The sequence below is a fragment of the Ananas comosus genome, linkage group 14 (assembly GCF_001540865.1).
Source record: "Ananas comosus cultivar F153 linkage group 14, ASM154086v1, whole genome shotgun sequence".
NCBI classification, from domain to species: Eukaryota; Viridiplantae; Streptophyta; class Magnoliopsida; order Poales; family Bromeliaceae; genus Ananas; species Ananas comosus.
This window is the reverse complement of record NC_033634.1, coordinates 6222590-6294678: the sequence shown is the minus strand read 5'-3', so window position 1 is coordinate 6294678 and position 72089 is coordinate 6222590. Positions and strand designations below refer to the sequence as shown.

The 72089-nt window shown below is 37.8% G+C and overlaps 4 protein-coding genes across 8 annotated transcripts in view; 2 read left to right on the top strand and 2 right to left on the bottom strand.

Annotated features, from left to right (window-relative positions):
• LOC109720473 (replication protein A 70 kDa DNA-binding subunit A-like) overlaps window positions 1-3273 on the top strand; it is a 3610-nt gene extending 337 nt beyond the window's left edge. Inside the window, exons 2-3 of the mRNA XM_020247617.1 lie at window positions 1-220; window positions 780-3273. The exon at window positions 1-220 is cut by the window's left edge and continues 94 nt beyond it. Coding sequence (XP_020103206.1) covers window positions 1-220; window positions 780-3048 — 2489 coding nt within the window. The 3' untranslated portion in view covers window positions 3049-3273. The remainder of the gene's footprint in view (window positions 221-779) is intronic.
• On the top strand, window positions 18214-28298 carry LOC109720808 (dol-P-Glc:Glc(2)Man(9)GlcNAc(2)-PP-Dol alpha-1,2-glucosyltransferase). 5 transcript variants are annotated; one of them, XR_002219062.1, is made up of 8 exons: window positions 18214-18397; window positions 18735-18823; window positions 23482-23815; window positions 25920-26196; window positions 26322-26459; window positions 26574-26713; window positions 27561-27703; window positions 27783-27915. XR_002219062.1 is itself a non-coding variant. In XM_020248134.1 (8 exons), the coding sequence occupies exons 1-8, from the start codon at window positions 18308-18310 to the stop codon at window positions 28040-28042; spliced, it is 1524 nt and encodes a 507-aa protein (XP_020103723.1). In that variant the 5' UTR covers window positions 18218-18307; the 3' UTR covers window positions 28043-28298. The 5 variants fall into 5 exon arrangements, 4 of the variants coding, with proteins under 4 accessions (XP_020103723.1, XP_020103722.1, XP_020103724.1 ...); XM_020248134.1 differs by having other exon boundaries at window positions 18218-18397; window positions 23482-23803; window positions 26574-26778; window positions 27783-28298; XM_020248133.1 differs by having other exon boundaries at window positions 18218-18397; window positions 26574-26778; window positions 27783-28298.
• Window positions 30974-33642, bottom strand: LOC109720477. The gene is made up of 4 exons (XM_020247623.1): window positions 33590-33642; window positions 32864-33053; window positions 32487-32759; window positions 30974-32255 (listed from the first exon to the last, which is right to left on the bottom strand). The coding sequence occupies exons 2-4, from the start codon at window positions 33042-33044 to the stop codon at window positions 31930-31932; spliced, it is 780 nt and encodes a 259-aa protein (XP_020103212.1). The 5' UTR covers window positions 33045-33053; window positions 33590-33642; the 3' UTR covers window positions 30974-31929.
• On the bottom strand, window positions 33958-45473 carry LOC109720476 (zinc finger AN1 and C2H2 domain-containing stress-associated protein 16-like). Its single transcript, XM_020247622.1, has 2 exons — window positions 45218-45473; window positions 33958-34897 (listed from the first exon to the last, which is right to left on the bottom strand). The coding sequence occupies exons 1-2, from the start codon at window positions 45314-45316 to the stop codon at window positions 34121-34123; spliced, it is 876 nt and encodes a 291-aa protein (XP_020103211.1). The 5' UTR covers window positions 45317-45473; the 3' UTR covers window positions 33958-34120.

Here is a 72089-nt window from a genome sequence, read left to right as displayed (position 1 = left end):
CCGAGGGGATGCGCCCCGTGCTGCAGGTGTGGGATCTGAGGCTGGTGAACACGGCGCAGAGCACGACGGAGAGGTACCGGATGCTTCTCTCCGACGGAGTCCACATGCAGCAGGCGATGCTCGCCACGCAGATGAACGGCATCGTCAAGTCCGGTTCGCTCCAGAAGGGATCCATCGTGCAGCTTAATGAGTACATCTGTAATGTTATCCAAGGCCGAAGGTAATCTCTCTCGCGCTATCGCGTTACGTATTTGTTGATTAGGGTTTTCTGATAGTTTATTCTGTAGATGAGGTAAGGTGCTAGCATTATCATAATTTTGATCTTGTTGGAACAAGAAGCCCCGGGTTCATAATGGAGAAGGAAATTTTGATGGCTGTTCATTTCCTTATTCAATTTGTTTTCTTAGGTAAAGAGAATATGCTATTGTCTTTACGGAGTTATGATCGGGATTTGGGAGTTCTCAGTTGTTTATCTCATAAAGATGGTTCTTTTAATTCTCGATCATCCTAGATTGTTGTTATATGCTTCAGTTCTATTATGTGAGGGTTTAAGCTATTCTCGTACCAATCAAACTCATGCTTTTATGTGAGTTTGCTTATGGAGTTGTTGTCTTCTTATTGATTAGCACCGCTCTGTGATCAGAAAGCATTTTTCACCACTAGAAGAAAATTACTATTTTCATTAGCTTCTTTCCTTGATTGATGCCTTTATGGACTTTGCATGTACTTATTCCCGATTGCATTAAGCTTTATTTTTTTCCTGGGATTTTTGTTATTAGGATCATAATTATCATAAACCTGGAGGTCCTACGTGGTGAAAGTGAGATGATTGGGAACCCAAAAACCTACGATAATAATGCCACTTCTGCTTCACAAAACCGAGCTCCTGTGTCTGCTCTGCCGTCAACTGTTGATCAACCCAGTAAAGCTACTATAAATCCTCAACCCTTTGCTGGGTCCCACTCTAGCGGCCCAAATGCTATGGGTGGTGGAGCTTCTGTTATTCCGAAACCAGAGCCTGTTATGAATAATCCATCATATGGTGGGAGTGGGATGTATGGCAGTGGATCCATGCAGGGAAGGAACACGGCAAATACCAATAACACGCATGCAATTAGTGGAAATCAAAATCAAACATTTTCTAATGCCGGGCCGGGTGGACAGTTTCGCCCTCCGGGTAGTACTTATAGCCGGCCAGCGCTGCCCACGTACCAGCAACCTCCTTCAATGTATGTAAACAGAGGACCCATTGCTAAAAATGAAGCCCCTGCTAGGATTATTCCTATTGCTGCTCTAAACCCTTACCAGGGTAGGTGGACTATTAAAGCTAGGGTTACAGCAAAAACTGAGCTCCGCCGCTATAACAACCCTAGGGGGGAGGGCAAGGTCTTTTCTTTTGATCTCCTCGATTCTGATGGGGGAGAAATTCGTGTTACTTGCTTTAACACGGTAGCTGATCAGTTCTATGACCAGATTGAGGCTGGAAGAGTGTATTTGATATCTAAAGGAAGTTTAAGGCCTGCACAGAAAACCTTCAATCATTTAAACAATGATTACGAAATATTTCTAGACTCTACATCGACTGTCCAACCTTGTGTAGAGGAGGATAATTCTATTCCAAAGCAGCAGTTTAATTTTCGTCCGGTGAGTGAAATTGAATCCCTAGAAAGCAATTCAATGGTGGATGTGATCGGTGTAGTTTCATCAATAACTCCAGCTGCTACTATAATGAGGAAGAATGGCACTGAAACCCAGAAAAGGACTCTGCAACTGAAGGACATGTCTGGTCGCAGCGTGGAAATCACGTTGTGGGGAAACTTTTGCAACACTGAAGGCCAGTGCATGCAGACTATGTGTGACTCAGGTGTATTTCCTGTATTGGCTGTGAAAGCTGGTAGAGTCAGTGATTTTGGAGGTAAATCAGTTGGGACAATAAGCACGAGTCAGTTATTTATTGACCCAGATTTTTCAGAAGCACAGAGATTGAAGGAGTGGTATAACAGAGAAGGTAAGAACACGGCTTCCCTTTCTATATCTAGAGATACATCAACTATGGGAAGGACAGACACTCGTAAAACTGTTTCGCAAATTAAGGATGAAGGTTTAGGGAGATCTGAAAAGCCTGATTGGATAACTATTAAAGCGACCGTTACATTTATAAAGACTGATAATTTCTGTTACACTGCTTGCCCGCTGATGGTAGGGGATAGGCACTGCAACAAAAAGGTGAATAATAACGGTGATGGCACGTGGCACTGTGACCGCTGCGATCAGAGTTTTCCAGAATGTGATTATAGATACCTACTTCAGTTTCAGATTCAGGATCACACTGGCACGACTTGGGTTACAGCTTTTCAAGAAGCCGGTGAAGAGCTTATGGGCGTTCCAGCGAAGGAGTTATACTTGGTGAAATACGAAGAACAGGATGATGTGAAGTTCTCTGATATTATTCGTAATGTTTCCTTTAATCAGTATCTGTTCAAGTTAAAGGTCAAAGAAGAGACATTTAGTGAGGAGCAACGTGTTAAATCAACTGTTATTAAGGCTGAAAAAATCAACCCTTCGTCAGAGAGCCGGTATCTTCTGGGACTGATCGAGAAGTTTTCTAATGAAGATTCAAATGCAGCTTCACGGATCCATGGGAATCCAAATTTTGCTTCTGGTTCCGGTATTACTATGGATGTCAAGCCTAATATACATCCTGCAACCAACAATGTCGGCGTGAATATTGGTATGAATCAGCTAGGCCAGACTATGAACCAATATGGAGGCATTATGAATCACAATATTGGGGCTAGGGAATTATGTAATAACTGTGGATCACCTGGTCACAATTCCCTGAACTGCCCAATGAGCATAAGTCGGCAAGGACAGTCTTTTGGTGGGAATTTTGCCAATAGGCCCAGCAATGATTCCAATACTTGCTTTAAATGCCAACAACCTGGGCATTGGGCTAGAGATTGTCCCGGTGTAGGTGCTGCAGGTTCAGCTTACGGAGGTGGAAATGTATCAGGGAGATACGCTAACCAGTATGTTGGTGGTTATTGAAACGCCTTCGCTGAGGTTCTCTTTCTTTCTAATGCCTTTTAGTATTTGTGTATAGTGGTGCTAAATGCCTGCTTTGTTCGCTAGTTTTGTTTGAGGTTCAGTTTCAAACTGAACTTCAACTAGTGCCTTTTGCTGAATGCTGATCTATTATAAGGATGCTTTGTGTTTATGGTATTCTACTATGCTTTTGTTTTGGTTGAATGTACATATTCCTTTTCCTTATCAGCTTTTCATTGTAGCCTAGTTTGCTATTTCCTATAAGCAAGCTGATCGAATCTGCAGATGAGTTACGTGTGAATGTGCCTCATGTTTCTGATTTTGTGACCATGTTATAGATGCATATTGTGCTTCGATCAATTTGTTTCAGGCTGATGGCGTTCCTTGCTTTTATATAAGTAAGCTGCACTTTGGTGGCATATCATTGGAGATATTTTTCTTTTTTTTCGGCGGGGGTTTTATCATAAAAAAAAATCCCTTGACTTTTTCCAACTTGCAATTTGACCGATAACTTCTATTTGATGTGGAAAGACCACAAACTTATTTTCCATTTTAATTTTCCCCATAGAACTGAATTCCTAGGGGAAAAAGAAACTTCATCAGTTATCTAATATTACTAACTCCAAATTGCAGTAAACAAATTGACTCCACACCACAAGGTTTAACCTTATCTACAAAGCCTGATCACCAGACTATTTATCTAAAAAGCCTGCAAGTTTCATTATTTTTTTCATGTAAAAGATTTTATGCGCCAAATGTAAATGAAAATCAGTTAGTGGTTTGTCTTCTTATTTTTGATTTTTAATTGTTGCACCTTTTTACATCAAATTCAGCTTCAATCATCAAATTGCAAGTAGGAAATAGTTTGCTGTTCACTCTTACCCCTTGTTTTTCCTGTTGTACTGTTTCTATTCGCTTGAATTCATTGCTGGTAAATTCATTAAGATTTACAATATGTATTTCATCTCATTGATCGTATCAATAGTTCTCGCGTGGATTTGAAAGGATGGTTGTGTTTCTGTAGCTTGGTTGTCAGCATAAAATTTTTCTCTAGTAAAATGTGAAAATCTAAGAAGGTTAACCTCCTAGTCGATCTCATCAGTAGTTTAGATTACGTATTGTTCTACTGTTATTGATCTAGGGAAGTTTTAATATTATTACTGTAATGAACTTTTATATATATACACGATGAAAGGGATAAAAACTTGATTTTATGTTCTATACTAAATTTTTTGCGGTACTACGCCCAGTTGAGTTCTTAATAGAAAAAACATGTGGAAGGTTTTGTTGTGATGTTGGAAAGCTAAATTACATGGAGCAACCTGTTAACTGCATATACTGTTAAACATGCGTTATTGGCTCAACAACCGTTCGATATGCCCCATCTAGGCACTGAAATTTAGTGTAGGACACACAAGCGTTGTGCAATGGTTTTCCTTTTCCCTTTTTTTTTTTTTAAAAAAAATTTCCCTTGGGTATAATTTCTGATTGTTAGCCTTCCAGTTTTTCTACGATACTATTGAGTTTTCTGTCGATAAATTTACCCTTTAATCATTTTCACTTGTTAGATCATATTATTCAATCAATCACACACTCGACCCTAGGTAACCACTACATCCTATACGAACATCGCTTTATCCAAGGGTCAAAAATCATATAACACCAATAACTTTATGCTATTGTTAGGATTCTAGCTTAATTTTATATAGAACTAGGCTAATATGCTATTAATAGCACCAAGTTATTGGTGCTACTAAGTTTTTGGCCATTGAATTAAGAGATGTGCGATTAGGATGATGTGGGCTCTCTAGGATTGAGTGGGTGGTTGGTTGAATAGTATGATCTAACGGGTGAAAGGGAACCCCCTTTTAACCCCCAACCAAACACTAGCTTAATCATTTCTAACCATTAGATGAAATATTATAACTCAGTGGGGACCTCTCAATCCTAAGGTATTGTTTGGTTTGGGGATAAACAAAAAGTGGTTATTCTAGGGATAGGTATAAATTGAGGTATAAGCAGGTATTAGATTAATTTTGTGTTTGGGTGAAAATTGGATTATTCCCGGGAATAAACAAAATAGCGTTTGGTTAGGTAAGATGGAATAAGAAGAAAAGTGGATTTTTATAAATTAAAAATAATGATATTACCCTCTTATTATATTGGAATTTGAGTTTTTAAAATTTAAAATTTATATTTTAAATTTAAAATTTTAACTTTGAAATTTAAAAATTTGAAATTAAAATTTAAAATTTAAAATCTCAAATTTTAAATTCAAAATTTTAAATTTTAAATTTCAAACTTTAGAATTTCAAGATCAAATTAAAATTTGGAACAAATATAAAAAGTATCAAATCTTTAAACATTCAAAAATTTAAAATATCATAACTTTAATTTAAAATTTTAAAGTAATTAAATTAGTAAAATTTAATTTAATTTTAATTACAAATTATAAATTTTAACAAATTTAAATTTTTTAAATTTTAAATATTTAAAATAAAATAGCGTGTGAAACTAATTAATAAAAATAATTTATATTATTACCATAAATTTAGTAATTTTTTTTAAAATTCTACTTAAACTTAAATTTAATAAAAAGAATTGTTATAATAATATTTAAATATAATTTTATTTATAAATTCATTATAATATTAAATAAAATAATTTATGAATATACTACAAAATTAATAATTTTTATAAAAAATAATGTATTATAATATATAAAATATTGATATTTATATAATTAGTTTTAATTCATTTCTATAATTTAAATTAAGTTTGAAATAAACATTGGATAGCACTTATTCCATTAATAATGCGTGGAATAACAAATCTCAAGTATTCCGAATATCGCGAAATAGCAAGGTTTGACGAGATAAAATATTCCTTGGCTTAAAAAAACACGTTGGTTTTGGCTGAATAAGCGGTGGATAAATAGGCCTAAGGGGCTAATATTATACTAACTACAATTTCCTCATCTAATGGGTTAAAGAAATAATGAGACCAAAAAAAGGCCAAATATCTATCAGATTAGCTTTCCAACCCAACAACACTCTCTCTCTCATCTCTCTCTCTCTCTCTCGCTATATATAAAATTATATATTATATTATTAGGTAGGGTGCTTGCTCTCAGGAGCACGAAGCGCCTCTGGCTCTGAATCCGTTTTTGGATGCTGGAATTTTCGATATCGATACGATCGGTCCGTTAACTTAAATTTAGGCGTTATGTGGAAGTTTCCTAGAAAAGTAATTCTTGCAATTTTTTGATATCATTTACCTAGTGATCGAAAGGATTCAAAATCCAATAATTTTAATGGTTGATATCTGCTGTTTGCAAGGTTTAACGGATGTAAAAGTATTCAAATCAGATGAAATTTTGATACAACTATACTATCGTACAACAGGACAATATTTCTGATCAACAATTTCAGTGCTATATTCACCACTTTATAGGATTTTTATTTCCAGCCCTGTTAAAAATTATTGATTTAATCCTTTCGATGTTTAGGTAAATGATACGAAAAAATCGTTAAAAAATTAGTTTTCTTAGAAACTTCAATACGCTTAGATCAATCTGCGTACCGCATCGTCGATTAGAAATTCCATCATCGTAAACGGCACTCAGGAGCCACGAGAAGCCTCTGTGCTCCTGAGAAGCACAGCAGTCCTACTATATATATATATAATAATATATCATATATGATATAGTAGTATATATTATATATAGAGTAGGGTTACTATACTTATGAGTATAGAGCCCTTCGTACTCATAAGTGTTATGATATTGGGGTTCGAATCCGGACGATCCACACCCAGCTTAAATCATGATCTAGAGTATTTGAAACTTTATAGAAAATAATTCCGTAATTTTCGAAATCAATTATAAAGTTCCATCAAGCGGGTATAAGAATAACGGTTAAAAGTCGAACGACATCCTAAAAATGGTATGATGCGGATCCTTCAATTTAAGATCGGAGTTATTGATCTTTACTTACGTAGCGAATAGAAATTTTCTTCAAAAATTCAACACTATTCCTGATTCTGTCACCGTTAAACTAGCAAATATCTCATACTAGGCTGTGTAAAAATTGTCAATTTGTGCGCTTTTGATTCGGTAAGGTAATGATATCGAAAAATTTTAAAATTAATTTCTAGAAGTTTTAATACTCTAATAATATTTATTTAACGAGTATGGATCGTCGATTCGGAAGTTCGATCATCCGAAAACAATATAAGTACGGAAGGGCGATTAGTACTCATAAGAGTATAGTTAGCCTACTTATATATAAGAATTAGGCTACTATACTATCTATAGTATCCGAGCTCCGGTACTATAAGGTGTTGGTTATTCGATCTTTAGGGCCAATTCAAATCAACGATCCACCAGCCGATTAAATATGATCTAGGTATATGAATTCAGATAAAATTTAGTTTTTCGAATATCGTTATACTTAAGTAAATATTATATCAAAATTGGACTGGTAAAATGTAATAATTTTTAAATTTGAGGTAATAGAACTTTTTAAATTCAAGATCAGAATTTAACTATATTATTAGGTAGGGTGCTTGCTCTCAGGAGCACGAAGCGCCTCTGGCTCTGAATCCGTTTTTGGATGCTGGAATTTTCGATATCGATACGATCGGTCCGTTAACTTAAATTTAGGCGTTATGTGGAAGTTTCCTAGAAAAGTAATTCTTGCAATTTTTTGATATCATTTACCTAGTGATCGAAAGGATTCAAAATCCAATAATTTTAATGGTTGATATCTGCTGTTTTCAAGTGTTAACGGATGTAAAAGTATTCAAATCAGTATGAATTTTGATCACAACTTATACTATCGTACAACAAGGACAATATCTTCTGATCGAAAATTTCAGTGCTATATCACCGACTTATATAGGATTTTATTTCCAGCCGCTTTAAAATTATTGATTTTTAATCCTTTCCGATGTTAGGTAAATGATACGAAAAAATCGTTAAAAATTATTTTCTTAGAAACTAATACGCTTAGATCAATCTAGCGTACGATCGTCGATCTAGAAATTCCTCATCGTAACGGCACTCAGGAGCACGAAAGCCTCTTGCTCCTGAGAGCACGCAGTCCTACTAATATATATATATATAATACTATTCAATATATATAGTAGTATATTATATATAGAGTAGGGTTACTATACTTTATGAGTATAGAGCACCCTTCGTATCATAAATGTTTATATATTGGGGGTTTTCGAATCGACGATCCAGCACGCGAGTTAAACATGATCTAGAGTAGGTTTGAAACTTATAGAAAATAAATTCCGTAATTTTCGAAATCAATGTATAGAAGTTCATCAAGCGGGTAAGATGAATACACGTGTTTAAATCGAACGACATCCTAAAAATGGTATGATGCGGATCCTTCAATTTAAGATCGGAGTTATTGATCCTTACTTAGCGTATGCGAATAGAATTTTCTTCAAAAATTTCAACCTATTCCTGATTCTTCGTCACCGTTAAACTAGCAAACATTCATCACATAGCGTTAAAAATTGTCATTATTGCTGCGCTTTTTGCATTCGTAAGGTAATGATATCGAAAAATTTTAAAATTTAAGTTTCTAGAAGTTTTAATACTCTAGATAATATATTTAACAGTTGGATTCGTCGATTGGAAAGTTCATACTCGAACAACTATAAGTACGGAAGGCGATTTACTCATTAAGAGATATAGTAGCCGCTACTTATATATGAATTAGGCTACGTATACTATCTATAGTATCGAGCTCCGGTGACGGTATAGGTGTTGGTTTTTCGATCTTTAGGGCATTCAAATCAGACGATCCACAGCCGTTAAAGCTATGATCTGAAGAGTATAATGAATTCATTAGATAAAATTTAGTTTTTCGAATATCGTTATACTTAAGTAAATATTATATCAAAATTGGACTGGTAAAATGTAATAATTTTTAAATTTGAGGTAATAGAACTTTTTAAATTCAAGATCAGAATTTAACCTTAATCTATATAGTTTAAAGTATTTTCTATCAAAATTTGAAGAAATTTAAATTCTTCTACACCGTTAAACTCCAAACTCGTCATAATAGCCATTAAAAATTGACAATTTTGTAATAGTTTGATCATAAAATAAACTATGTCGAAAAAATATAAAATTTTATATCTAGAAACTTTAAATACCCTAGATCTATTTTAACGGTGTGGATCGTTGATTTGAACGTCCTAAGATCGAAAACCAACACTATAGTGCCGGAGCTCGGTACTATAGATAGTATAGTAGCCTAGCTCCTTATATATATATATATATATATATGCTGGAATACTATCAATAGCACCAAGCTATTTGTGCTATTAGTTTTTTAGCTCTTGGATTGAGAAATATGTAGTTAAGATGATGTGGGCCCCCTAGGGTTGAGTGAGTGGTTTGTTGAATAGTATAATCCAATAGGTAAAAATAATCAAAGGATTAAATTTAACGGTGGAAAACTTGATAGCACCAAATCCTTGGTACTATCGATAGTATTCCAGCAGGACTCTCTCTCTCTCTCTCTCTCTCTCTCTCTCTCTCTCTCTCTCTCTATATATATATATATATATATATATATGGAGCTTTTATGCTTTTAAAAACACCGGGTCATTAGTGCTTGTCGGTTTTCGGTCTTTGAATGAAGATTTTGTAGGTTTAGGATAATAGTGGTCCCCTAGAAATTATCCTAACCCGACATCTTCATCTAAGGCTGAAAACTTAGAAGCACCAATGACTTGGTTCTTTAATCTCTCTCTCTCTCTCTTTCTGTGTATATATATATATAGAGTCCGGCTGGGATATACTATCAATAGCACAAAGCGTTTGGTGCTATCAAGTTTTTCGTCGTTAGTGTGATTTTATTTTAACAATGCAATTTCATCTTCATCTCCCTTCTTCTATAAATTTTGGTCTTTATTTTTTTCTTCTTCCTTCTATTATAATTTTTTTGGTCACGCCTCTCCACCAAAGGCTGCTAAGCACCCCTCGCTCCGAGGCTGCGGCGTCGCAGCGACCTCCGTTGCGTCGGCGTCGGTGAAGAGGCATCGTCGTCGGAGGCAAAGGAAGAAGGAAAGGGAGATGGCGAGAAGGGCAGGGAAAGGCTAGAGACGGCGAGAGAGCCGTCATCGTCGGAGAGCTGGAGGAGGGTAGGAGAGGGGAAAAAAAAAGAGTCGCGGCGCGGCCTTCGGGGCGAACCACGCGATGTGCATCCACCGCGACCACGCCACGTTCAGCGACGGAGAGGAAAAGTAGAGGGAAAGGAGAAGGAGGAAGAAGAGAAAGAGAAAGAAAATTGGTGTAAATTAGAGGACAAAGAAGGAAAAAAAATGGTGTAAATTTTATCTAAAAAGTGCAACTTTGTCTCAAAGAGTGTAATCTGTCTCAAAGAGTACAACTTTCATTTAAAACAATGCAAATTTTTTTTTAAACTGTGTAATTTTATTTTAACAGTGCAATTTTTTCTTCATCTTTCTTCTTTTATAATTTTTTGTCTTTAATTTTTTCTTCTTCCTTCTTCTACAATTTTTTTTTATCACACTTCTTCACCAACGGCCGCGGTGCCGGCGACGACGCTGCTAAGGACCCTCGCTTTGAGGCTGTGGCGCCGTAGCGACCTCCGTGGAGTCGTCGTCGGCAGAGAAGCGTCGTCGTCGGAGGCGATGGAGGAGGCGGAGGAGGACGAAGAGGGAGAGGGAGAGGCCGAGAAGGGCGGGGAAGGGCGAGAGATGACGAGATAAGCGTCGTTGTTGGACGGTGGAGGAGAGTCGGAGAGGGAAAAAAAAAAAGTTGCGGCGCGGCCTCGGGGGCGATCCTGGCGGTGCGCATCTGCCGCAACCACGCGACGTTCAGCGATGGAGGGGAAAAGTGGAGGAGAAGGAGGAGGAGGAAGAAGAGCAAGAAAAGAAAAATGGTGTAAATTGAAGGAAGAAGAAAGAAAAGAAAAATAGTATAAATTTCACCTAAAGAGTGCAACTTTATCCTAAAGAGTGTAAATCTGATTTCAAAGAGTGTAATTTCTATCTCAAAGAGTGCAACTTTCATTTAAAACAACGAAATTTTTTTTAAACAGTATAATTTTATTTTAACAGTACAATTTTATCTTCATTTTCATTCTTTTATAATTTTTGGTCTTTAATTTTTTCTTCTTTCTTTTTCTACAATTTTCTTTTTGGTCATCCCTCTCCGCCAATAGCTATGGCGTCGGAGACAACGCCACTAAGGACCCCTCGCTCCTCGGTGGAGAGGCGTCGTCGCCGAAGGCAGCAGAGGAGGCGGAGGAGAAGGGAGAGGGAGAGGGAGAGGGAAAGGGCGGGGAAGGGCGAGAGAGGCGAGAGAGGCGTCATTATCAGAGACGACGGAGGAGGGTTGGAGAAGGAAAAAAAAAAAGAGTCACGACGGCCTCGACGAGGTCGGAGGCGAGGAAAGCGGCGGGATGCGCCGACGAGGGCGAGGGCATAAGGGTGAGAGGCGAGGCGAGCCGTTTCCTCCTCCGCCTCTGCCTTCGCTGCCTTCTTCGAAGAGAAAAAAAATAAACAAGAGAAAAAAAAAGAGAAGAGAGAAAAGGAAATAAGGGTATTTTGGTCAGTTTGCTGAAAATTCAGATCGAATCTGCAAAATCAAAAAAGTGGGCCCAGTTTTGCAAAAGCTCAAAAGTTGTAGATTTTTTATGCAAATTGGCATATATATCTATAAACTAATATGAATCCCCAATATTTTTGCCACGTGGCAAGCCTTCCTTCACCCTCACATGCTCCTCTTTTAAATCGAATCGTTTCTTTTGAACTGAACCGCTCCATTCACCACTTTCACTTGCCTCTTCTCTAAATTGAACCGCTTTTTTAATATCTAAACCGAACTCTTCACTGCGTCTCTGAACCTCTAAATCGAACCGAACCACTTCTAACTAGGGGTGGAAACGAGCCGAGCTCGAGCAAGCTTATGTCAGCTCAAATTCGGCTTGAAATTAATTTCGAGCCTAAATCTAGGCTCAAGCTCGGCTTGAAATTAATTCGAGCCGAGCTCGAGCGAGCCTAATTTCGAGTCGAGCCGAGCTCGAGCTCTAAACGAGCCGATTGAAATTNATTCAATTCTTTAGCTCTCGAAAACCTTCCACAACTCACTTTTAATCATTTTAACACCTTCGGACTTTCCGAAGTGTTCCATCCTCGCACTTTGGTCAATTTGACTAAAGTTCGACATTTTTATTTTCCGAATTTTCGGTATATTACATAGTGGATTTACAGTTTATCCTTATCCTTGGTTGTAGCATTTAGATATTTATTATGCTCTGATACTCCTAGATGTCTTTTATTATTGCTTTCATTATTGTTGTTTAAGACGCCTTATACGTTTTAGACGTATGGCGGGTCTGGGCACGTGCCGGGCAGGCTTCCGCTGGGTCCCGGGGCGTGACATAATTTGATTGCTAATTTTGCTCAACTAGCGAAAAGCAACCAAAGAGTATTGGATTGCCCACGAAGCTGAAAACATGCATCAAATAATAATAATAATAATAATAATAATAAGATCAATCTTGATAAAAATAAGGAAAGAAATAAAATTTAGTGTCTTTAATACCTTTCTGTTGAAAACTTTGAAAAGTTTTTTGACAATGGGACATGTCTAGAAAAGTTGTTGTAAGAGAGGTTCCTGAAATTAAAACCAGATGGACAATAATGTAATTTTAAAGTCGATGTAAATATTTTTTAAAATGATGCTAAAATAGGAAAAAGTTTACAATAAAGTTAAGCTAAAGCAATTGGTTAACTAAGCAGGTACATCTCCATACAAGTCTTTGTTATTCAGGATCCTACATATTTATGACAAGTTTGTTAAAATAATTCATAGAAGAAAAGTCTCTTTTACGACAAAATAAGAAATATATAGAAAATGGGACTTACAAAGTTCCAATGTTCTATCCTGCAACTACCCCAATTCTCCAGGGATTTTACCAGATAGGTTGTTGAATGACAGATCACTGTATAACAGCAATGTGAGTTGCCAAATTTAGGAGATGAAATAACAAAAATGCAGAACATTTTGTAGGTTCCAAAATTCAGCAATGAGAAGATTACATGACTTGAACACTTTTTAGTTCCTCAAAATATATGATTATTTTTATATATATAAATGTCATATGATAAGCAATTATGCATATTTTATTTTTGGTGTTTGGAATTTTCATGTGATTTTGGGAGATGTTGATAGTCCTTTTCTCCTTCTATTTTGAATTCTATTCTATGTTTTCTTTTTATTTTTCCTTGCCAACATAGCAATACAAATTTCTAGAAATTCATACTTCCTACTACGGTATTGAGGCTACCTCTTTGAAAAGAAAGGTATAACTGTACATACCATTTTGAATAGGCTACCTAATCTTTCAAAATTATAATTTTATTATTTAACCTTTCAATCTGTTTGCTTTAAGTCAGTCGGAGATAGTTTGACTCCAAAATATAAGCTAATTACTTTAATTAAATTCATAGCTTTGAGAATCGTATAAAATATACAAACTAAATATGTAAAGACAAACGAGACATCCAAATTTTAAAGTCAAAATGTCATTGACTGATTCAAATCAAATAAATTGAGAGGTTAGATAGTAAAATCAAAATTTGCAAAGATTACATCGCTAACTTAAAATAGTTCATAGTTTAGGTAAGTTTCATATATTTTTTTACCAATTAAAAAAGAAAGGATGGTATAAATATTTCTCTTAAAGTTTTTGCTTATGTTGATTATACTTAATACTATGCTTTCATGTTACATATAGAGTTCAATAGTCTATTTACATTAAATGTGGGTCTTATTCACCAAAAGTAAGGGTGAAGGTTCACAGGAATAATAATTTGAAATTAATAAGTGTGTATAAAGAAATAAGCAATGATGGGCAACTCTTGCTTCTATTAATTGTTCACAAATTATTGATTTGCAAGAAGAAAAAATGGTGTATTTAGTGCAAAAATATTGATAAAAATCTAGCCATCCGAGCTCCTATTCAGTGAATCTTTTTTCTACTTATTTTTGCTTACTGTTCTGTTGTTCTTGCTTCGTTATTTCCCATTGCAGATTTTTGCTCTATCAACTATTGAGTGAATTAGATATATTTCTTCTCATAACATCATAAGGACAAGTGCATTTGTGATTATTCTATTCTTAAGTAATTTATATTTTTCATTTAAAATTTAAATTATTTCAAACCTGAATTTCTATCTATTCTAATTTTGTTCTTTTTTTTTTTATTTTGTTGGATTTTAGTGCGTTAAGAGTTATAATACATTGAGAAAAAGATTTCTGACGATATAAGGCAACTGATGAAAGCCTTATAGACATTCGAAGAAGGGGCATTAAAGTCATAGGATTTACCCGTGAAAGAGAGTTTGTAAATTATAATGTATAGGAATTAGGAAGTTAATTCTAAATCTCTTTGTATTTGTAGATCATGTTATTCTCTCATTGCTATAATAAATGTATCTTTAGACCCATTTAACGAAATATAGAGTAGGGCTTTCCACTATCATTTTATGCATTGTAAGTACTTCCCGATTTTTTTTTGCGTATTCTAACGAATGAAAGCTAATTCTGATATCATTTTGATTAATTTGTTATATATATATTGATTTACTTTTATAGAACCGCTGCAAGCTATTGGTGCTATTGATTTTTTAGCCATTGGATTGAGAAATGGGTGATTAGATGATGTGGGCCCCATAGGATTGAGTGAGTGGTTGGTTGAATAGTATAATCTAACGGGTAAAAATAATCAAATGGTTAAATCTAACGGTGGAAAACTCGATAGCACCAAATTCTTGGTGCTATCGATGCTATTGATTTTTTAGCCCTTGGATTGAGAAATGGGTGGTTAGGATGATGCGGGCCCCCTAGGATTGAGTGAGTGGTTGGTTGAATAGTATAATTTAATGGGTAAAAATAATCAAATGGTTAAATCTAACGGTGGAAAACTCGATAGCACCAAATGCTATCGATAGTATCCCGCCGAACTCTATATNAATACTCAAGCTCGGCTTGAAATGAATTTCGAGCCTTTTATTTTGTTCAAGCTCGGCTCATTTAATTTCGAGTCGAGCTCGAGCGAGCCGAATATCGAGCCGAACACGAGTCGAACGCGAGCCGGCTCGCTCGTTTGCCAGCCCTACTTCTAACATCTAAACCGAATCCTTCACTACATTTATGAATCTCTAATCCAAACTGAACTATCTCTCTCTCAACCTCGGAATCGAACCGCTCACTATATCTTCAAACCTCTGAACCGAACCGAACCAAACCAAACCGCCTCTCTTTTTTCTGGTTTTTGTACGGACTGTTGGAACTAGTCCTACATTTTTTCTCCCATCCCCTCCGTGTCATTCCTTCTCCCCCATCCGTTGCAGAGTTTCTTCTCTCATCCTTTATGCGCCGTTCTCCCTCCTGTGCGTCCGTTCTTCTACCACCTTCTTCTCTCTCTTAGGGTTTTTTTTTATTTTTTTGCTTTGTTCACCAGTCCGCCTCCCATTTCCCTCTCTCAAGTATGCCCATTCGCCTTGCCACACAGCCGCATTCCTCCTCTCCCCTCCCCTCTCTTCTCTCCCATCCCCTTCCTCACCTTGCCACACTCAACAACGGCTCCATCCTCTATGGGAACTGCGGTCTCCTTTGAAGAAATCCTCCGAGCCAAGAACACCATCATCGTCTCTTGCAAGGATGATTCCCAAATCATAGCCCACGTTTTGATCCATTAGATTCTTTTGTCTGTATTGATTTGATTCAAAATTTATTTTTTATTGCTGTTTTCTGAGGTGAAAATTAGATTTTCGGACAAGAAAAGGACAATCTGGGACGGTGGATTTGTGTATCTAGTTCTTAATGGCAAATTAGTTTATCTGTGATTGAGGGGTGATGCGATATCTCTCTTTTTATTAAAATTTGCTTGGATGAGATACGAAGCTGATGTAGATGCAGATTGTCGCTACTTTGTTAAAACGCTAGGCTCTCTACTGCCTTTGTACTCTTTGAATCTGACTTAGTATTTATTTTATTTCACAAGTGCGACTGACTAAACAATTATTTATGGCAGAATTCACCCAGTTAGCACTTAATTTCTAATTATTGCAAATTTTTACCATAGTGATCTTTTCTTAGAGACTTGAAAAGGTAAAAAAAGAACATTTGTAGTTCCTCTTGCTGTAAGGCCACTTACTTGATCAATTCTATGAAGTTTCATACTTATTATTTTCTGTAATGATATTTGAAGTGTAGGTGAACGATTTTTTCTAGATTGTACAGCACCTTCGATAGTTTCAAAAGTGATAGTTACTCCTGGACATACCAAAACATGTAAGTCATCTCTCTTAAGTTAAATACATTATTAGGTCATGACTTCAGATGTATCATAGGGAATTTCTTCAATTCAGACATAACTTTTTTTTTGTCTATTTTGTACCTGTGCATTTTTGAAGTACTTACAATTTTTCTTTAAGTATCAAGAAGTAACTAATATTTTAGTTTGGTTTGGCCTGACAACGTAGCAATCTATCTAGGATTTTTAAGCCAATAATATTTTAAATTTTAGTAGTATTTTATTTGAATTTGCTTTTGAGGTTTCAATGGATGTTGCGACTCTCCGAAGCCCTCAGCTACCAAGTTCTTCTCCAAACTCCAAGGTAATTCGTCCTTGCCCATTCCTTTCTCTCTCTAGATCTTTGTTTATTTAGATCTATGTTATGATGTTTCAGTCAATTGAGGTTTCCGAACTCGGATCTTCGGTATTAGATTTTCTATTATGATTTGTATTTGATTTGTCGCTGAGGCTTCAAGATTGGGATTCCAATCCTCTATTGGTAGTGATTATGCTTAAGTTTTTTCTTGGTGAATTTTACCTTTTTTGTTGTAAATTGGGTGATATGAGGGAGTTGGTTGATTGGATCTGTATATTGCCACCGTAGTCATTGAGAGTAAAGTGATGCAGTCTAAAATATGCAAACAATTGCAGCTCGAGAAATGGCGACTACAACAAGTAATAGAAAAAAAAAGAGTACTTAAGTGATTAAGTATCAATTAATTAGCAGGATGCACCGAGTTTTAACCGGAAATTATAAACGATAATTTGATTGCTAATTTTGCTCAACTATACCTCTTTACGTAAATGATAATTTGTAGCACACTGGACCTTTGCAAATTGCGAGGTTCGAGTGTTCGATGTGTATTCCGAACTTTTCCACACTTGGTGGAGGGCCGTCGATGGTATACCGGCCTAAAAGTTCGAACTCGAGAGCTTTGGCAGAGTCCTGAGAGTTTTTACTCTCGGGGACCGGTCCCTGATAGGAGAGACCGGTCCTCCAGTGAACAGTGCTGCGCAGCAGGCGAGGCAACCGGTCCCTGGCATTTGAGACCGGTCCCCGAGCGCGTCTGCGCGGGGAGAGATCGGTCCCGCGCAGGGAGAGACCGGTTCCCGAACGTTGGATTTTCGTGGGCAGGCTGAGAGACCGGTCCCAGGTCGAGGNCTATTTAGAGTAAGATCAATATCTCTAATCTTAAATTCAAGTTTTTTATCATCATTTTTTATTAGATTTTTATTTTTAGCTGTTCATTTTTAGACCACTCGTTTGATAGGTAAATGATGTCGAAAAATTATGAAATTTAGTTTTCAAATACTTTCAATAGTGTAGATCAAGTCTAACGGAGCCGATCATCGATTTGGAAGCCGCATCATTGAAAGCAACTTGGTCTCCGTGCTACCGATAGTATACCAACCTAGCTCTATATAAATATATGTGTTATTTGAATCCTGTTAATTTTTTTTTTTATTTAACTTTTAAACTTTCTTATATTAGTATTATATGATATATATAGTTGTTATTAAAAACCTTTTCTGATAACTTTTTCTTAATACTTTTAATATATTTGTATAATATATATAAAGTATAAAAAAAAATTAATACAAAATATGTTGGGTCATACTGGCCCGGTGGCACAGCCTGCCTCATGTGCGGGCCGCCAGCCGATGACGTGCGGCCTAGCACTGCCAGCCCCCGAGAGGAGGGCCGTGCCGGGAGTGGCCGTGGGCCGCATGCTCAGACCCCAGCACGGGCCCCTATCTGGTTAGCATTTTCCAGTTAAATATTTATCCCGCACAGCGTACCGGTTGTAGTCTTATTTACTACTGCACGCGCGGGCGCTTCAAATTAAACACCGAAGCGTCCATTTTGATTCGTTTCGAGTCGATTCGTCCCCCAGCTCGCGATGGGCCGGATCGCGGTGGCGGCGGCGGCGGGCGCGTGGGCGATCCCCATCGCGATCTTGGTCGATCGCCTGGTCCCCGATCCCTACATGGTTCGATCCCCAATCCATTTCCTTCTCAAATCCCTTTTTCTCTTTCCTTTTTTCTTCCTTTTCTCTTTTTTGGGGATTCTGTTGTGATATGCGCTGCAGGTGTTTGTGTTAATTCCTCTGTGAATCCGGATACCTTATCCTTGAATTATCGCTTTTTTATCTTTTTCTGGGGGTGTCGTCGGAATGCAACGTAGGTGTTTGTGTCAATTCCTTTGTGAATATGGTTATCTTATCGCAGTATTGTTGTTGGTTTTTTCCTTTTTTTTGGAATTTTTGGAATGCGCCATAGATGGTTGTGCTAATTGCTCTGTGAAATTGTTTTCATTGTTGGGACCAGGATGAGATATTCCACGTACCGCAGGCGCAGAGATATTGTGGAGGGGACTTGCGATCTTGGGATCCCATGATCACCACTCCTCCGGGACTGTGAGTCTAAATTCCCAAACTTTTTGATCTGCATCTGTCTTTCATAGAATAGGAAATGAGAAACCTTTATTAATGTTTTGCTTTTCTTTTTTTCGGGGGGTTAAAATGTATCGATGTTGAAATGTAACCCTGCAGCTTTACTTTTTTGATTGACACCCTCACGGAAATTTGGTTGTTTTGATTTGAGTTATTTCTGGGGATTTTGTCAAACTTTAGCCCCCAAACTTTTAGTCAAGTTTCATTTTGGTCCTCAACTTAAGTGCGGCATTCGATTTTCTGAACTTTCGAATGGGTATAATCATTGTCCTGATCTACTGTAGAAGGAGCATTTCTTGCCTACACAAAGTGCATCTTTCACATCCATCATGTGCGACTCACTTATTTGTCCTCTATCTTATCTCATATAGTCATATGTCAATTCCAGCAACGCCTAGAGGGTGTTTTCATATGTCAATTCCAGCAACGCTTAGGAGGTGTTTGGTTGTATGTGAAACTCTAAAAAATAGTTTTCTATAGAAAAAAAAATTTCGGTGAGAAAAAATTTTTATGTTTTGTTGTGTTTGCTTTGTACAGAAAAAAAATATTTTCCATCAATATTTGTTTGGTTGAAAGGAAAAAATAATCCACATTTGTTTGGTTCAGTGAAAAAAAAAATGAAGAAAAAAAGTTTTACGCAGTTTGAGTTTCCGTTCTCCATCGAAAATCGGTGGCAAAGGAAAACACTTCAATTTCCTCAAATCTGTAAAAATAGTTTTCCGAAATATTTTTTTACGACTAAGGGTCTGTTTGGTCAACGTAAAACTGTGAAAAATAATTTTTCATGAAAAAAGATTTTCAGTGAAAAAAAACTTTTACTTTTTGTAGTGTTTGATTTGTAGTAAAAGAAAAATAGTTTTTCATCATGGTTGTTTGGTTGAAATGAAAAGAAAGGAAAAGATAAATAAAAAATTATTATATATATATATATATATATATATATATATATATATATATATATATATATATATATATATATAGTGTGGGGCTACTANTATTATATTTATTGATATATAATAATTATCATACTATATATATTAGGAAAAATGAATGAAAAAGATGCATATATTTTTTTTGGTCATTTGAAAAATTAAATTTTTTTTATTATAGATATATTGTATTGTTTAACATGTATTAAAATCAATGCAATATTACAATATTATAGTTTATTAATAGATAATATGTGAATTAAAAAATATATTAAATTTATATGAAATATATATTAATATTATCATATTACAAATGTAGTGTATATTTAATATTATTAATTAATTTTTATAATAGTGCAACCAGAACATGGCTCTTGGGTTGGGTAACTTATGTGGTTCACGAGGTTGGATTGTTCACGAGGTTGGATTCTTTCTCGCGGACCCCGTGAGGTTTTTATGCATAGACTCTGTACGCTGCATTTTTAGGGAGTAAAAGTTTTCGTTTTTTGCTCGATTTGAGTGGAAAAACGAAAAGGTCGATTTTTTCGAGAATATGTGAAGTTATTTTACGAAAATCTCTTTTACAAGCAACCAAACAATTGGGAAATTTTTTTTTTTCAAACTGAAAATAGTTTTCAACCTACTTTTACAACAAACCAAACACCCCCTAAACAAACACATGGAAAACAAATTTTCAAGCCAAAAAGTAATTCTCGATACATTTTACGACCAACCAAACACACCTTTAGAGTTGCAGCCTAGCTTTACTTTTATTAGAAATTAAATGGTTGGATTATTTGAAGTACGGATGCACCAGGTGCATAAAATAATTCTTTCTCTAACCAAACAATGATTGTAGGGACTGAAGAAAAACAATTGTAAAAGTTTGGGGTGTCGAATTTTAGACCTAGAATTTAAAGGCCAAAGTGAAACCTGATTAGAAATTTAGGGACTAGTGGTGCAATGCACCCAATTTGATAGTGATTTACCAACTTGAATGATTTTATCACTTTTATATGCAAAGGAACTGCAAGTTCCATTAAAGAGTTTAACTGTTACTAGCATTTCTGGAAGAAGTATATATATAGAGAACAGGGCTGCTGTGCTATTAAGAGCATAGTAGCCCTTGTGCTTTTAAGTTCCTAACCATCCATCAATCTTATTTCTCTCTCAATTTTTCATATCTCTCTCTCAATTTCTCTTCTCTCTCTCTCTCTCTCTCACTCAGTTACTCTTCTCTCTCTCTCTCTCTCTCTCTCCACACGCCCAGCCCTACCATTACCTTACCCCCAACCCCTCTACTTCCCCCTCCCCTTGGTCCCATGCAGGCCGTCGCCGTCATCGCCCCCTTCCCTGTGGCCACCGCTGTCTTTGCCCCTTCCACCTCCCCCGCAGATCTCTTTCTTCTTGGAGGGCAGCCACTGTTGCCCCCCTCCCCAACCCAACCCCTATTCTGCCGGCAGCGGCACGGGTTTGGGTGGGGGAGGGGCGACGATAGAGGCGGCCCGCGGGGGAGGGATGGGATGGTGGAGTGGATGGCGGAGGCAGAGGCGGAGGAGACGGTGGGGGTGGGGGAGGTGGTGTGGGGGCGGCGGCATATGGTGATGGGGGGGTTTGTTGATGGTGGTAGGTAGGTTGAGATGGATGTGATGGTGGTGAAAAGGGTGAGGGAGATAAGAGAAATTGGAGAGAAATTCAAAAAGAGAGGAAATTAAAAGAGATGGTGAAAAAGAAAGAGAATAATCCTAGTCATCCATCAATTTGATGGATGGCTACGAACTTAAGAATTGATGGATGGCTAGGAACTTAGGAGCACAAGAACTGTTGTGCTTCCTATAGCACAGCAGCCCTGCTATATATATATATGAGTTGAGCTAGAATATTATCGATTGCAAATGAGTTTCGTTGCTATCGATTCGTTGTCGATGATGGGGCCTTTAAATCGACAATTGACACTTATGAACATGATCTAAAGCACTTGTAGTATTTAGAAATCAAATTTTAAATATTTTCAACATCATTGACCTAATGATCAAAGGGTTGCAAATTTTGTAATTTTAATGGTCGATATGAGGGGTTTGCTAGTTTAACGGTGTAAACAAATTTAAATAAATTGAATTTTGGCTAGATAATTCTTTAACCTATTTAAAACAAGATCAAGACTTGATCTTGATTGCAAGAATCCTCTCATTACTTTTTGAAGATTATTTATTTTGAGCTGTTCATTTTTATGTCCGCTTGATGCATAGAGAACAATATCGGAAAAACATAAAATTTGATTTTTAGATACTTCAAGTGGTGTAGATCATATCCAATAGTGCTGATCGTTGATTTGAAGGCTCCATCATCGAAAACAAATCAGTAGCAACAGAGCCCGTTTGCTACCTATAGTATTCTAGCTCAACTCATATAAGAGAGAGAGAGAGAGAGAGAGAGAGAGAGAGAGTTATAATGCACGTGCAATGCACATCATATTAGTAAATTAAATTAAATTTAAGTACGAAATTTAAGTTAAAGTAAATTATGAATCTATATTTTGAATTTAAATGGTTATTAATGGCATGCGTTTTATTTTTCAATTGATTTCTTTTATAATGTTGATTTGTTTTAATCATGTTTCCAATTTAGTTATACTGTGAATATCTTTTATGTGTTCATTAACATACAAATTTTTTTTTTTTAATGTAACCCAACTTTAAAATTTAAAATTAAAATTTAGATTTAGATTTAAATTTATGAATCAAACTCAAAATTTAAAGTTTATTTTGAATCAATTANCGTTTTATTTTTCAATTGATTTCTTTTATAATGTTGATTTGTTTTAATCATGTTTCCAATTTAGTTATACTGTGAATATCTTTTATGTGTTCATTTAGATTTAAATTTATGAATCAAACTCAAAATTTAAAGTTTATTTTGAATCAATTATTTGAATTTAAACAATTGTAGATTTGATAGGTGTTTTTAAATCATTTTATTTTTCAAACGTGATTTGCTTTTTATTAGTTTTTTTTTTTATGTGTATAGAATATTCTTTTAATCTATCGAGGATTCCGTCGATCAACTAAAAATTTTCTATCCGCTTTTATATATATATATATATATATATATATATATATATATATATATATATTCAAGAAATGGTTGAAGGGCATAAGTGATAGCACGGACAAAAGTGAAACAATTCTAGAAGTTCAGGGAGTCGAATGTCAAATTTAAAAGTTCTAGAAACAAAGTGAAACTCGACTGAAAGTTTGGGATGTAGCAGTAGATGAATACCGAATATTTCATTTGATAGCAATTTAATGGCTATAAGACCCCATTTCATAGTAACTTTAGTGGTTCTAACTCCCCATTTGGTAGTAATTTAATGGCTCTAACCGTTTTCCACTTTTCGGCAGCGGAACTGCAGGTTCAGTTAAATGGTTATAGCTATTGCCATTTCTATGAGGAGAACGGTGTATATGCTAGAAACTAAGAATTTTTTTGAGGAGAACGTTGTATATGTTAGAAAATAAGTAGTTTAATGGAATCTGTGAAATTGAGGTTCTGCAGGAATATATTTCAGAATAAATTGCATAAATATCTCTTTATATTCTGATTGATCACATCGTTATAGGACTGCTATATGTTATGCATGAGTGATTTAACATCAATTGTTGCTTAGAGTTCTACTATTTCACAATTTTGCAGGTACTATGTTTCACTTGCATATGTTGCTTCTTTGTTTCCAGGCATGTGGTTGATTAATGGAGTGCAGTCGTTGTCCCAACTTTGTTCTACTACCATCCTCCGATCGACTAATGTCGCTCTGACAATCATATGCAGCATACTTGTTCATGACCTTCTTGTCCATTTGAGGCCAAGTATAGGCGAAAGGAGGGCGAGTTTTTATGCTATTTTGATATCTTTATACCCTGTGCACTGGTTCTTCACTTTCCTGTACTATACGGATATAGCTTCACTCACCGCTGTTCTTGCAATGTACTTGGCTAGCCTGAAGAAGCGATTCTGGGTCAGTGCTATTGTAAGCATTCTATCACTCTGTACATTTGCAAATCACAATATTGTGACTCAGACCTTGAACTTTTCACTGAAAGTTGGTTTTTCAACTTTCCTACATTTTGCATTCGTATCTTTGGCCTTGTTGCGCCCACGTTGTCCATACTTGATCCATTTGTTATAAACAGCCATTTTAATCCTAGCAGCAAGCTTTAAAGTGTGGCACGGGGCGGCACATACCTTGCCACCAAGAAGGTGGCACGGTACAGGGGGGTCTCGGACCCCCCTCCGTGCCGCGGTACGCAGCGCCGTGCCGCACGAGACAGAGCGGCACTGCGCAGTGTGCCACGGCACAGTGCCGTGCCGGCACTGTGCTTTTTTTTTTTTTCCTTTTGTTTTTGTTTTTCTTTTGTTTTGTTCTTTGGGATATCCAAAGCATTCTGGGTACTCCACGCCCTCCCAAAAACATTACAATCGAAAATTTACTTATTAGATAAGTCAAAAAAATTATAATTTAATTTTTTTGTTTATCAATATACGGACAAAAGATTTGTCCGAGCCCTCCGCTTCCACCACAGATATCTATTTTTTCTTCACAAATTATTTTATCAAAATTTGTCGCATTGCCAAATTTTTGGCGAATTAAGGGAACAACATCGAACTCAATAAACAAATTTTGAGCCACATCAAACATAAAAATTTTATTTTTGCGCTAGAAGATTGAAAATGCTGATAAAATTAAAAGTTAAATTAAATCAATTGATACTTAAATTTATTTAATTTATTTGTCATATAATTAATTGCTTAATTTTTTTGATAGATCTACTAATTTTTTTGAAAAAATTAATTAAAAAATAATTTTTTTTAAATACTTTTTAAAATAANTTTTTAAAATTATTTTTTTATATTTTATAAAAGAAAGATTGTAATATGGTCAAAAGAAATAATGAAAAAAAGATATCTTTGCATTTTAAAAATTCTTACATGTAACAATTTCTATTTTGCATCAGTATAATTGTACTTTATATACAAAAAAGCTTACAAATATGTTAATTAATGAGTATAGTAAGCTATACATAGCAAATATTCATAATTATTTGATTAAATCTTTCAAAATAACATTATAAGAGCTTATTAGAACTAAAAAAATTGAAATAAGTCCGTGACAAAGCGTTCCAGTAGGAGGTTATGCATATCCATCGGCATGCAAGCGTACCATATGTCGGCACGGAAGCGTGCCGGTGCCATACCATGCCAGACAGACATCGGCACGCTCCCGTGTCACGGCACTTTAAACCTTGCCTAGCAGTTGATTTTTTTTTTTTTTCCTATAGAATTGTTATTTATACCTAGCGCATGAGTCTTTGTTCTGATGTATTTTAGCTAGTCTCGTGCTAGGGCTAAATTTGTCATCTTACATTCTTACTGCCAGGGCTAAATATGTCATCTTACAGGAAATATATATTATAGCTAGAGTCTTGTGCCAGGCTAAATTCGTCCTCTTACAGGAAATGAGTCTGGTGCGGAGCATGTCACGTAACAGATATTAGGTTTTCTTTTGGACAGTTAAACGGGTTTTGGGCAGTGATTGCAACACGTAAGAAAGTTTATGAACTAAATTATCCGAGTGAAATGTCCACAGACAGTCGCGATATTGTGGAAATTTGGGGATCATCTGTACATTTTAACCATCTTATACAACAGCAATCAATGTAGTCTGTTTGCAGCTTGGATGTCACACTTTAATTCATTTATCATGAGTTGTTTTTCCTTTTACGCTGCAATATAGTTTTGTCAACAGTTAAGATTATACATGGTGTTTTTAATTGAATAGAGATATTATGCCAGTATTTTATGGTTGCATGATACTTCACTGGTATCTATAGTCAAATAGAATATTTGATAGGAATTCCAGAAAGGAATAAAACTAGGAGGTATAAAAATTTATGCCTGGTTTAATTTTTGAGCAAACACTTTTTAGGTAGTTTGAGCTATTCAATCTTTCCTTATTACCAAGCATGTGACAAAGCTTGCTTTCTTCTTTACTTTATCTCAACAATGTTGTGATGCAGCGGTGATACTCTTCCAATGATATTTTTTACTTTATATGTGCATTCTATTTTCTGCAGCTCGGAGCTTTGGCGATACTTTTCCGGCAGACAAATGTTGTATGGGTGATATTTGTAGCTGCTAATGGAGCTATCAAATACGCAGAGGACTTCTATGAAACTAAGAGTTTTCCAGGGGAGAATGAGCAATTAATCCAGGAGGAAAACAATTTACTAACTAACAAGAAAAGAACTTCAACTTTTCCAAGTTTGAGGAGAAGAAAAATGAATAATTCTGCAAATACCAATAAGCTGCGTAGTAGTGAATCAAGTGGATATTCCCATTTTCATTCCCCGGGTAGGAACTAGTCAAAATGTTACTTATCTTTGTCTATGATAAAAAGTTCAGCAACAATGTTTGGTAAACTATTATTAATCGCTTTCCTTGATGTTTATTTGACATCGAATAGAATTATCTTGCAGGTATTATTATTGAAATACTCGATATCACCTTGAAGTTATGGTCTTTGAAGTGGAAAGTCTTGATTGCCTTTGCGCCCTATGCCATGATTCTAATAGCATTTGCGGCCTTCATTATTTGGAATAGGGGCATAGTTCTTGGTATTTATTTTTAGCTGCCACCTTTTAAATTGTCGTGCTGCACTAGAATTGAACAAATTCTTATTGTTTTAGAGAAAACAAGCTTTACAATTTGTTTTTTTTGCAATGTTGCAGGTGCAAAAGAAGCTCACGTGGTTTCTCCACACTTTGCACAGTTGTTGTACTTTGGTCTGGTGTCAGCTGCGGCCCTAGCTCCTTTTCATTTTACTCCTCACCAAGTAGCAAAGTTATGCCAATTATTTAAGCGTAACAAGGTTCTTGGCTCTTTTCTAGTTTTCGCAGCTCTTGGCACAAGTTGTATAATTGTGCACTTTTTCAGGTCAGAGTTTTATTTTGAAACAGGACTTTGATCTTGTTTGGATTCGTAAAGCAATAGCTGATTAGGAGACTTGGCTCTTGGATGGGCTCTTTTTAAGTAACATGGAGTCAGTAAATACCAAAAATACAATAATAGATAAAAGTTTGGGCTCATGGTGACGGCATATTAAATTTTGAACAGTGTCAGAGGTAAACACACAAGATAGAATTGACAGGATAGACGGAGAATTTCATAAATATTATAGTATTTAATGCTGAAGCTCATTGAACCTTTCCTATACTCACATAATAAAGCTTCGAGCAAACAATAATTCTTTGAACCTATTTTTGGGAAGGGGAAAAAAAAACAGTAAACATTAATTTTGTTTTATTCAGCAGGATGCTGCAATTTCTGGCTGAAATCTCTTTTATTGACTTAATATCTGTGGCACTCCTTATGACTAATATATTCATTAGAAACTTCAATCGTGGACATTTTCATCCAGGAAAAATGTATTTTGGTCTAAATATGGAAAACCAAGAATGTTGATAAAGTTGTGTAGTCCAAAAATAAATTAACGTTTTTTTTTTTTTTTTTTTTTTTTTTTTTTTTTTTTTTTTTTTTTTCAAATGGTCTTGTTGAATTATATAAATGCCATGTGAAATCTGGGGTTTTGATTGAGCTTTATCCTTGTTGTTATCTCATACATACTAAATGTTCTAGTTCCCATTCAGATGGACCTGAAAAAAGTGAGCCTTTTTTTTTTTTATTGATTTTATGATTTCTTTATATTGTGCTTGCAGTATTGCTCATCCATATCTTCTAGCCGATAATCGCCATTACCCTTTCTATATCTGGAGGAAGGTTATCCAAGCACACTCGACAATGAAATACATCTTAGTCCCTCTTTATGTCTACTCATGGTTTTCTATCATTACAATTTTAGGTGAGTAATAGAAGCCTAACCACTTACTGATCTGATTTATCCCCTATTCAGCTTATTATTTTGCTTCTTCATGTTACAGGAGAATCACAAAAAAGGGCTTGGGTGTTGTCTTTTGTTCTCTGCGTCGCACTAGTTCTCATCCCCGCTCCACTGATTGAGTTCAGATACTTCACAATCCCTTTCTTTTTACTAATTCTCCATTCCCCAGCTACCGAAAATAGTAAGTGGCTGGTCTTGGGGCTTCTGTATGCTGCTGTGGATATTTTCACAATGGCTATGTTTTTGTTTCGTCCATTTCGTTGGGAACATGAGGCTGGGGTGCAGAGATTTATGTGGTAGTTTGCTATGCTAGTCCATCACTTGGTGCTCTTGCATAGTAATGGTTGCAGTACTGTTGCATTAAAAGAAAATGTAGAAGATATATTTATGTTGTCAATTTTATTTACTTTGATCCATGCAGGAGGTAGAATTGTTTGTCGGTCATAGGAAGAATTTTCCTTTAGATTTTTTTGTTTTCCCTATCTGTAGCTTGTAATTATTAGCGATCCATTTTGCTTACTATTCAATCCTAATGTTTGCGCTGTGATGTTTCTTCTTTGGGCTTTTTTTGCATTTAGCCTCCTAACAAATTTTTATTTTAAGAATAGCCCTATCAAAATTTAATTTATAAAAATGGTCTTGGGCCTGCCACGCAGGCGCCACGTCAGCGGCACGCAGGTAGGGCCGGGGCCAGTATGTTAAGTTAAACACGGTGAACCATTCACCGTGTTCAAACACGGTGAATGGTTCACCGTGTTTCATATTTTTATTCCTTTTTTTTTCCCTTTTTCAAAAATCCAAATCCAGAATTCGAAAATCAAATTAAAACCCAAATCTGACGGATTTTAAAAATTTATACTCATGTCCGACCAAAAACTCGAAATCCGAATCTGAATCCAGCGGATTTTAAAAATCTATAATGTTGGATAAAGATCTAAGAAATAAAAATTATTAAATATTTTATATATTGTATAAATAAATAAAAAAAATTATGTATATATATAATTTATTCGGGTTTGGGTTCGAATAATATTTCAGATATCCATACCCATTGACATTTCTACTCTCTATTCCTTTTTTTAAATATTTATATTATAAAAAATACGTATTAGCTCTAAACACGGTGAACCATTCACCTTCAAATATTTATATTGTAAAAAATACGTATTAGCTCTAAACACGGTGAATCATTCACCATGTTTAGAACGGTGAATGGTTCACCGTGTTTAACTTAACTACCGCCTCCAGTCCTGCCCGCGTGGCGCTGACGTGACGCTTGGGTGGCAGGGACAGGGCTATTTTTGCAAATATAAATTTGCTGGGATTATTTTTAAAAATAATTTTTTTCAGGGGTCCAATTGCAAAAAAAGCCCTTCTTCTTTTCCTAGTGTCTTGTTCTTCTCATGTTGTGATTTCGTGGTTGGATTAGTGTGTGTATATCAACAAGTTAGCAGATGTCTTGTGAGATTGAAGTTCACTAACCTAAAGCTCTTTATAAAGCCCTTAAGGAGGGCTAATTTGAAGTCAATGGATCTGTGAGAAATATACCATATTTTTTCTTTTGAAATCTTGATCCAAGGGATGATAGACTCGTTACAAATACAGAAAATATACTGTCCATGCAGGCAGAGTCTTTCTTATATTTACCGGCATCACACATAGTACAAGTCACAATCACATCCATTAACAATTGCACATTCACAACAGTACATTACAAGATTTGCAACATTTCATAATTAAAAGTTGAAAGTGTTTTCCATTTGGAAACTTATTTTTGAAATACTAAACTCACGAAAAGGCAAATTTTTTTTTAAAAAACTGTTTTCCACATGGACACCTTTTATTATCTTTGAAAATGAGCTACCACGAGGGATAGAAAATTATTTTCATAAATCCACATGGTGCTTACAAAATAGATTTATTTAATATTTCAAACTCAAAGTAAAATCAGAACAAAACCAACAAGAGTTAAGTTGAACCACATAAATAGTTTGGATTATTTATCAATAAAAAATGTGTAAAGTCTAGAACCAAAATACTACCGGGATAGGACCTCTATCGCTTGCTGGTTACGTCTTCACGCCTCGTCCCGACTCGTGCCTCCAAAATTATCTGAACTTGGGGGTGAGGAACCAACAAGGGTCTCCTAGGGGTACCGCAAGCCAACGAGGGCGAGTGTACTCACTGGTAACCAACTAGGGGTACCGCAAGCCAACGAGGGCGAGTGTACTCACTGGTAACCAAAAGTATAGCTGTGAAAGGTAATACAGTAGGTCAGTAGCAAAGTAAAAGATGAAGCAAGATGCATCTACAGCTACCACTACTGTAAGTAAAATGTATCAACCGGACAATAGTCCCAAAGTACCCAATTAAAATCCGCCGTGTCGATCTAAAGACTTAAGGTAAGTGCCACGCCATTCTAAATGACGTATACCCCTAGCATAAGCTTCTGGGCTTACGGGTTGGCACTCCCAACCATTATTTCGGAAAAGAACATCGTTGCGGTGGCCAAACTATTAGTGTACGTGAATTGCGCACGAGGAATGGCGATAGATGCAAATATGATCAATAGTTGTCGGCGAATAGCCAACAATCAAAACCCTCAGGATATACCGACCGAATAGTCATCAAACAACAGGAGTTATAGAACCGACCAACTAGGTCACAACGAAAGTCGCAATCCACAGGTATAGTAAATAACCGCTCTACTTCTAGATCACAATAAGTGAATATGAAAATAAATAAGTAGAGCAATATGCAACAGGGTCGTGTGGTGTCAGGCTCAACAATCACAAGTAATGCAAGAAGTATAGAAAGTGAAGGTGGAGGGAACATCAGCGAGCGTGCACCACTAGACCGACTTCGGATCGAAGTACCCACCTGTATCTCTATCGCGTCTGTCCCTATAATATGCAAGGTCGTCGACCAGACCTACAAAGGGTCCATAGAGTCAGAGTCCAACCTACTGACTCAAAACATAACACTCACAATCCCCATAATTTCTCACATAGTCAGTTTCCCAAAAACCAATCATTGTAACTCGTCGGAACTCCCAAAAATCATATCGGGACACCGTTGGGACCCAAGAAGTGTCACGAAGTGCATCGACTCGTTCCACGAGTCACCCGCTGACCCGAAACACACCGCTTTGGGTGTCCAGGTAGCGAACACAAGATCTCAAGTCGAAACGATTATCGTCGGATAATCATTCCGATCTGGATTTCTGGAAGTGTCAAATTTGACACCGGAACCCTCTGCTGCTCACCCGTGTTAGGGCCCGGCTATCTCCTTATGGGCACTCACTGCCCTCATTCTGAATTTGTGAATTTTCTTGCATCTCGACCACAATTCTGACTCCAGTTTCATTCTAATTTTTTATTTTTTCTTGTAGCTTGAGCACGATTTTATCGTCCTCGTCCTTAATATGTGCGTCTTCTTGCATCCTGACGACGAAGTCATTGTCCTTGTTCTGAATTTCTGCATTTTCTTGCATTTCAACTGCATCATCGACCTCATTCTGCATCTTTGTCTTTTCTTGCTCTTGTTGCACTTTAGTCTCTTCCAGCCTCACAAGGTTCACATTCCAGTCGTCAACTTTAGAAGTAGAAGCATCAAGAAATTTCTGATTCATAGACACACTTGAATCTCAGAGCTCACATTCGTAGACATCAGTGTCCCTTGAAATGTTCTCGATGAACCTTGGGAAGAAGAACCATTAGAATTCAGGGCAGGCCATTGTTCTTTAAAAGTTTCATTTTGACTGGAGAGAAAGGCACTACAGCTTTCAGTCCTACAATGTTTTGCAGGTCGCAGCTGGTCAGGAACTTCTGCTAATTTTCTCCAGACTGGACCACACAACTAGCATTCAATTGAGCGGCACTTGCTATAATGATCGATGATTACCCCGGGCCCATAACAACTTTTTTCGCAACCTTTAACATTACAATTCAAAATGTGATTAAGCTTCTCTTTAAAATTTGGACAAAGGTGTACATCACATTCCCTTTCACGAAGTGGGCAGCTCAATACATGTTCATAAAGAACTAGAAAATTAATCAATTTCTCCAAGCCCAATTTGTTACTCGAGGTAGGAGACTTTTCATGAGTTTCTGCAACATTACTGTTCACCTGAGCAAAATCAATTAATTTACTGTTCCACTGTGAAGGGCCTACAGCATTTTTCTCAGTCAACTCCTTTTGCTGCCCAAAGTTATCTTCTTTTTGCAATACATGGTGATGATTGTTACTAAATTGGGTATCCTGAGAAGATTGCCCTTGTAATAAATCATGCGCCTCCAGAACTGATTCTGGAAATTTGTGAATGCTTCGTGGCCCGCTTCGATGCCCCTAAGCCCAAAATAGAAGCCATTCCAGCACAGTCCAGTAACACAGGGGGATTCGCAATTGAATTTATCCATAAAATTAGATTTCCTGCAGGAACCAAGTGCTGATAGAGATGAATTGCGCATCCAAGGAACACATGCTTCAGAGCCCGAGCTCAAATGTGTATTATCTGCCAAGTACAAATGTGATACAATTATAACGAGAAAAAAAGAAAGCATCAAGATCATAAAAGAACTATTAAAAGCTTCAAAACATATAATATTGATCGGAATCACTTAAACTTTGAAAATCACTTTTGCTTAGATCTTGTCGGTAGCCATAAGAAATCCGAACAGAATGCAACTGAGACAAGCTGAACCTCCCATTAAAATTAACGCACCATGCAAAGAATAACTAGTACCATATATATTGTACTGCTCAAAGATCATTCTAGTTTGATCATTGAGAGACCTCGATCCATTATCACGTACACATAATATATTTGAACTTGCTCCGTTGTTCTGGACAGCTCTTGCTAACAAAGCGTTACAGGGAGTAGAACACAAATATGATGAATCAGAAGCTTGATGAGCGAAATTTGTTCCCAAAATGCTGCCAATTGAATCCATAACTCTACCGTTCGAACAAGAAGAGAAGTTAGCAACCACTCTATGCTGTCCATTAGGTCGATATCCTGCAAGAGACCATATAATTGTTGCTAAAATAATGCAGAGGAGTCAAATTTCACAAACTTCTCTATTCAATTCAACTCACTTTGAAAAGAAGAACGGTCATTACCAAGCGCTGTAGAGAAGTTAGAAATAGAGGAGCCATGAATTGATTCAGGTGCCAAATTAGCAGTGATTCTTGAACTAGATTGAAAAGGAGGCGCCAACTCTGAACTCAAGTGTGGAGACCCCATTAAAGAAGAATAGCGGCAAGCAGGATCCAAAGTCCTTTCTCGTATAATCGTCTCCATGCATTTTAACTAATTTTCAAAGGTATAAGAAAATAAGTAAATAAATCGACGGTATCCCCGGAAACAATGCTTAAACACAAACTAGTTTCCAATAATCATAACTATTTTGAAGAGACCTACATTGCTAGAACTAAGAATAACCACAATCTGTGGAAATTTTCCAATTTGTGAAATCCAAGTCAAGATAACTAATGAAATAACTCTATTGCAGCACTGAAGGTTTTGAAAATTAACTCTGTATAGAAAGGAAATCCAACACGAGTATTTTGATTTACAATTAAGGATGCATCTCACTCATTGGATAAACTCTTAATAAAGAGATAACTGATTATCCTGGGCAATCTTGGCTTTGTCCTAGAGACTAATATGCACAGCTAAGACTAACATGCACAAAAAAGCACAGTTAAGACTAATATGCACAACAAAGAATGCTTTCTATTACTGAAGTAAGAAGACGTGAAGGACTAAAACACAGCATTGATCGGGATATATACGCCAAAAAGAAGCAAAAGAAGGCACACCAGGAGCAATCGTTCTCTTCATACCACGTGATTGAAGGATGATCACGGAATAACTATTTCGGCATTAGAATAGCACTATGCCCACTTTATCCCCAAGTCATCCCTATGCTCGATATATTAAGAGATATTTACAGACCTATCCCTGCAAAAGTATACATGCATATATGAGCACTGTTTGAAAATCAGAATCAGATTTTGAAAACGAGGTTGCCAAATGCTCTATTGAGCCGAAAATCACTTTTGAGTCTAAAATCACTTCTTAAAAGTTAGGCCAAACACCCCCAAAAACAAAGAAACTTAGCGAGGGTCCAGAATACTAACAACGAAGCAAAACGAATATACAAATTTTCTTATCACGGTAAAGCTTATACAAAAATTAAACATTACGAACAAGGAAGAAAGGATGCCATAATTTACCACTTAGCATGAATCATGTTTGTAAGATAAAGGGAACCAAAAATAGAAACTACTAAAAGTTCCATATATCAATCAAGTAATATTTTCATTGATCACAGTTACAAATGGAACAAGATATTGAAACAGGTGGTAATTCAATTAAGTTGAATGGACAACTTTTGAAGTTCCTCCATGGTCCCTCTCGACATGCTCCACCAACAATACAGGATCCTGAAATCCCTTGCTGCATTTCGGGCAAATGTCAATTGTTACCCCGTTACGCTTTAGCTGAACAGTGTTTTGATGACATCTCTCGGCATGCTTGATCAAATCTGACACTGTGGAAAACCTTGCTTGGCATTGAACACATTGCTCCATAAGGGCGAACCTGCTGCTGCTTTGTGCTATTCCATCTCTTGCCTTTTGGAACGCTTCCGTCGTTGCATTACTCAATCTCAGCATACCAGCTTCCGCAGAGGCCTTTGCATTTGATGCTGCATTTAGAAAGCTCGAGCCCCACCATGAAGAACCAATAGGAGCACTGTTCGATACTGATTCCGCTTTCTGACTTCTCCGTAGCAGATTCACGAAAGGGAAGCTGGGATCCGGTTTCTTCGGCCCAATGCACTTGTGGTCTGGTCCAAACCTATGCTTCAAGCAGTGTTCTTTGGTGCAGTCCCTGCATCGGATTGTGTTGGAAAATGTTAGTGTTTCTTTGCAACCTGGAACAGGACACCTCTTTTTCTTTGTTGCTTTCTGATAGTTTGACGGGTCACAATCGCTGTTAACATGGGACTCCCAAGTGATATTCGGGTCTTCATTTGGCACCAGGCGGACGCTTTTAGCACAGAGCGGACAAATTAGGACAGTCACATCCTTTTGATTTGCATTCGGACACAGATGTTTGGTGTAACCCCTGTGTTGAAGACAAAACACCTGTGCCACATTTAAAATTTTAAACAGTCGAAAACAGCTCAACGAGAAGTATAATGACTAAAAGCAAGTGAGAAATTAATTGAAGTCGACAGGAGGAGAATGTTGCCACACATGCACACATGCTCATGCACAGACAAACCTGTTCAATTACCTATATCAGTTTTAGCATCTACTTTAGTTATCAAGTATAAATTAGCGTTTATTGGATATGTTTAGGTAGAGGCATCAGATTTGAATAGAATGGGGAGTTAAGTTTAAAAAGAATAAGAATAAATTGATGAATTCTACGCATTTCAGTTTAGAAATCATATAATTTATTGCCTGGTACTTTGTAGTAAATTGAAAGAATCAATGATTTGAAGGAAAGTTTACTTGAAGGAAAAATGGAAGATAATTTTATGTGGTTTAACAGTTGAAACTTTCAACCTGCAAAAGCAGTCACGTATGCATATATCATGGAAATAAGAGAAATAAGAACACAAGCTGACCATATGGCGTCAACTATTGGAATGCTTCTGTTAAGCATCTTAACATGGAATTGTGTACTTCTAATACTCGCAGAGCTTCAATATATCTATATTTAAAGAAAGGTAGCATAATGTGTATTGATTTCTAGAGGAAGTTGAATCCACGTCCATGTACAAACCTATTGACTCCCTCACAGACACACAAAAATGCCATCTATAAGAGTCTTTACAGTAGGGAATTCTCAGAATTGTGATATGTTATAATATTCGTAGCAGATAAGCATGAGCTGACAAAACGACAAGTGATTCTGTACACCTCTTTTACTAAAGATATTTCGAGTTACGCCTAGTATAACTTGAGGACTCTTAACAAACAGAGAAGAAAGCGGCCTCTTTATTAATGGTTCATTAGAAATCTTTATCCAAAGTTTGACCTCAACTTCAATTTAGTCCTTGTAATATCAACCAAAATAATAAAAAAAAACTCCCGAAGCTTGTTCGTCATAACAATTATTCAACTCTAAGAAGACATGGGGGTTCATTTACAAAAAAAAAAGCAAAAAAAAAAAAGCAAAAGTAAAAACTTTCATTCTCCTTTTTGAAAACGTGCCGCATCACTACATTAGCACCAATCATTAAGCTTTCTTCTCTCAAAATCGAAATTGTGAGTACAATTTTGTACAAGAAATTTTTTAAAGTCATAAGAAAATAAATTAAAATAGGACAACATTGGTTCATGGATTTTTTTCAATGCTCAAAACAGCAAAAGAAATTTTATATTACAAACAACAGAAAGACTAGTTTCAACAGGAATCAAAAACTTTGGTGCATTAGAACTTTTATCATAAAAATTTCATGGGAAGGATTAAAGGATCAGGGGAGAGGTGATGCAGCAAATAAACCTCATTTTATTTTTGAATGTAATTTTCCTTTATTTTGTAGGTTCGTGTTTGATTCGGACTTAAATCATTTAGTTTTAGTTGATTTGGCTAACCCAAACCCTTTTCTCCAATAAACAAGGAAACAATTCCAAAAAAGACCTTTGGAATTCCCCAAAAAAAGACCTTTGAAGTTCTCAAAATTGCTTCGTTTTCTATGCATGACTCTTAGGTGACCGTGTTATGTTGAAAACGAAAAGACAATAATTTATTATAGGAGGACTCTCAACACTATAAATATATGGTTCTTGAAGCCTTCAAGGAGATATATTTGGATGAATAGAAAATTCTACTCTCACTCTTTATCCTTGGTGTTCTACTTCCCAGTGAGATCATCGACGCTTCTTCCTCGCGCCGAGATCGTCTTCTTTCTCAACTTGATCGTTGTCACTTCTTCCTCGTGACAAGATCGGCTTCTACTTCTACCTCTCCTCTTCTTCCAAGTCACTACCTCATCTTCTTCTTCCCCGTTGCCAAAGTTCTACCCGTGGTGTACCGCCCTCCTCGTCGATCGTGGATCCCCCGCAATCGTGTGAACGGTGCACATTTTATATCTCTCATCTCCTGATATCCTATTATCCCCTTTTAATCTAGCATTCCACCATTACCAACTATATTTGCCAAACAACCAAACCTAAAGCTTTAAGTCCAATGAAGCCGAATTTACCTTTTGGAACTATTATATGTATTTTCAATTGGTTGTTATTATCTCATATATTGAAGGTTTATCATCATCTTAGTATTACTTCAATTCGATTTTAATTTTTGTCTTACTGAAATTTTTGCTTCCTTGCTTAAAGTTCATCGGAATAGATAAATTGAACCTACTTTTACCTTTAAACAAAAGCAAATTTCAAAATTCAATTTTGGCAACCTCTCGGTTTGCATCAATTGGTATCAGAGCAAGTTCTTTTCGTGGGAGCGTTTGTTTTGATCTAAACAACTTTTTCCTGGTATTCAACTTTGGGCCAAAATATTTCAAAAAAAAAAAAAGAAAAAAAAAAGAAAAAAGAGCATCACTTTTTGATCAACTTGTTAGCATTTGGAAATGGCTGGCAATAGTGAAAATCCTCGTGATTGGAAAGAAACATATGAGAAAAAATAAGATTCCATGAAAAGTATGCAAAATCAAATGAATAACATTCAACAACTATTGGAAAGATTAAGTATACAACAACAAAATGCAGTTGGAGAAGATTCGAAAAGTAACCCTGATTTTGACAATCGTACTTTATCTGCTAGAAGAAATCCTTTTTTTCAAACTCAAGGAAATATACATCGATGGGATCAGGGCATTGAAGTGGACGTGAGTGAGTTCGAGGGTAAATTACAACCTGAAGATTTTGTGGATTGGTTAGACAAAATAGAACAATTTTTTGAATGGAAAGAATTACCTGATGACAAAAAAGTTAAATTTGTCTCCCTTAAATTGAAAGGACATGCCTTAGTGTGGTGAAAATAAGTTCAAAACGATAGGGTTAGAAAGGGTAAAGAAATGATTATCTCGTGGGAAAGAATGAAACAAAAACTTAAAGGAAAATTCTTACCGATTGATTACCGTCAAACTATTTTTCAAAAATTACACAATCTTAAACAAAGATCTAAATCGGTACAAGAATATACTGAAGAATTTTACACCTTTCAAGCTCGTAACGAACTTAAAGAGGACGAAGAACAGCGAATAGCTCGCTATCTAGCCGGTCTTCGAACTCAAATCTAAAATGAGTTAGCCCTTTTAACTTTCTACAGGGTCGACATGGCTTATAGTCTTGCACTTAAGGCTGAGAATAAACTTAAAAGACAAACCTTTCGTTAGGAAAGTGCGAGCGAAAAGAACACCATAGGAACTAAGCCTATCCCAAAGAACGATAGTCAAACCTCTTCAAAACCTGTTCAAGACCTTAAGGGCAAAGGAATTTTAAGTGCAAAACCCGTTGAATTTGGCATTATTTGTTATAAATGTAACAAACCTGAACATAAATCCTCTGATTGCCTTCTGAGAAAATTTAATTCTAGAGCCAATCTAATAGAAAGTCATGAAGAAAATGAAAATGGCGAAGAAACTTTAGAACAAGAAGATGTAGATGAGATTTTCGAAGAATCTCCTGATGCTACTGAAACAAATCTCATGCTCCATTGAGTCCTATCAGCCTCTAAGTCCACCCAAGATGATTGGAAGCGTCGTAGCCTTTTCAGAACCATCTGTAGCGCGGGAGGCAAGTTTTGCTCTCTCGTCATTGATAGTAGTACCGAAACTTTGTCTCTAGAGAAATGGTTGATAAACTTAAACTGAAAACTGAAAAACTTACTCAACCTTACAAAATAGCTTGGTTTAAGGATGGGGATGAATTTCCTATAACTGAAAGATGTCTTGTTGAATTTTCTATTGGAAAAACTTATATTGATAAAGTTTGGTGTGATGTTATTCCCATGGATGTGAGTCACCTATTGTTAGGTAGACCTTGGCAATTTGATCGTAGCACTATACATGATGGTAGGGAGAACACTTACATTGTCACAAAGGACAACAAAAAATTTAGATTGTTTCCCCTGAATTACTTTCCCAAACCAAAATCTAAGGCAATTGAGTCCCAAAGGCAACCCTCCAATAATGAGCAGAAAATGATGGTTTTGAACAAAAGCCAATTCTCTAAAGATCTAGCAAAGTCTCCAATGGTATATATTCTTTTGGCAAAAGAAAAATCGAAGAACACTAAAGTTTCTCAAACTGTTCAACCATTGCTTAATGAATTTTCTGATATCATGCCTGAGGAACTCCCCGATGACCTTCCACCTATGAGAGACATCCAACACTGCATTGATTTTCTACCCGGTGCTAGTCTTCCACACCTAGCCTATTATAGGATGAGTCTCGTTGAACATGAAGAGTTACATAAGCAGGTCTCTGAACTTCTGCAAAAATGTTACATTAGAGAAAATATGAGCCCTGTCGCGGTGCCTGCTCTCCTTACACCAAAAAAGGATGGTACGTGGCTAATGTGTGTTGACAGTCGTGCAGTCAACAAAATTACCATCAAGTATAGATTTCCCATTTCTAGGATTGATGATATGCTTGACATGTTAGGAAGTGCGAAGATATTCTCTAAGATTGACCGTAAAAGCGGATATCATCAAATCCGTATTCGACCTGGAGATGAATGGAAAACAGCGTTTAAAACTAAAGAAGGATTATACGAGTGGCTGGTTATGCCGTTTGGGCCATCCAATGCCCCTAGTACTTTCATGCGCTCTATGAACCAAGTCTTGCAACCATTTATTGGAAAATTTGTCGTAGTTTACTTCGACGACATTCTGATTTATAGCACAAGTCTTGCGACCAGTCATTGGAAAATTGTCCTACGCTTACCCAAGACTACACGCCAAGTTGATTCAGTTTTTGTGGTTGTTGATCGTTTACGAAGATGGCTCATTTTATTCTTTGCAAGAAAACTTCTGATGCATCACATATTGCAAAACTATTTTGAATAAAATTGTACGTTTACATGGCATTCCTAAATCAATTATCTCTGACCGAGATACAAAATTTGTTAGTTATTTTTGAAAAACTTTAATGTCAAAGGCAGGAAGCAAATTGAATTTCAGCAGCCCATACCATCCACAAACTGACGGACAGATGAAAATAGTAAATCGATCTTTGGGTAATCTCTTAAGATGTTTAGCTGGAGAAAAACTAACACAATGGGATTTAATTTTACCTCAAGCTGAATTTGCTTATAACAGTTCCATAAACCGAACCATTGGAAAATCTCCTTTTGAAGCCTTATATGGCCGTCCTATTGCCCACTTTCTTGACCGAGCACCAATACCTTACCCTGGTAGAGTTAGTGCAGATGCCGACTATTAGCTAAAACAGATTCAAGAGGTGCAACAACAGGTTCATCAGAGGTTGCGGGGTTCTACTGTCAAGTACAAGGAGTCAGCGGATAAACATCACCGAGGTATGACTTTTAATGAAGGAGATAATGTCTTGATCTATTTTAGGAAAGAAAGGTTCCCAGCTGGAGGCTATAGCAAGTTGAACAGGAAAAAGTACGAACCATTCAAAATTCTGAAGAAGTTAGGGGAAAACGCTTATCTAATTGATCTACCCTCAGAAGTACCGACGTCCCCAATCTTCAATGTTAGCAAGCTGTACGAGTATCATGGAGAGGCTCCCTCTACTGTCGATATTGATGGCTTGACATCTCACTCCGACATTGAAACTCCAGTAGATGGTGTGGAGGATATTCTGGATGTGTGCGAGTCTGCGACGCGACGTGGTACTCATCACCGATACTTGGTGCATTGGCATGGACGACCATTATCCAATAGCAGTTGGATTTCTGAGGCAGAGTTGCGCCAACTTCGAGAGGACTTATACCAGAGCTATCAGGATGCCATCTCGACGGAGTCGAGATTTCCCCAACTCGAGGGGAACTGATGCAGCAAATAAACCTCATTTTATTTTTGATTGCAATTTTCTTTTATTTTGTAGGTTCGTGTTTGATTCGGACTTAAATCATTTAGTTTTAGTTGATTTGACTAACCCAAATTCTTTTCTCCAATAAACAAGGAAACAATCCAAAAAAAGACCTTTGGAATTTCCCAAAAAAAGACTTTTGAAGTTCCCAAAATTGCTTCGTTTTCTATGCATGACTCTTAGGTGACCGTGTTATGTTGAAAACGAAAAGACAATAATTTATTATAGGAGGGCTCTCAACACTATAAATATATAGTTCTTGAAGCCTTAAGGGAGATATATTTGGATGAATAGAAAATTCTACTCTCACTCTTTATCCTTGGTGTTCTACTTTCCGGTGAGATCATCGACGCTTCTTCCTCGCGCCGAGATCGTCTTCTTCCTCAACTTGATCGTTGTCACTTCTTCCTCGTAACAAGATCGGCTTCTATTTCTACCCCTCCTCTTCCGAGTCACTACCTCATCTTTTTCTTTCCCGTTGCCGAAGTTCTACCCGTGGTGTACCGCCCTCCTCGTCGATCGTGGATCCCCCGCAATCGTGTGAACGGTGCACTTTTTGTATCTCTCATCTCCTAACATCCTATTATCCCCTTTTAATTTAGCCTTCCACCATTACCAACCATATTTGCCAAACAACCAAACCTAAAGCTTTAAGTCCGATAAAGCCGAATTTACCTCTTGGAACTATTATATGTATTTTCAGTTGGTTGTTATTATCTCATATACTGAAGGTTTATCATCATCTTAGTATTACTTCAATTCGATTTTAATTTTTGTCTTACTGAAATTTTTACTTCCTTACTCAAAGTTCATCGGAATTGATAAATTGAACCTAGTTTTACCTTTAAACAAAAGTAAACTTGAAAATTCAATTTTGGCAACCTCTCGGTTTGCATCAAGAGGAGAACAAAATTAAATAAAATAGATATTGTAACTTAAAATGTTTGCACGCCTATGAAAAACTAACAAATTTAGACAAATACATCTTAACACTGGGTTTCAAGGAAAGAGAAAATCAGCCCAGTAGTTCTCAAAATCAACCTAATTTTCAGTCCAGATCAAATAAAATTCTAAAAAACAATAGAAATTGAAACAATCGCATACTTATAAGAGTAAAGAGAAGATGAGTCCATTTGCAAACTAACTGTGCCAAGAAATAAAGCTCAAGTACTCATTCTTGAACGTTCCAGGACAAAATAGAGTATCTATTCTCTTCCAAATCACGCGAAATAATATAGGTCATTGTGCCATGTGGAACAACTATGAGCGCATATATGGCTATAAAAGTACTATGTCAGCTTCATAAATAAATTCTCTGAGGTGGCAGGAATTAGTATAGTCCATAAACAATTAAAGAGTTCAGTACAAATTATTGATGCCAACTTCCATCAAAAAAGGGGAAAAATGATGCCAACATCAGATACCAAGAATTTACAGGGATTATATTTGAGTTGGATATACATGCGAATTAGGCTAACGTAAAAAGGGCCAACATCTTAGCCGCCAGGATCTTGGTTTAGTTATTATAGTCACCGTTCTCTTTTAATGATTAATCGAATAAAGGTCCTTCTTTAAACACTATTCTAATAGACAGAGCATGCAGCCTCACATGTGGATGCAATCGCTTAATTGACAAATGTTGACATCATTCGTGAATAGAGCAAAATGAACACACACAAAAAACACTTATATCATGAATTTTAATTTCATATAAGCAGATTTCACATGGAGTATGAAATTTCAAAGGGTAAAATGTATGGATAGTCCCTGTACTATTCTGATCTTGCAAGTTGGTCCCTACACTTTCTATTTCCACTCATAATCCTTGAACTTTGACATATGTTGCACTTAGTCCTTGAACAGTTAAGAAAAACCATGATTTCTGCCATAAAAGTGCCTTTTTAATCCAACTTGCATTAAACTAAATATGACAACTATTTTACGCAGAGGTATTATAATTATTTCAAAAGAATGACTAAATTCTTTTAATGATTAGGGTCTAAAAGTGCAATATATGCGAAATTTTCCAAATTACTTAAATAAGTATGGGGACCAAGTTGCAATATTGCGATAGTTTATGGCTGCCTGTACATTTTACTAAGTGGGCCAACCTATTTGCACTTTCGTGGATTTCCACATGATTGGCTCTACTGCAAATCTCAGAAAGTCTTGGAAATTGTACAGATCCCGGTGTTTGGCAAAAGCCTAAGGTGCACTAAGGCACAAAGAGCTGTTAGAGCCTAGCCGCAAGGTGCAAGGTGCAGGCATATATTTTCTAACAATTGTTAAATGGCACTAAAGACTCTTTAACATCATATTATCACAATAAGCATTTTATAGATAACCAAATAATCATGTTCCGGAAAAAATAAAAGATGAAGAGAAGAAAAGAAACCAAATAACTTTTTTTTTTGAGAGAGAGAAAAGGTAGCAAGCTAGTATTTTGTATAAATAAAATTAGCTAGAAATGTGAAGCAACTAGGCTTCAAACTTGGGACATTGTGGACCAACCATCAAACCCTTAACCAACTACGCTGGGTATAGTTGGCAACCAAACAGCAATGTTAAAGAACAAAATAACACATGGAAAAAGTAAAGAACAAAATACCTTGTCACCTCCAAAATAAGACCAATATGAGGTTAACAAATAATGCACAAATATATAGAAAACTTTGATGTCAGTAAGATAAAAATTATAAGCATAAGATCATCGCAAAGTAACATCATAAAAACTTAAGTTTCAAGCCAAAGATCATCAAGACAGCTAGAAATGACTGCTATAGTGGCTAGTACTTCCCTACAAATTTGAGACCTTTTTCCCTCAATTGGAAAATGGATGTCTCTATAACATACAAAAGTTTCAAATGTAGTGATTTTCTATAACTCAGATTGTGAGTAATTCTATATATTGTTGTCTCGTTTATGATGATAATTCAATCAAATGTTAATTCTTATAATAAGAAAATTTAGTCATTATTTCTTTTTGTATTTTCTTTATCACTTTTAATGGAAACTATTTTTTATATTTTTAAGAAAAAAGGGGGATTAAAACTGTTCCAATGATAAGACTGACGGCATGAGTATTTAACCTAATTTTGCATAATTAGATTGATTTGGTACCATTTATTACTAATAAAAAATACTAAAGATCTTGGTATGCAGCTTGTAAAATTTGTTGGCTAAAGCAGGCCTCAGCGCACGCCTACGCACAAGCGCACACTATGCATAAGCGCACGCCTATGCATACAAGGCCCAGAGGCCTACACCAAGGGAGAACATGGGCAAGCCGACCTTGCCCAGGCGCACTCCTGGGGCTAGGCTCAAGGGCACGCCTTATAAATATTCAGTTTGGATCCATTCTTATTGGGCCTAGTGGGTTTAATTAGTTAAGAAATCCTAAACCCTAAACTAACCTCTTGAGAAACCAAATTAAGTTAGGTTTGGTCCAATTGCCCCCCCTAGATCTATCTCTGAATAACTCTTTCTTGATCTCTCTCCAAGTCGCTCTCTCTCTCACTCATCTCCACTTCCCCTTTTAGTCACTCTACTCCTCTCCTCTATGACCTCTGCTTCTTCGCTCCACCCTCACCTCTGATCTTTTGCTGAAAAGGAAGAAGAAGAAAAAGAAGAGGAAGAGAAAGAGGAAGAAGAAGAAGAGTAAGACATGGAGATGACAAATCTGACGCAGGAGAAGAAGAGCATTCTTCCTCAAGTGATGAAGATGAGTAATTTAGCTTCAGCTTTAAACAAAAGTGGAAATGCAAACACTCATCTACGAAGCAAGATTTTCACAAAATAAAGATGTCGAAGGAGAGAACCAGCGTAAATTACCGCACTAATCATTGAATCTATCTAGAAATTCCTTCCGGTGAGGGCACAAAATTTCAATTGGCTGAAATAAAGCCCTTACACTTGTTGTTTAAATCGATAGTTCTGTCAAACTCTATTTAATTACCCTTAATGAAGAGACGAGGCGACAACTGTTTTAACTGTGATTTCTCACCGGCTACCATATTATCTCATAGCCATATTATCTCTTAGAAATGACAATGCTAATTCAGCTGCCTCGTTATTTCCTAAAGACAGAGCAGCAGCTGAGCCTTTATGTTCTTAAAATGATATGGAAGTTAATTCCAGTTCCACATCATCTAATAGCAAAATAGGTCAATCATCATGGCAGTCATTTGTCGACTGACTAAATAATCCGCTTGAAATGATAACTGAAGTTCACCGACGACGTAATGAGTTAGGGGGCGTATTAACAAATTACTTCGTAAAGCTTTGCGGCGGTCTTCACCTAAGAAGAAAGGCAGAACAGGAAACGACAATCTTGAAGCCCAAAGGGAAAAGGAAAAAGGGAAAAAGATAAATCACCCCGAATTTATTTACGGGACGGGAATATACATAAAATTGAGGAGAGAAGAGGAGAGAGTACCTGACTGCATCTGTCGCAGGTGAAGGGCAAGAAATCGATCTGCTTGCAGTCGTCGACGCTGCAGTGCTTCCCGAGATCCGGAAACTCCGGAGTTCCCATCGGAGCAAATTCTGCCCGCAACGCCCGAGTCGAGATCCGAATGCGAAGAGGAGGGAAACGAAAATCGAAGAGACGATCCGCCTCGATTCCCCCTCGTTTCCCCTCTTTTGTAGGACGGGGAAGGGGGACGAGTGCAACAACCGCGCCGTGGGGAACGGGCGACGCAGCAGGACGGGGAGAATACGCGGTGGTAGACCCCACGCGGCAATACATACACGGAAACGTGGCGGTTCATGTTCGCGGCGGTCGCACGGCAAATCGTGCGGTAGTTTTGTACTGCTGCGCCAAGCTGGAAGACTTGGACTAGGGATGCAAGCCGGGCGGATCCGGCGGCGGAGAGTTTTCCCACCTCTCGCTCCATTTCTTATCGGGACGGGACGGATTCGAGGTGGATTACTTTTTATTTTATTTTTGCCTCCCACTTACCGTTTCATTCGGGCGCGGATTACCTCCCGCTCCATTTATTTGGCGGATCGGTGCGGATTCGGGACGGATTATATTTTTTTATATTTTTTGTTCCCACTTACCACTCCATTCGGGGCGGATCGGGCGGAGCTCCATCAACCCGGATCCATTTGCATCCCTAACTTGGACCGAAAACCGAAGATTTTTAATTAATAATAATTAATTAATAAATTAAATAATAATATGATCGGCGTAGGAGCAAGGGTTACGCCTTTACGGGATCGAGACGCTGCCTTGACGGGGGCCTTATTTAGTTGAAGAACGACAGCGTCTGCAAAGCTGAAACGCCACGCCACCGCTTCACCGACCGACCTTTATCAGGGGCTGTCTGTTTTACCCAAATTAATTTTTGGATTGAAAATTTGAAATTAACTTTAGATCAAAATAGAGTTCGTATTTTTTCACTCTTTATTTTCATAATTATAAATAAATAAATAATATAAAATTATAATTTATGTATAAATAATAATAACTTAATAAATAATAAATAATAAAAATAATATAATTGTATTTTAATACAATTAAAAATAAATCTAAAACACCTAAATTATTTTTTAATATATAAATTATAATAATAAAACAATAAAATTATAACATAAAAAGAATATTAATACTTGACTAATCAATTTTTATCATATTTTAAATGTACAAAGTAAATGAAGAAAACACTAAAACTTAGTTAATCAATTTTTACCATATTTTAAATATGCAAACTAAATAAAAAAATAATTACCGTCATAATTAAATATATTTTAAATATAACTAGCATTATCCATTATATTATTTTATTATTTTTTACCTCCCTTCACCATAATTGAGTTCGGCCAAGAGTTTTGAACATATCTTTATTACGACCATATCTCAATTTTTATTATATGTTAAAAATGCAAACTAGATATATAAAAAAAAAAGGGGCCGAAGCTGTTGTTTCATAGTTATAAAAGTAAAGTTTCTTCACTTCTACAGGTAAAAAAGTAAATAAAATAAAACTATAATTTATATATAATAATAAATAACTTAATAAATAATAAATTATAATATAATTGATAAATAAAATGTAATTATATTTTTATTATAATTTAAAAAATTTTATCTAAAATAACTAAATTATTTTTTATACATAAATTATAATAATACAATAATAAAATTACAAAGTAAAAAAAAATACAATTACTTAACTAATGAATTTTCATCATACTTTAGATATACAAACTAAATGAAGAAAACAATAAAACATAACTAATCAAATTTTTTCATATTTTAAACATACAAACTAAATAAAAGAGTAATTAGTACATAATTAAATTATTTAAATATAACTAGCATTACTTATTATATTATTTTATTAATTTTCTTTACTTTTTTTTACCGAGATAAGCTGAAGTCAATTATGTTGTTTCAGGTAATTAGAGATTTGACCGTATCTTTAAAACGACGAAACAAAAAGCAAAAATAATCATTTACAGTCGAAAACAACTTCACCCCTCTCCACTTTTATCCAAACAAATAGACACTTAACACACACAAAATAGTGAAAATTCCAAGCTACATTGCGGATTATAACAGTGCATATTATTATAAAATAAAATAATAATAAATATATTATGAACAGTACATCAATTATATTTCAGAAATTTTTTTGGGTGAAAAAATAGTTTTGTTTGTGAAGGCTCAAAATTATGCACGAAATTTTGTATGCTTTTAACATCATACATTGTGATCGACTACATATATGATTTTAAGTTTTCGGATATTCGCATGCACAATTTTTTTCTAAAACAAAAAATTTTATTTTGTAATATGTAGAAGATTTTAGATTTTGAGTATAATTAAATAATATAAAGAATATCATTAATTAAATAATATATAATATAAATTAAAAAAACTAGGAGTGTGCTTAAATTTTTACCATAACTTCAACAAGATAAAAATGAATATAAAAGCGACTAAAATTTCATTCATTAAATTTTTACCATAATTTTTTTTTTCCACCCCCATCGAAGCCAATGTTGCCTCACCCATGTAGCCTAATTCATCCTTCTAATGAATGAAACGGGTAGCGTGCTACTTTTTTCTCAAAAAAAAAAAAANTAGGAGTGTGCTTACATTTTTACCATAACTTCAATAAGATAAAAATGAATATAAAAGCGATTAATATTTCGATTCAACTTCTTATACCATATAGTTGAAACTAAATAAATAAAAAATAATTGTTTTTTTTTTTAGAGAGATAGGTAGCACGCTACCCGCTTCGTTTATTTCATTTAGAAATAAACTTAGCTAGAAATGTGAATCAACTAGAATTCGAACTTGGGTCTCGAGTACCAACCACCAAACCCTTTGGCACTTGCTCTATGGACAGTCGATAATAAAAAATAATTGTTTATAAAATATACCTGCATTGTCATTTCAAATCAGTTTCCAATTATCATTTAAAATTATTGAGTTAACATATCTACTATATCATTAATACAAAATATTATTATTTATTTTAATAAAATAGGAAAAAATATAAAAAGGAATTAATAAAATGTAAAGAATGTCATCATATTTAATAAGGGCTTTTTTTTGTATTTGGCCCCCTCAAATTTTTTTTTTCACAAATAGTCCTACCACGCGAGCGGCCACGTAAGCGCCACGCTAGCAGGTTGGGTAGTGCATTGTTAAATTGAATATAGTGAACCATTCATCGTGTCCAAACAATGAACGATTCACCGTACTATTCAAAACTTATGTTGATCCCGTTCTCAACCAGTATAATACACTAAACACGGTGAACCATTCATCATGTTTGGACATGGTGAATGGTTCATCGTGTTTAGTAGAACTCCAACCCAGGCAGCATCCTCTCCAACACCAAAAATCCAACAACACAATAACACAATAAATTCAACATCAACAACACAACAACAAATCCATCACAACAACACAACATCAATACAACAATACATCATCAATAGAACATCAATACCATATCATCATAATAAAATATCAAAAAATATAGTAATTTTTTAATAATATAGAAAGTTCTGTGCAATTTAAAATTTACAAAATGTAATGTCATGTCCTCCTCCTAGTCTCTCGACTACGTCTACTTACACGTTCCCTATCACGGCCGCGACCACGATCAACACCATACTCATCAAAGGGCTCTATGACTTCCAACTGGTCGGGATGTTCAGTAGCAGCACCCTCAACAACTAGCTGAGTGTCCTGTGTCACTATCACCCATCTAATCCCGTGCTCAACCATAGTAGTTGTTGGTACTATGTCTGGTCGTGGAGGAGCTGAAGAAGAGGGCTGATTTCCGTGGAGAGATTGCAATTGCCGTCGGCGCCTACGATAAACAATATCAGCTGGTCGAGGTGGATCCTCTAGTACTGGTACTGTGTCTGGATGATAAAGTGGCTCCTCTATCAGTGAAGATGGCCTCGGTGGACTATATATAGTAGTACATGGCCCGACATCGATAGTCCACCAGGTTCTGCTAGCCGTAGAGGTACAGTGTCTGAAAGCGTAGGTAAAGTCTACAAAACTGCTTCCATTTGATTGGCAACTTGTGTCAGGGTTTCTAATACTCCGCCATATCGAATATCTGGCCGGACACGTCATCTACCTAAAATAAATGCAGCATCATGAAAATTACACTAAACTTTTTTTATATATAAAAATAAATATAAAGAGATATTATATATTAAAATTATACCAATACTCTCTCGACATATCCACGTGCTTGATACATGAGAGGTGGACGCTGTACTGGCCTAGATATCCACCTCTTGGTGATCCTCCAATACCACTGCATGTAAACAGTAGTAGTTCGTATAGGATCTAGATCTATATGAAGGTCCACCTCTACTATGTCCATCATATTAGGGATTTTGTATTGGCAAGTTTCGTGATTTGAGTGGGAGTATTGAAGAGTTTGGTTCGTTTTGTCGATGGTGGAAGAATCCGAGATTGCTAGAAGAACTCAAAAACATCTCGCAGATTGAATCATGGTGCTCAAGTATAATTTAAATGTTTTTTATGGTGATTCATATTGATTTATGACATTAGAATCATATAAGTAATAATTAATGGATTAGAAATGATTTTTGGAACTTTTGAATTGTTTATAACAATATTTTATATTGTGTTCCGGTACCAGGTTCCAGTTCCTCAAAATCGGGTTGAAAAACCTAATTTTTTATATTAAGTACAGATACCCAATATTGAGTTCCTCATAATCCGAGAGCAACAATTCTGCGGATTGAATTGTGTACCAGTACCAGGTTTTAGTACCGGTACTGCATCGGCCGAGTACCAGTACGGCATCGGCAGAGTACCGGTACTCAGTATTAGGAAATTTCGGTTGCGTCATGGCGTACTGGTACCCACATTCGAGTACCGGTAGTCAATGTATAAATTTTCTAATATGACTCTAATCCGACCATAATTGATTCTAAAGTCTATAAATATGATGGTAGGGTTCTCTGACGATGAAGCACTCAGAATACATGAGAGAGTAACTCTATAAGCTAGGTTTTTCGTTCTAAACCATTTTCCACTAAATAGCCTCTTTAGGTCAATTCGAGATATTGAATTCAATATGTATATGTCGAATTGATCTAAGTTTTTCTTAGAGATTTTTCTCTGGTCCTTCAGCGATACTCTAAGCAAAGGATCACTATATAAACATGAATTTACTCTTCATGTGCGGCGTCGTGGATTCGGCGTGATCAAGGCGACTCGTGGATTCGAATCGTGAGTGCTCGAGGATTCTAGTGGTGTCTGTGGATTCGAACGTAGGGCGTGGACAACCTGGTGACGTGCGCGAGATCCGTAGGAGGTCAAAGAGAGGTCGAGTCCATAGAGTCGGTAATCACCTTATAATCTTTTTCTCTTAGTGGATTATTTTTTCGCGTGTTGATTCCCTGGATTTTTTCTCCAAATTGGAGTTTTCCCATGTAAATCTCGGTGTGCTATTTTATTTTTCGCATTTACTTTTATCGCATTGAGATTTGTGTTTTTGGCCTACACACCTATTCACCCCCCTTTAGGTGTTTGAGAGTATCTAGATATATCCTAGGGTTTCCATAATCTACAAGTAGTATCAGAGCGGGATCTAGGTTTATCTTTCATTATAAGTGAAGGAGGTAACATTAATAGGCCCCCGTTATTTGATGGGACTATTTACACTTATTAGAAGGTTCGCATGAGAGTCTTTCTAATAGCCATTGACGAGCGGGTTTGGCAATCCATCGAATTTGGATAAAAACATCCTACTGAAAAAGTTGAGAATGTTGAAAAGCCAAAACCTCGTGATAAATGGAGTAAGGAAGAGAAAGATTTATCGTCTTACAACGGTAGGGGAATTAATGCTTTATTTAACGCTTTATCTTAAACCGAGTTTTCACGCATTTCGACGTTTGAAACGGCAAAGAAAATTTGAGATACTCTTCAAGTTACGCATGAAGGAACTAGCTTGGTAAAGGTCCAAAAATTACAAATTTTAATAAGTAAATTTGATTCAATTTGTATGGAGGAACATGAGACTTTTACCAAGTACTATACTCGACTTCAAGACATAGTTAATACATGCACGAACTTGTGAGAGAATTTCGGAACCTAAAGTTGTAAGAAAAATCTTGAGAACTCTTTCCGAGAGATTTCGTCCGAAGGTTGCGGCAATTGAAACCATTAAACATCCGGATGAAATGAAAGTTGAGAAATTAGTTGGTGCTTTACAAACATATGAAATGACTTTTCCTACTAATCAATTTTCTGTCAAGTCTTCTTCTAAAAGTACAGGAATTGCACTCAAATCTACTAAGGAGGAGGAGGATGACTCGAATTCCGACGGAGAAATTTCGCTAGCCGACTTTGAACATCAACTGACACTTTTAACGAAGAAATTTCGTTGGAACTTTCGGAAGAACAAAGCCTCATCCACAAAATAAAAATCTTTTTCAAAAGGATTTTCAAGCTCAAAATCAAAAGACAAAAAACTTGCAAAACCTTTTAAAGAAAAAGATAATTTTGAAGGGGGAATCTAGTGCTATAAATGCAAAGGTTATGACCATATTTATACGGATTGTCCCACTAAGAAATCCTATAAGAAGAAGGCTTTGCAAGCAAAAACTTAGGATGATGCTACTTCAGATGAATCGATCTCAAGTGAAGAGGAGAAGAATAATGCCATAGCTTTAGTGTCTCACACTTCTTTACCTTCTTCCTCTATTACTTGTTTACCATCTATTATTTCTGACTCTTTTGTTTCTCCCTTATTGCATGGAACGTTGAGCGATGATGGCGAGAGTAAGGGGGAGTCGGTTGATGAAAGCTTGGTCGAGGCATACCAACAACTTCTCATTGAATCAAAGAAGATGATTAAACACAGCGAGAAGCTAAGCAAACGAATGCTTGAGCTAGAAGATGGGAACAAAACATTAAAGATCACCAATAAAGCTCTTGAGGAGGAAAGGGAATCGATATTGAAGAACAACAAAATCCTCCAAGAGAAACTTAATGAATCGGAATCAATTGTTAAATCATATCAAGGAAAAATTGTTTTTTTAGAAAAACAACATGAAGAAATTCAATCATCCAACCAAGTCTTGACCAACCAAGTTCATCAACTCAAATCCGACATTCACAAGTTTTCCTCCAGATTGAAAAAGCTAGATCATATGCTCGGATTGGGTCAAACGGACAAACTTGGGCTTAGATTTGAGCGGATATATGTTGAGAAGGTTCAAATTCAACACTCAAAGTCTCAACAAATTTGAATGAGAAAGTTTGTTATAGATGTGGAAATAAAGGTCACATCGAAAAGACATGCCCTAGAAAAGGAAAGAAACATCAATTGGCATCCTCTAGTACTCGACATGACCTACGGATCGAAAGCAACATCAACCAAGTCGAGTGTCAAAGATCAATCCAAAGTCGAAGTCCCAACAAAAAATCCCACGAAGTCGAATGCAAAATGGAGACCAAAGATTGATCGGAAGTCAAAGCAAACGGTGCCCAACGGCCACAAACTAAGGAAACCAACAATCCGGCAAGTTTGGGTTCGGAAAGGTGATATATTTCCTTGTCTTAAATCTTAATTTGTTTTGATTTTTGTGTAGTGCTTTGGTTGATACTCATTGCATATCTTTGATCATTACATTACATGTTTGGATGTTCATTTTGCTTGAAATTTTTTTGTTTGAATTTTTCTTTGGGTGATCAAACTTGAAAAGTGTCTTGAACATCTCAAATTCACTTTATTCATTTTGAGTTAAGTTCATATTAATTATCAGTTTTACTCCATTTTTATCTCGATTGTGAGTGTTGAATATGATGAATGGTTATTCGCTAATTGACTAAAATTTGTCAAATTTTTTTTAAAATGCAAGATTGCTTATTTTAGGAGGAGTTTCACTACAGAAAAATATGCATGTGCCGACGCTTTTACGCCGACGCTTTTAGAAAGCGTCAGCAATTTTTTCTACTGTCAAAATTTTACCGACGCTAGGGTTTAGCGTCGTTATTTATAATGCGCGGGAAACAAAAGAGGGAAACAAAAGAGGTTAGATAATTTATTATTATTATTAAAATTATTTAGCTATATTTTTTATTTGGGCACTTTTCATCTCATTCCTTTCTCTTCCGCTCAACCCTTTCTCCTTAGCGCCTCCCTCTCCCAACGTACGCTAGGGTTTGGCTCCCTCTCCCAAATCCGCGCCTTCCTCGCCTCGTCGTCGCCACCTCCTCCATCCAGGTCGCGCGCCGCCCTCTAGCCCTACTCCACCTCACGCTGCTCTGCCTTCCCCTCTTCATTTAGAAGGCGACAACTCGCCGGTCTCCTGCGGCGAAGGAAGAGAAAGCGAGCGGGAGAGGAGCTAGGATTTCGACGCCGACACATCGAGAAGAATCGATTCTTTTTCTGGTTTGATTTTTCCTTTTATCAATTGTTTTTGGTTCAAAATTTAAATCCCATGGTTTGGAGCCACGAAGAGTGCGAGATTCAACCCATTTATTTGAATTGGGTAGTGGATTAGGGTTTTTTACTATGAGATTTAGATTTTAATTTGAGTTTAACTTTAAATGTAGAGGAAGGGAATGTGTTTTCGAAAATTTTGTGTTGCTCTGTGTAGCTATGGTTGAAACCAGCAATTCCTGTGGCCATCTAGTTTCAATGCATGTTTTTTTTGTTAGGATTTCCATATATTGTGGCCCAATTAATTATATTTAAATTAGGATTTGCTATAGATAAAGGTCAATCCTAACAGATATAGAACTACTTGATATGGTATATTTTATCCCTATCCCATCTATTTTAAATTTAAATAGAATCCTAATCAGACTTTGATGGGAAGTCGATTTGGACTCTATATAAAGGGGTATTGGTCCTGCCACCTTCTCATACGCATTCTGGTGAAAAATTACCATCGGTTCCACACCATACGGCAGAGTGCCTGAGATAGGGGGAGAAATCAAATCACTCAAGTTCGGTTCGTGACTTTCAGATCGTAGCCGGACTTCCAGCTTCCGCAAGATTAATCAAGAATCTCTTCTCTATAGCGCTCTGTGAGTTATCTTATATTCTTGTTTTGATCCTGGATTTTTGGTATGTATTTATTTTCTATTTATTTTACATACCGTGATTTTATATCATTTTTCTCTAAAGGAAAAAAAATAGTTTTATCTCTTTCTAATTATTTTTCTATTAGTTGTTTTACTATTACTAAGAATTTCATGCTTCAGTTTCCATGCATACAATTATGTAAGACACTTCATTAGTGCTTGCGCAAGAATTCTTGGGCTTGAGGGCACACCAGAAGGGGTAAAAGATCAAGGAAAACTGACGAGAGTGGCAGCGGTATGATACACCTTGTCACTCTTATTATATTATTGCATCATATTGTTCAACATTTTTGTATGTATGCATTGTATCACATTAGTTTTCAAATTGCTTAATCTATATTAGATAAGTCTTAAAAAAATGTATTACAACTATTTTCAAACATTACTCATGCGTGCTTTATGTAATTACCTAATTTGTTCATAGATCAAATCATTCTTTTTTTTTACTAAATCCTTTTCTAGTCTTGGTGTTCATGGTTCTTACACACTTTGGCCTAAACTTTCCAGTTTCCTATTGGGATAGATTCAGAGAGGTTTAAACAAGCACTTGATCTTCCAGCTGGTAAAGAGCACATCAAAAAATTTGAGAAAGCGGTCTGAGGGACGAATTATTACTGTTTTGACTTAGTAACAAAATATATTGGTATGAAGTTTCTATATTATGTGCTTTCATATATATGTTTGTGTGTATATATGTTTGTGTTATTGTTGTCATTGGTATTTTTTATTATTGATGTGCATGATTAGTAGATTTTAATTCTTGGTTGAATAAATTAAACAATAAATATCTTTTCTGGTAAAAATTATAAAAAAAATAATTAATTAATATACACTATGGAATTGCCGAGCACCAAAGCGTCACTATTTAGAAATACAAAAGTATCAAATTAACTATTTTGCCGACGCTTTAAAGCATCGCGAACAAAAACGTTTGCCGACGCTTTAAAACGTCGCTAACAAAAATCATTGCCGATGCTTTTGCGTGTCGGCAAACAAATATTTACGTTCATTTTATTCCGAAACAATGACCAATAGGCCGATGCTTTTATGCGTCGGACATACTTACCGTCGCACGATAAAGCGTCGGCATGCACGCGTCGGCATGTTTACCGACGCTTTTACAAGCGTCCGCAATTTTCTCCCGTCACTGTGTTTACTAACCCACTTCCCGACGCTTTGTGAAGCGTCGGCGGCAATATTGGGGACGCTCTGGTGAGTCGTTATATGACCTAAAAAGCGTCGGTAAAGACCGCTTTTTTTGTAGTGAAAATTTGTTTTATTAAAAAAAAAGGTAGAATATTTTTAAAAAAACCTCTAAAATTGAAAGATGTGGAAAGAGTTACATCTCAAAAGGAGTGTAAAAACTACCACCACATATAGGAAAGAGCTACCACCCCAGTCATCCGGTAAGTGTGTGAAGCTACCACATGGATATTGATTGTGTAACTGAAAAGGTTGAAAAAAAATGCATATTTTAAATTTTTCGGAGTTATAAGGTGATATATTGAAAGGATGCTCAAAGAGCCACCCTCGGTGCTTTATTTGCTAAGTCTCAAATTTGAACGTTTATACGACAAATTGGTGTCATTTTTTGGTAAATTTCTATAAGTCATTTTTCATGATCCATTACATCTTGATAATCTTTGAGCCGCTAGATTATTTTTTATGACTTAATTTTCAGTTATATATGAATTAAGAAATCATATAATATTTTATTTTTATCATTATAATTTTAGAGTACAATTCTTAATTTTTGTGAAATTAACTTGAATTATATGAATTAGATGTGAAAATCACTTTTCGGGCACTGAGTACCAATACTAAGATTTGGGTACCGGAACACGAGATATCGGTACTAGATTTGGGTGCCGCAAAACCCGAACAATTAAAAAACTGGATTTTGTATTGCGTACCAATATGCGTTTTCAGGTACCGGCACTAGGGCTGTGGAATTTCTTTTTAATACCGGTATGAGAGTTTATGTCACGCCCCGGGATCCCCTTTTAGTTGTAAGTCAGCGAAAAAATACCCAAACTTTTATCTTTTTTGAAAATCTTGACCCAAGGGATGACAGATCAACCACAAATACAGGAAACTCACTGATCACATGGACAGAGTCTTCCTTGTATTTACACGGCATCGCACGAGTACAAGTGCAACCACAATCAATCACAACACAACGTATATTTACATTTTCACAAGAAAACCTTTTAAAAACCATTTCCCATTCGGAAACCTTTTCTTTAATGCGCTACCACGAGGGGTAGAAAATTATTTTCACAATTAAATTTGATAATAACAAAATAACATCATTTAACTTCACAAAACTATAGATATCTAACATGAATTAAAGTCACTGAACCATAAAGTATCTAAGTCATTTATTTGGAGAAGATAGGGTTCGAACTAAACCAATCCAACGAAATGTAAATGGATATCATCAACGGATAACTCTGGGCACATCTAGCTAATACCGTCCTCATGTACCGTCCCAACCCTCACCGTCCGCATCACCTAAAAAATGGTGGAGGGTGAGAATATGTACATATGTCTCCCCTCCCAGTGGGTACCGCAAGCCAACGAAGACGAAGAGTACTCACCGATAAAGGAAGAGACAACCATAGATATATACAACGGTAATATAGTAGCAATAACAAATAAGGAAAGCGGGATGTACATATGCCACTACCGCTACTATATGTATACATCAATCGGACGATCAGTCCCAATATACTCAATCTAAAAACCTGCCATGTCGATCCGCAGACCTCAGGCCTGTACCACTACCGCTCTACCTGTATATAACCCCAGCAGAAGCTCCTGGGCTTATGGGCTGGCACTCCCAACTACTTTTCCGGAAAAGAACACCCCTTTGTGGTGGATTAGACCGTCAGTGTTCATGAAATGCGTACGAGCAGTGGCGATCGATGCTGATATGCTCAATAGCCAACCGTCGGCAATTAGCTGACAATCCTACTCCTCAGGGTATGCTGACCATATAGGTCATCAAATACAAGAGTCACAGAACCGACAATAGGCCACCATAGATAATCTGCTCTACTTCTAGATCATGATGATAAACACGAAAAGTAACCAAGTAGAGCAATAAGTAAGAAGTCAAAGGGTGCTAAGCTCATAACATGATATGCAAGGTAATAAAGAGATGGTAGAGAGAACGTCACCAAGCGTGCACCACTATACAGACTTCGGGTCGAAATACCCACCTGTATGAATATCGCGCATGTCTCTCGACTGTGGAAGATCGTTAACCAGACCTACGGAGGGTCCACCGAGTCAGTGTCTAACCCACAATAAGAAACACTAAAATCACAACCCCACAATTAATCCCACAGGTATCGATTTTCCAAAACCAATTATCGTAACTCGCCGGGAGTCCCGAAAATCGCACCAGGACTCCGCCGGGACCCACGAAGTGTCCCGGGACTCACCGACTCGTGCCATGAGTCACCTGCTACCACAAAAGACGTCGTTTTGGATGTCTTGGCAGCAAACATAAGGTCACACATCAAAACAATTATCGACAGATAATCGTTCGGATTCGGGTTTCCGGAAGTGTCAATTTCGACACTTGAACCCACCGTCGCTCACCCATCATCTCCGAACTCTCGAGATGACTATGGTGACCAGCCGACAAGGCTCAGTGACAAAACTCAGGGCATTCTAACAACGTCGGATGAAATCCGAACTGAAACTACGTTTCGCTGTCGAATTTTGCCGAAAAACGCACCGAAATTGATATTTGATTTCTACGACGGGCATCAGACCTTGAATGATCAGTTCAGAGGTCACCTACCACCCACACGTACTGCCCACAGTAGCCACAAGATAGCAATTTACATAAAAACCCCTAACGCTACATAAAATCACATTATTTTATGTGATTTTCGAGGTTTTACGGCTCGATACCGCAAACTAAGGGCTTTCGAGGTCAACCGAGACACATACTGACAGGTCTCGACGTGTCGGAGGCCGTGCTCACGGTCCAGAGCACAACTGTCCACTATGGAGAGCACGGGAGCGACATGAAGTTCAACGAACTCCGCGCACTAAACTTAAATCGCGCTTATTCCACCAACCAGGGGCTCACTGACCCAAAGAGAGCTGAGCACGATGATCAGCACTGATCAAAGATCATCATGCTCACTTTCTGAGGCATCGGGGTGGCCTCGTATCACTGGAACAGTGATCGTAACACGTAACAGTGCACAAACAAGCTTAAACAAAACTCACCAGGTAAGGGGGACCAGGGCACGGCCGGCGGCGGCTGTGCGGCTGGAGCGCTGATGGCAAGTGGGTGCGGGCGATGGAGGGAGGTCGAGGCTCGCGCTAACCAGCGGCAGGAGACAGCGGCGGCGGTGGGCAATAATGCCCTAGCCACAGGAAACCAGTGGAGAGCACGGCTTCGATTCGGCCGGCAGGGGGCTCCGGCGACGGAGGCGCAAGCGGCAGCCGAGTGCGGCCGACCAGGGGGAGTCGGTGTGCAGGTCAATCGGGGCAAGAATGGCGGGCCACGATGCCCTAGCCTACAAGCACAATGGGGGAAAGCTCGAGCTTCTTCTTAGGTAGCGGCAGCCATGGGGCGGCGCCGATCAGCGGCGGAGGTCTCCCGGGGTTGCGAGGAGGGTGAAGGAGGCGACGGGCGTCAGCGGCAACGGCGCGCAGACATCACACGGCCGCCTGAGCTCGGCTTGGTCAGAGGATGGCCGCGGCGGCGCCTTGGGCACGCGGCAGCAGTGTCGATCTCTCCGGTCGGGCACGGGAAAGGCCGAGGGCCAAGAGGATGGTGGGACAAACTTCGGGACGCGCGGGGAGGTTGGCGCAAGCTCCTGCCAGGCGCACGTGCCTTAGCCGCTCCCTGCAAGCCACAGGTGCAGCGATGGCGCACGGCGGGGGCACGACAGCGGGGGGAGCCTCGACTAGGGTCGAGGCGATGCCGGTGGCAAGCAGAGGAGGCAAGGAAGCCTCGGGCTTCATCTCTAAGAGATGGAGAAGGAATTGGTGAGGAAAGAGGGGAAGGAGAGCTTGGGAGCAACTCCGGCCGGCCGAGGCAGGTCGACGGCGGCTCCGGCGGCGCTCAACAACCTTAACCGAGGATGAGGGACCCTTTAGGGTTAGGGCTGAGGAAGGTAGGATGCTAGGGCTAGGGTTTCATGAAGAAACCATAAAATCCTCTTTATAGCATGTCGCACATCGCGCATAACTCCCTATAATTGCGATATTTTCAGCTGAGGTCCCACTCATGTGTGTATGACAGCCTCGCGCTTCAGCTCGATGAGTTTTGTGGAATTGCGTACATAAAATATAAGGGGTTTCTCGCGAAATACGAAAATGATCAATTTGACCCTTCCTCGATAAACAGGCGATATCTAGCGATCCGTTCGTCGGATTTTCGAATGGGCTGTGCCGGCACATTCAGCACGATCGAGACATCAAACCCATGATTTTGTTTCGTTCGAGTTGGTTGCCGATTCGCGGCGAAAGCCATTCTCTCTCCGATTCTCCAAAACCACACATATACGTGTATATTAATCGAATAAACCTCAAATTCAAATTCAAATTTAAATTTGAATTCCCTACCACTGGTAGCTATCCGAACCATCCTTTGCCCTACTCCACGTACGAAGCACGAGAAATTCTAAAAGCAAAAACGATAAAGAACCAAAAACCCTCTTTGCGATAAAATCCTTTTTCTCGAAAATCGTGCGTCGAAACTAAAATCTGTCAGTGCCATTGGGTCCAGGACAGTCGGACCGATGAAAACGAGCTATTGGATCACTATGAACGGAGTCCGATACTCACCAGAAGCCATCACTACTCATTAGCCTCTCTAGAAAACCTGAGTTACTATTCACTTCAAGTGATTAGTAAAGATCGCATAACTTTTCTATCCTAACTCGTTTTCTCCAGAAACTTGACAAGTTCTTATGTAATTGAATTACACACAAAAACATCATCAACAAGGAATTTAGCTACACAGTAAAATTCTTATCCTTACAGTTTATTTTTCTACTTCATATTTGATCAAAACTCTCTCGTTCTCTCTTTAAAATTTCCCTAAGATCATCTTGTTTGGATCTTCGAGTTTCCTGCATTGACTTGTAAGTTTGCTCTCCGAATCTCATCTTTTCATCTTTGAAACCTTAATTTTTCAGTTTTTTTTTTACTCTTTGTTGGGTTGAGTAGAGATCTTTGTTTCTGCTGAAATTTCTTGCTATTTTTTACTTTGTTTGGCATTAGTTACATACATGCTTGATTCTTGTACACTTAGATTTGAGAATAATGCAATATATATTATGAATCTAAGATCTATAGCATGTTTGAATGCAAGATTTTTGGAATTTTTGTTGGAAAGCCATATTCCATGAAACAACTTGCTTGAATTTATTAGAAATAGTATTTTTGTGCATTTTAAGTTGATTAGAAACGTTTTATACTATTTTGCAAGTTTCTTGTGATTGTGATAATGTTAATGCATTTACATGTTTCGATCACTTCTTCCCATGCCAGGAGAATGGCTTTCTTGCTCCTTCTTGCTCTTGTGGTGCTCATGGCCACTGGAGGAGGTCGTGGTCATGGACGCAGATGTCGAGGATCTACTAAAAGGACACGTATTGAGGAAGACACGTCGGGATTGGATTCTGACTATCATGGAAGTTTATTTGAGGGAGAAGCTGAAATTGAGGAACGAACGACAAAAGAAAAAGGAAAAGCACCTGAGACCTTAATTAAGAAAGAAGAAAGGTGCAAGCTCTCCTCTTCGACAAAGCATAGGCGGTCCAGTCATTAGAGAACAAGGCTCAAGTGAACATGAGCGACGATCTAAGCATGCCGCGGAAGCACAATTTGTTGATGCTCAATGGCAAAAAGCTTTTGCGAGTAGAACCTGTTTAGGGGAGCGCTTTGTAAATTTCAATGAACTCACCAGGGAGGTTCCGGAATTTGGTCAATTACTACAAGAGCCCCTATTAAACCAGTTGGGATGATCCAAGCACGTGCAGCTTTTTTGCATGGAACTTATTCGGGAATTTTATATGCGCGGAAAAGTACTTGCTGAGGATCAGGAGACATGGACATATCTTTTTGAAACATATGTTCGTGGAAAGAAGATACTTGTCACTCCTCACACTATTGGTGACATGTTTGGATTAAATGTGGATACCTCAGGATTGCAGTATACACATGGAATGATTCAATAGTCGTCCCACTGGAACACAGTAATAAATGCAATCTGCAAGCCGAGACTGTGGACGAATCATTTACATATGGAATCCAAGGACTTGGAGCCCGAATATCATATACTAACCTTGGTGATTTGTTATAATGTGCTGCCTACGATAGGGATCAAGAGGATTCATTGGGATCGTCTGGTTCTTCTTTATCTTCTTGGTCACCCGGAGTGTGTTGAAGGATTGAACATTAACGTTCCTTTCTTGATGTGGCAAAAGATGACACATGTAATTCAAGCTTCGAGACAACGTGAGCTACTCCCATTTCCTATTATGATCACAAGGATTTTGGAAGATAATGGGGTAGACACTACGTGCAACAAATATGACTATGGCCTAGGTCCGATTGATGGAGTCACGTTGGCCAAGTCAATTAGCACCTTGAAGACCTTTCAACAAACAAAAGCCAATTGCTACTTCTGGTTCAACCGCTCGGCCAGCAAAGCATGAGGGATCATCCAGCTCAGGGGGAGTGATTACTCTGGAATTGCTACATCATGAGGTTCGGATAATTAAGAAGCGAGTTGAACAAGGTTTTAAGAAAATAGAGGAAAGGTTTAAGAAGATGGAGGATAGCGTTAAGAAGATATTGGAGATGCTTGGATGTTGGCATGATGATTGTGAGGAAGTGAATTCTCGAAATACGAGGATTTGACTTCATCTTGAATCGACCAAGGGTCGTGTTGGTGTACTTTGGAAAAACCAAAGATATTAAAATCACCGATAGTGCATTGGAAACGAGTCCGCGAGAGCAAATAGTGCGAAATCTGCACTGGAGCAAAACTACTCTCGGGGACCGGTCCCTGGCAGGGAGAGACTGGTCCCATCGGCTGGTGTTGCGGGGGTTGCTTGAGGCAACCGGTCCCTGGCAGTGAGGGACCGGTTCCCGAACGTGATCCCAGCGCGAAAAGCCAAAAAAATTGGCTAAGTCCTGAAGTCCCAGCTCTCGGAAACCGGTCTCTCAGGAAGGAACCGGTCTCCCGAGGACCGGTCTCTCTGGGAGAGACCGGTCTCTCTGGGAGAGACCGGTACCCGAACGCGTGACCCGAGCTGAAGCTCTCGGGGACCGGTCCCAAGTCGGGGAGACCGGTCCCTCCGCGCGCAGAACGCCCAGTGAGGGCTGCGCACAGAGTGAAAAGGTGAGGGGCTTATTAGGATATTGTTACAATATGAGGCATGGGGGACCCCTCTCTCTCCCTCAGCCCTCATTTCCCTCTCTCCCTCACACACTCTCTTTCTCTCTCTAGAAAAGAAGGAGAAAAGAAGAAGAAGAAGAAAGGAGAAGGAAAGAAGGAAGAAAGGGAAGGAGAAGAAGAAGGAGATCAACAAAAGGAAGCTTTTGGACTTCTCCCTCATTCTCTCTTCTCTCTTTTAAGCTAACCTAGAGGTAAGCTTCTAACCCTAACTTGTGAAATTTGGGGTTTTGGGTTTTAGCTCCTTGGATGGGATCAAATAGATCCCTAGCACCATGAATGGAAGGATTAGAGCTAGAATCTAGGGTTTTGAGGTGGGTTTAGCTTGATGCTAACCCTAGGGCACCAAAATAGGGTTTTTCGGTAAAGTATGGGATTGATCTCATTTGAGGCCTTGTAAACCCAATTGGTAGGTGCCTAAACGCGGGGGCGAAGTCGGAATTTTGATTCGTCGAGCGGGTCAAGAGCTATCGGCAAAATAAGGCCGATTGAGCATCATTTGGACAAGAAGACCGAGGCTTCGTCGTAAAGGACGCCGAAGCGCACTTCTAGAGCCTCCTTATACGCAAAAGGTGGGGGGTGTCGTTCCGGAACATCCGGGTTTCTTTTTATGTCTAAGTTACATATGTGTTGATCATATTGCATTATAGGATTAATAAATGCATATTTCCTCTTTCCTTGCATGCTTCTTAGTAGTGTACTTATGAGTTGAACACCTAGACTAGGGTAGCATGAGGATTGGGTCTTATGGCATAGAATCCTATAGCGGCATAAAGAGCCGAACTTGGACATAGCCTAGTAGAGTGGCATTGGACTAGTGTAGTAGAGACACTAAACTTGAACGAGTGGCATGTCAATTAGTAGAAAACTTACTACAATGATCGAACGAGTGGCATTGAGTCTAATGTAGTAAACTTGACATGAACCTAGGGATAGTAGAGGTCCCAACATTGATTATATATCATGACTGTGCAGCAGAGGCACATTGACCCTAGTAGACAGGGTATCCTCTTGAGAGGATTGGATCATACTCACTAGTCTGTTTTGCTTGTCGGTGGTCGCTCCACCGAGGCACGAGTCTCCGGAGTACTTCACTTGGGGCAGACGTAGTTGTCCCGCAGACGGTCTCGGTGTGCGAGTGCAGTTTCTCCTCACCGATGAGATTGAGAGTGAGTCGAGGGTTTAACCTTCGGGTTAACCAAGTGAATTGGGTAAGAAACATGAAATGCATAGTAGACTTGCATTATTACCTTGAGTAGACATAGTGTATGTTGTAGTTTACATTACTATGCTCCTTATTACACTCATGACATGATACTAGCATGATAGTAGTCGTTGCAGGCATTATTATCATTGATGGCATGATAGAGTAGTTGCAGTTTACCTTTATATATCTATCTATCTCTCTATCTGTCCCAGCTTAGACCTAGTGGGAAAACCGGCGGCGTCGGCGGTCGAACCCACTGGGAACTATATTTATATAGTTCTCACCCCGTGTGGTTTTGGGGTACAGGTACACACAGAGGCGAGTCAAGCGAGGACCGCGGTAAGGGCATAGCGCCCTAAGGGAGTTTAGTAGGTAGCTTTTCCTTATGCATTAGAGTACCCTCGTGTACTAGATGGTGTTTGGATAGATATGGGAGAGCTATTTGTATTTTGAGGAAAACATGTATTTACATTTTGGTAGATGAAAAATGTAATGAAATCAGATGATGTAACTATTGAATGAATGTAATAGTTAGACTATCTCTCTTTATACACTAGTATATTACTTGTGGTTCTTGCTCTTAGATGGATTGCACTTGTGTGCGCTATGTTCGATCATGTATGTTATCTAAGCATTTCTGGGCGCTTGTTTGTACATGATCTGGTTGTTTAGCCTTGGGCGGACAGGAGAGGTGCTGTCCGTTCGGCGTCTGTTCGACGCGCCCGAACCGGACCAAATTGGTAGCGGCATCGGGGCGTGACAATGATATTACGGCAGGCGGCGCTGGACCGAGTTCATCACACCCGATCGAGTCGTCTACTGCAGGAGCACGTGGAGATGATGAAGAAAGTGAATATGCTGCTGATGGTGGAGACAATGAGTGATGTTTTCAATTCTGCAATTCAGTTTACTTTTCTTGTCTTTGCTTGTGACGTAACAACTTAATATTCTATTTTGGTCATGTAACTATGAACTAACTACTACTCATTTGATAGTATGTTTTCTCTCTATGTTTTATTTTTGACAATTTTTGACAAAAAGGGGGAGAACATAGGTGGACAAGAATTGAACAAAGGGAGATAGATTTGAATTTTGAGGACACTTTTGACGTGACGATGAAGGAGGAGATGTTTGGAGATGTTTGACAAAGAACCAAAGGGGAAAGATTGAACTTCGATTTGAACTTGCTATTTCGCTTTTGGAGAATTCGTTTTGCAGGGAACACATGTCACGCCCCAATCCCCGCCAATTTGGTCGGGTTCGGGTCACGTCAACAGACGTCGAACGGACAGCATCTCCCCTATCCGCCTAAGGCTCCAACAACAAGTATAATTAAGCAATCAACAAAGAGATATGCAATTATACAAGGCTTGCACGAGGGCAAGCAACAACGGAAGCGAAGCTCTAAGCTAAAACATACAACCATACATGATATTTGATTACATTTTAACCAAATACAAGTAAACTACAACTATTACATTCATTTTGCTTTTAATCATAAATTCTTTTACATCATAATCATTCTCCAAAATACATGAATTGTTTTCAACTTTACATTTCACTAAATCAACAAAGGAAAGTTGATACATGAACCAAAAGGGAATGACTAAAATTCAAGTACTCCGGTGGCCACTAGCTATGGCGCAATATCCTCGCCTCGGTCCCCCGCCGCCTCGCTCGTGCTCGGACCTGTGGGGTTAGTAGTGTGAGAACTACAATGAAGTTCCCAGTAGGTTCGGCAACCGACCTCGCCGACTTACCCACTAGGTTTAAGTATTTCAAAGAAAAGGAAAGTAGTAACCATACTAATGCTAATACTATGCCTGTAAGAAAACTGTCAACGGATATATAATCAAAGCAATATTAAATATGCATGCATACTTTTTCATGATTTTACTTTGGCTTTTTACCTAATCTTACCAGTTAACTTTGTTAACCCCAATAACTCTCAACCCAAAATTTCTTTTATTCGGGAAGGCTCTAAGCACTACAAGACCCGAGGGACCGTCTTTGGGGACCGCGCTCCCCGTGGTGACAATTACGACGCACCGCTTGAGGGGGAGCTACCACTCTCAAGCCAAGACTTATCATGAGTATTGATCCAATCCCCACTTAGGGAATGTATAGCTACTAGTCATAGTGCCACTATCATAATAGGTTTCTACCTATTTATTCATGCCACTCTCTAGGTCATTCTTGCCACAATGTCACAAATGGTTAAACTATGTTTAACAATTCATCTCTCAATGTCAATCATGTCTCAAATGTCAATGTCACTTTTGTTTACTATTGTCCAAGTCCAAGTCTCACATTCATACAACTTTAGGGTTTTACCATACATGTCAATTATAGTTCTATCATTCTCTATGTTCAACTACATTAGAATCATATAAATGCAGTCTAACCAAGTTTCACATGTAATTTACCCTATCATGCATAAATGGTTCTATACATAGTATGCTCAACAAAAGGCGAAATAGACATAAAGGGGGATCCGATGATTCCGGTGTGCACCCCCTACCTCAAATAGTGTAGAATGGTTGTAGTTCGACTCTCGTGATTTTAGGACGCCTCTCCTGAGACCTAAATCCAAAAAAAAGCCAAATTATACCCTATATATAAGATCTCATACTTAACATTTTCGTAACGTTAAACGGAGTTGTCCCACGCGTCGGGAATACCCCCAATTAAGTTTCCAAGAGGTCAATTTACCTCGAAAACAACCGGAGGCAAAAGTCCCAAAATCCATGCCCTAACAATGTCATATTTAAATTTCTCCTAGATTGATCTCATCTCTCAGCAAATGATAGCTTAGAATCACCTAGGAAGCTCTCTAATCTTGTTTTCAAGCTATTTAGACAATTCCTAGGGCATCTACTTTGGATTCTAACAATCCACCATGAGAGCACCTAGAGAAAATCATGGTTTTCATGGTGTTCAAGGCTTTATTACACTTCTAAAGCCTCTAAAGAGACCAAAACTCTAAAACCTAAGATTAAAATCCAAACCCTAGACCTCTACTTGCAAGAAACTCACCTTGGCCACGAGCCCACCCAAGTCCACCTTGTTGGAGAGCTCCTAGACCCTTCACAACCCTCAAAAATCCTTCTCCAAGCCTTCTTCTCCTTCTCCTTTGCCTTGGTGCAAAGCTTCTTGAGAGAGAGAGGGAGAGAAAATGAGAGGGAGAGAGATCTCCTTGCTGCTGTGAGCAAAAAGGAGAGATGGGATATTTTATAGGTTGCAACAATAGCAACTAAGCCTCCCGAAAAGCCTTATTTACAGCAGACTTCAAAACTGCTGCTAGACCAAAGTGTACCGGTACACTTTTGGCTGTTACCGGTTACACGATTACGCAGAGACAACCCGAGAGCATTTCCCTCGGATTTTACCAAAGTGTACCGGTACACACCAGGGGTGTTACCGGTAACACATGCAAAATTTCTCAAACCCGAGAGCCTACTCTGCTCGTGCTGCTGGGCTGTTACCGGTGACAACTCGATGGTTGTACCGGTACACTTTGCCCAGAATGCAGTTTTAGCTCCGATTCGACTCTACTTCGCGCCGGTCGATACTAAAACTCTTCTAACTCTTTTTAAACTTACTTTTAGCCCTTCCAACATCATTGGAATGCTAAATGCAACTTGTCTATCCAACTTTTTCACATACTTTAGTCAATTTGGCTAAAGTTCGATAACTTCTTTCGAGTTTCAATATATTACAACACAAGACTTCAAGACTCTTAGTTGTGTCTAAGCCATAGAATCTGTCTTAGGAGTGCATATGTAATTTTGTTTGGATCTTATATGCGAGTAGTTCGATATTTTGGTGATGACATTGAACTTCATTTTTCATTTTTCATGTGTTTTTGGGTTTTGTCATGAAATTGCCAAAGGGGGAGATTGTTAGGGATTTTGTATTGGCAAGTTTCGTGATTTGAGTCGGAGTCTTGAAGGGTTTAGTTCGTGTTGTCAACGGTCGAAGAATTCGAGATTTCGAGAAGAACTTAAAAACATCTCACAGGTTGAATCACGGTGCTCAGGTATGATTTAAATATATTTTTATGGTGATCCATATCGATTTATGACATTAGAATCATATAAGTAATAATTATAGATTAGAAATAGTTTTTGGAACTTTTGAATTATTTACAACAATATTTTATATTGAGTACCGGTACCAGGTTCCAGTTCCTCAAAACCGAGTTGAAAATTTTGATTTTTTTATATTGAGTACCAGTACCCAATATTGAGTTCCTCAGAACCCGAGAGCAACAATTCTGCGGATTGAATTGTGTACCGGTACGAGGTTTTAGTACCGGCACTGCATCAACCGATCGACTACTAGTACTGCATTGGCCGAGTGTCGGTACTGTAATACATTGGACCTTTATAAATTGTGGGGTTTGAGTGTTTGATTTCTGTTTCGAGTTTTTTTAGATATTCTAGAGGGTTGTTGACAGTGTTCCGACCTATGGCTCGCATCCCGAGAAACGAGGTTTAAAGCTTAGCGCCAAAGTCTCTCAAGTGAAGACTATTGGCTACTCTCGGGTTGCACTCTGCAAAGTGATGTACTGGTACAACATTGAAGTTGTACCGGAACAAGGGGTTGTACCGGTACAACATCGGGTTTGTACCGATACAAAAGGCTGTTTTCTGCGAACCCGAACCTGGGGTTGCTGTCTGGCTGATTTTGTACCGGTACACTTTTCCGTGTATCGGTACCAATGCAGTTCGCAGACTGCTGTTTTTGAGGGGTGTTTTTGATATTGTAGCTTTATTACATATATCCCCCACGCCCCTTGCTCAGTTCCCTGAGCTTGGAACAGCAGAGGAGAAGGTAGGGGACCTCCTCTCTTCCTCTCTTTGGAATTTACTTCCTTTTTGCTTGGTTTTTGGTGGTCTAATCTCCACTTTTTGCTTTTTGGTGCAACTTCCACCATTGGAGAAGCCTTGAGCTCATGGTTGGAGCTTGGTAGAGGGAAGGTTTTCAACCCTAGCTGGATTCTAGGTTGGTTTGAAGCTTCTAAAAATGTTAGTAGCTTGTTTACCTCATTTGATCCATAATTTGGTACATTTCATAGGATGAAACCCTAGAAATAAAAAATTAGGGTTTAAATTGGAAATTTTTGGTTTAGGACTTTTGGAGCTCAATTGTTTGGATTAGAACCCTCATCTAGGTTGGATTGGAAGGGTTCTTGCTCTCATTTGGAGATCAAGAGAGTTTTTCACCATTTAAGGTGAGTTTTTGCCCTATTCTTTGGGTTGGTTAATGTTTAACCTATATGTTGTTCGTAACGTTTGTGTAACTCTCCTAGTTTCACCTTTAGGGAGCTAGGAGGCTTGTAGGCACCTTCATCGGCTCAAACGAAGGATCGTGAGGAGACTTGGTGGGTTTGGCCTCACCAAAATGAGATAAATTTCTCATTTGATGGTTATACTTGTCGCGAAATGATGCTTCATGCATATTCATACTAGATAGAATATTTATGGATTTTAGAATGCTTAAAATGCACTTGTCATGTATAATGCAAATTTGGACCTCTATGTAGTAGAGAGTTATTCATGTTGGAATCATGCATTTGGATAGCATTCTTATGTGTGGTTTGGGATCACATTTCAAGTAGTGAAAATAACGAGTATAATATACTATTGAATTTAGAACTCAGGTTGACCTAAGGGAAGACATAATGCTATAAAAGGGTATTAGACGTATATGATGTATGATATAGTAAGCTAATGTCATAAAGAAGCATTGAGCTTGGCATATCTATGAACTTAGTACACCTAATGTCATGAAAGGGCATTAGGTGTAGTAAATGGTTGAACCTTTACTTTGGAACATTAAACTAGAACCTTGGGTTGCTAGTGACTATTGCCATGTTAGAGACATGATGATTGGGTCCTTGAGACGATGACTATGCTTGCTTACCATTGGTGCTCATTCGTATATGCTTATGAGGGTCGCTCCCTACAAGCCGGCACTCCGGAGTTAGCCTTTGCGACAGCAGTTCGCTCGTGCGGGATTGAGACGCCTGTAGGGCCGCGTGGGACAGACTCATTCCTAGTGTGGAATGATGGGCTACCACAGGCAGCTAGGCGGCACAAGCCGGACTACACTCGTGTAGATCCTTAAATGAGATTGAACATTGACATTAATTCATAATATGACAATCACTACTAGATAGCTTATAGTAGTTGGATTCCTTGGACGTGCTTATGGCATAGTATTGGACATTGGAACATGTAGTATACTTGATAGCACGTTGGAGCATACTAGTTATGTATTGGACACATTGACCATGATAGAATAGATGTACACTATGTTGACATCATGTTATGTTTGTAATATAGTAGTTTAGCATTTCAATATATGCTTTCATATCTGCAGTTTATTAGTAGTTTCACATTTCTACTCATGCTTTTGGGCCTAGTGGTGCATTTTGCTAAGGTCAATAATTGCCCACTGGGAACTATAAATTATAGTTCTCATGCCCCCTGTTTGATGTTTTTCTTTCAGAGCTTTCCACCCCGAGAAAGGCTCGGGATCGCGGAAAAAAAATCGCCTCAAGCTAGCTAGCGAGGGATTGGTTGATAGGTGGTCTACCTTTTTTTTGGTTTTATTTTGGAGAGGTTGAGAGACTTGTACCATTTTGTAGAGGCCACCCTATTTTGTATCTTGAGCTTTGTATAGATTCTGAGATGTTTTACTTTACTTTATCTTAGTGGTTTAGTTTTCTTTGATTTTACTTGTTGATAGATTCTAGCTGTATACTTGCTCTCATATTTCTAGATACTTTTATCTCTTGTTTATTTATCGCTTTTGTTGTAGACGCTTTATATGTGCAGGCATATGGCGGGTCTGGGCATGCTTCGGCGGGCATCTGCCGGGTCCCGGGGCGTGACAGGTACTCAGTATTAGAAAATTTCGGTTGCGTCATGGCGTACCGATACCCACATCCGAGTACCAGTAATCAATGTATAAATTTCCTCCTATGACTCTAATCCGACTCTAATTGATTCTAAAGTCTATAAATACGATGGTAGGGTTCTCTATGACGGTGAAGCACTCAGAATACATCAGAGAGTAACCCTAGAGGCTAGGTTTTTCGTTCTAAATCATTTTCCACCAAATAGCCTCTTTAGGTCAATTCGAGATTTGAATTCAATATAGATATGTCGAATTGATCTAAGTTTTACTTAGAGATTTTTCTCTGGTTCTTCAACGACATTCTAAGCAAATAATCACCATAGAAACATGAATTTACTCTTCATGTGCGGCGTCGTGGATTCGGCGTGATCAAGGAGACTCGTGGGTTCAAATCGTGAGTGCTCGAGGATTTGAGTTGCGTCTCTGGATTCGGACGTGAGGCGTGGTTGTAACACACTGGACCTTTTCAAATTGCGAGGTTCGAGTGTTTGATCAGTGTTCCGAGTTTTACCATATATTCTAGAGGGCCGTTGATAGTGTTCCGACCCATGACTCATATCCCGAGAATGGAAGTATTTAAAGTAGCGCTAAGGTCACCAAAGTGGAGGACTTAGGCTGCTCTCGGTTTGCATTTTGCAGGACTGTGTATCGGTATATCTTGATGGTTGTACCGGAACAGGATTTGTACCGGTACACCTTGATGGTTGTACCGGTACAAATGGGATAATCTGCCAACCCGAGGCTCGGGTTTGCTGTCTCGCGGGGTTTGTACCGGTACACATTCCCGTGTACCGGTACACAGTGCAGTGCGGGCTGTTTTTGTGGAGGAGTGTATTTGCAATTATTGCAAACTCTATATATACCACCCCAGCCCCCTTAGAGAGCTCTTTTGAGCCCTAACCTGTGGAGATCAAGGTGAGCCCTCTCCTCTTTGATTTCTTCTTTATTTTTGATAGATTTTAGCAAGTTTGATCTCCTTCTCTTTGCTTTTCCTTGCTTCTTGTTGTATTTCACCATGGGAGAAGCTTGGATTTCGAGATTGGAGCTTGATAGAGGATCAACCTTCAACCCTAGGTCACTTTGAGCCTTGTTTGCAGCTTCCCTTGAGGTTAGTATCATGG

Coding starts and splice junctions, on each gene's coding strand:
- LOC109720476 (XM_020247622.1), bottom strand. CDS start 45,316: ATGGGAACTCCGGAGTTTCCGGATCTCGGGAAGCACTGCAGCGTCGAC. Junction 34,898..45,217: donor CCTGCGACAGATGCAGTCAG/GTACTCTCTCCT, acceptor AATGTGGCACAG/GTGTTTTGTCTTCAACACAG.
- LOC109720808 (XM_020248133.1), top strand. CDS start 18,308: ATGGGCCGGATCGCGGTGGCGGCGGCGGCGGGCGCGTGGGCGATCCCC. Junction 18,398..18,734: donor TGGTCCCCGATCCCTACATG/GTTCGATCCCCA, acceptor TGTTGGGACCAG/GATGAGATATTCCACGTACC. Junction 23,816..25,919: donor GATTCTGGGTCAGTGCTATT/GTAAGCATTCTA, acceptor TATTTTCTGCAG/CTCGGAGCTTTGGCGATACT.
- LOC109720477 (XM_020247623.1), bottom strand. CDS start 33,044: ATGGAGACGATTATACGAGAAAGGACTTTGGATCCTGCTTGCCGCTAT. Junction 32,760..32,863: donor TAACTTCTCTACAGCGCTTG/GTAATGACCGTT, acceptor GGTCTCTTGCAG/GATATCGACCTAATGGACAG. Junction 32,256..32,486: donor TGAGCAGTACAATATATATG/GTACTAGTTATT, acceptor TGTACTTGGCAG/ATAATACACATTTGAGCTCG.